The 72,089-nt window shown below is 41.0% G+C and overlaps 1 protein-coding gene across 2 annotated transcripts; it reads right to left on the reverse strand.

Moving 5' to 3' along the window:
* Positions 1–9,882: 9,882 nt before the first annotated feature.
* On the reverse strand, positions 9,883–36,093 carry YBX3 (Y-box binding protein 3). 2 transcript variants are annotated; one of them, XM_042945810.1, is made up of 10 exons: positions 35,603–36,093; positions 31,573–31,636; positions 30,492–30,525; positions 27,892–27,981; positions 26,220–26,342; positions 21,310–21,513; positions 15,151–15,248; positions 13,146–13,317; positions 12,354–12,453; positions 9,883–10,454 (listed from the first exon to the last, which is right to left on the reverse strand). In XM_042945810.1, the coding sequence occupies exons 1-9, from the start codon at positions 35,865–35,867 to the stop codon at positions 12,388–12,390; spliced, it is 1,116 nt and encodes a 371-aa protein (XP_042801744.1). In that variant the 5' UTR covers positions 35,868–36,093; the 3' UTR covers positions 9,883–10,454; positions 12,354–12,387. The 2 variants fall into 2 exon arrangements, with proteins under 2 accessions (XP_042801744.1, XP_042801745.1); XM_042945811.1 differs by lacking the exon at positions 21,310–21,513 and having other exon boundaries at positions 35,603–36,090.
* Between the last annotated feature and the right edge of the window lie 35,996 nt (positions 36,094–72,089).

Consider the following 72,089-nt stretch of genomic DNA (forward strand, 5'->3'; position numbering starts at 1 on the left):
GTCTTGACTTGAACCTCATCCGTCCTTCACCTCGTTCTCTTCTCAATGTTTCACTGATTTGATCTTTTTGTGTCATATATCATTGTAATTCATCTTAGAATAGGGAGGAGAAAAATATCACTAAGCCTAAGGAAGTTTTTAGGTTTAGATTATTAAAATGTCATTTGTAACAAATCATATTTTGTAAACACAGCAATAAACAATGCTTGGTGAGCTAACAAGTAGAAGGTTTATGAGGGAGCAGAGCTGAGGACCTGACTAGGCCCCTACCAAGTGCAGCACGAAGAACCAACTAGTCTTTTTTGTTGGTCCTTCCTTTGCTTTGCAGGGCAACATAGCATAAAGAGAAAAGCATAGATCTTATAGTCAATCAGACCATGATTAAAGCCCAGATTCATCTAACACATCACGCTTTGGAATTGGGGCAGAGATTATGGTCAGATCTGCTCACCTAAACCATTTCCTCTCTCCCGATGCAGTTAAGGCCTTGCTCAGCCCTCTTAAATCTAGGCACAGCCACGTAACTAGCTCTTGGCCCATGGACTAAGCATCAGTGATGTTTCCCTTACGATCCAAAACAGACTTCTCCTCTCACTTCCCCATCTACCTGCTGGATGACAGTGGGACAAGCTGAGACCACATATTAAAGATGACAGCACCATGGCATGGGAGGATACTCTTCCTAAGGAGCCCCTGGGAGGAAAACTGCCCAGGGGAGCCACCCACCCAAGCACATCTGCAAGGAAAAAATGTAATCTATCAAGCCACTGAAATTTCAGACTGGTCGTTATAGCAGCTAGCAGGAACCTAGGGGGAAATACGCCTTGATCAGATGACGTGAGCATGTGTCGTTACTGGTACATCATGCGGGATCCACAGTACATGTCTCTGCACCTCCAACTTTCCAGAGCCACTGTTCACATGGGGAATAGTATGTCTTGAAATAAAGGTAGAAGACCACAGATTTACAATGCTGGGTGCCGAGGTTACATTAGTGAAAGCTATCTAAGTTAGGAGGAAAATACCAAGATTTGCTTGTGTTTTTATCCTGAAACACGTGAAGGCCAGCCTTTCACTGACATTCACTCCGTTTTCATATAGAAGAGCGATGACGGCACCCTCCGCGTCTGTGTGTCACAGCGTCCGTGTTAGTGCATATGGAAGATGAGGCATCCCGATGCAAAGGAGGGCTATGCATGAAAGAACGGAGTCGATCATTTGCAAGATGGATGTGTTCGTGCGGGTTTAACAAGATGCCGCCTGTGGTATCAATGTGGTTTGTTTATAAAACCCAAACCACTAAATGGTATAAACAGAGCAATACTTTGAAATAAGAAGGGGACTAATACCTAAAACTGTCCTAGGGTGAGCATGGCATAAAGAACTTGAATCACCGTGAAGCACACCCGAACCTAGTGCAACGCTGGATGTCAACCAGACTTAAAAGGAAATTCCAAATTAAAAAAAGGAAAATAAAGAAAAAAAAAATTGTCCCACCCAGGTGCTTAGTGTTAAACAACTGTCAAAGTACTTAAGAGAATTGTCACATTTAAAATATTATGCATTTTCCTGGGGCACCGGGGTGGCTCAGTCGGTTAAGCATCCAACTCTTGATTTCTGCTCAGGTCATGATCTCACAGTTCGAGCGTTCAAGCCCCACATCGGACTCTGCTGGGAACATGGAGCCTGCTTGGGATTCTCTCTTCCCCCCACCCCCCACCATCCTTCCTGCACTCGCACGTGCACGCACGCACATGGTCTCTCTATCTGAAAATAAATAAACTTTAAAAAATAAAATAAAATATTAACTATTTTCTTTTTACATAAAGTCAGGTTTCCTAAATTTATTCTTTTCTATGATAAGTGACTGGCAGGAATATGCTACCTAGCAGATAGTTTTAGAAAAAAATGAACATCTTCAAAGGGAAAGTGATTTTTTACAGTGAGCAAAATTCTTCGTGGTGAGTGAAAATGGAATTTCTTTGAAAAGAACCTTTGCTGGGTTCAAAATAGGTTTTTGGAAATGTCACTATTCATCATCTGGTGTTTTTGTTGCTGAAGTAAAAAATGTCTCGCATAGCATACTCTCATATTTACATATTATAAAACTTAAAAGAATTTTCTAAATTCTGCAAATTATTCTAAGTGGTTTCCATTTATTTTGGAAGTTATGTAACAATTTCTAACTGGTTTACATAAACTATTTTGATACAAGGGAAATGGAAGTTATGTAAATTTCAACAAAAACATTTAAATAATTGGTCGATGAAGTAAAAAAATACGTATGACGGGGCCAAAATACTTTCTTCCATTCGAAACTGTATATTCTTTTCTGCTGTTACAACCGTCGAAATCAACTATCAAATTAAACTGAACAAAAAAGTAGATTAAGTAGACACATTTATAAATAATGAAACATTTAAATCACTATACTGATTAATATTAAAGTACTTTGGTAAGAAGTTTGTTACATTAATAAAATATTTGCAAAATATTTCATCTTTCAATTTTGTTTTTTGTTTTATAACACATGCTGTGAGTGGATACTCATATGTACACACATGGGGTTTGTATACTAAAAATATATATGTATCAGGGTATATGCTTACTTTAAAAAATGGATTCAGGGGCGCCTGGGTGGCTCAGTCGGTTAAACATTTGACTCTTGATTTTGGCTCAGGTCACGATCTCACGGTTCATGGGATTAAGCTCCACATCAGGCTCCATGCTTGGGATTCTCTTTCCCTCTGTCTCTCTGCCCCTTCCCCGCTCACAGTCTCTCCCCCCCCCCCAAATAAAAAAAGAATTTGAAAACAATAAAATAAAAAATGGATTCAAACTGATTTTTAAAAATTTTTTTAATGTTTATTTATTTTTGAGAGACAGTGGGAGTGGGGGAGGGGCAGAGAGAAGGAGACAGAGTCTGAAGCAGGCTCCAGGCTCCGAGCTGTCAGCAAAGAGGCCAAGCAGGGCTCGAGCTCGAGAACCATGAGATCATGACTTGAGCCCAAGTCGGAGGCTTCACCGACTGAGCCACCCCGGTGCCCCTCAAATTGATTTTTTAATTAGAATGAATGATTAAAAGCACAGAGAGATGACTGCTCTCGATGGTATATCTAAAATGTAGATAGTTCTGCTTAGAATCACTAGCAAAATATCATGAGAAAAACTGTACAACTGAGTTTTCTGTTCATGAACTTCAGGGAACTTATTCCTGAGAGTTGTGGCAGGGAACCCCTCTCCCCCCACCCCACCCCCACCCCCCACCTGCACACTCTACGTTAGAAGTACACAAATGGGCACTGTGAGGAGTGAGATCGGGAAGGGAAGTGCAGAGTCGAAGCGCTAGAAAAATCTTCCTGGGTTTTGTCTACAACCTTTGAACTGGGGTCATATATGTAAGGGAAGATGGTACTGCTATAATTAAATCACTATCTCAATATCCATTGATTGCTGCTTGTTTGGGATGATGGGAATGACCAGCAATTGCACACAGCACGAGCAGTAATTTACTCCTAAAGTGAATATCTAAGAAGAAAGAAGAGGAAAAGACTAAACAGAGAAGGAAAGGAAGGAAAGGCCTGAAAAGTTCAGCTCCGTCAAGGGAATTTTGGGCGTCTGGGTGGCTCAGTCTTGTTAAGCGTCTGACTCTTGATCTTGGCTGAGGTCATGATCTCACGGTTCGTGAGATTGAGCCCTGCATCGATGGAGCCCCGTGTCAGGGGTTGTCAGCTCAGAGTCTGATTGGGGTTCTCTCTCTCCCTCCCTCGCTTCCCCTCCCCTGCTCACTCGCTTGCTCTCAAATAAGTAAACAAACCTTTTTAAAAATTAAAAAAAAAAAAGAAAAGAAAACGACTTCAGTGATTTTTAACCTTTACTAGTATGTTTTCTTTTGAATGACTTCAGGGTTACCTCAAACTATACTTGTCAGAAAGGCTCTCATATTACAATCTAAACACAGTATTCTAAAGAGACACTAAGTGAGCAGAGAAGGCAAGGTGTCTAATCCTTGCTCAGCCTCTCCCTTATTGGAGTTATACTTACTGCACAATATTCCCACACACCGGGAACACTCTACATTGATTGTTGTCTCCACGAGCCTTCGTCCTTCAATTACGTACAGCTATAGATTACAAATCTCAGCCAGTGAAATACAATTCTTTCGTGCCATCCCTAGGTGTGACCTTGGCAGAGTAACACGCAAAGAACAATGGCATATTTGAGTGGAGGGAGGGCTGAGGATAATTCTTTTTTTTTTTTAACATTTATTTATTTTTGAGACAGAGAGAGACAGAGCATGAATGGGGGAGGGTCAGAGAGAGAGAGGGAGACACAGAATCGGAAGCAGGCTCTAGGCTCTGAGCCGTCAGCCCAGAGCCCGATGCGGGGCTCGAACTCACGGACCGCAAGATCATGACCTGAGCCGAAGTCGGACACTTAACCGACTGAGCCACCCAGGCGCCTCGAGGATAATTCTTAAATGACCTCACTCTGACCACCGGTTGAAAACCTCTGATCCATACGACTCCTTCTTTTCAGGCAAACACCTTGAGACCATGATGTTGGATGAGTAGCCTGAGGTTAAAGATTGTGACAGCTTTGGACTTGAACCTGCATCTACTCACTTCCAGGCTTTTCTCTCTGTAGCCTCCATTTCTGTGAGTTTGAGCCTTATAAATAAATTTGTGTGACCTAGATCCACAACGCCCTTACTAAATAGCAACAAAAGTTTCCAGGGGGCTCTTGGATGGCTCAGTCAGTAGCACATGTGACTCTTGATCTCAGGGTTGTGAGTTCAAGTCCACACTGGGCATGGAGCCTACTTAAAAAACAAAAAACAAAAAACAAAAAACTACTAGCCAGGATTATTGTGAAGGTCCAAAACAATGAGAATGTTGGTACTTAACATATTCTTCATTTATGCAAGAAACTTTAAAGTTTTTAAGTTAATGATACTATAATTTCTTTTTTTCACAAAATTTTTATGATCTTGTGTTTTGTCTCACCCAGTTTCTTGAACATTTGAAGGAGTTAAGATAGGTTTAAGTCAGGTCTAATGAGTCCATAACGGAGGTTTCAAAGAGGGAGAGGTACTAAGATCATGCCCTTACTTCACACAGCCTGGCTCATAAGTCTTTTGACAAACTCAGTTACTAAAGGGCCCGAGATTTCTTGTCTCCCCCCAAACTCAGCAGTATCATGTTCATGGAGCAGAAGCCACAGGTCCCAGACAGTTAGATGTTCCCTCAGTGCAAAAAATATAGAAAAATTTAACAACACCATCCATCAACAGGATCTAGTTGACATTTATAGAACACTCCACCCAAAAATAACAAAATTATTTTTAGAAGCCCATAGAACATTCACTAAGAATGTTCTTTTTGTATGCTAAAAACCAAAATACTGATGAAAGAAATCAAAGCTCTGAAGAAACGGATACATACCATGTTCATGGATTAGAAGACTCAATGTCAATTCTCTTCAAATTGATCTATGGGTTTAATACATTTCTTATCAAAATCCCAGCAAGACTTTTTGTGGAAATAGATAAGATTATTCCAAAATGTACATGGAGAGGCAAAAAAAACTAGAATGGCTAAAATAATTTTGAAAAAAAAGAATCAAGTGGGAGGAACGCTACCTGATTGTAAGATTTACAGTACTCAAGGCAATGTGTGGTTGGTGGAGGGAAAGACAAACTAGACCAGTGGAACAGAAGAAAGACACCAGAACTAAACTCACATGAGTAAGGTCAACTGGGTTTTAGCAAAGTTATAAAAGCAGTGCAATTAAATAAAAATAGTCTTTTCAAGAAATGTTTCTGGGATGATTGGAAATCCATAGGCAAAAAAATCAAAACTTACCCTAAATCTTACATCTCATACAAAAATTATCTTGAGAGGAAAACGGAAAAAAAAAAATCTTCAAGGCTTAGGCTAGGTGAAGAGTTCTTATGTACGACACTAAAACCATAATCCCTAAAGAAAAAATAATAAATTGGAATTCATCAGAATTAAAACCTTTTGCTCTGCAAAATGTGGTGTTAAGGAGGGTGAAAAGACCAGCCACAAACTGAGAGAAAATCATTTACAAATCAGATATTTGACAAAGGACTCATATCTAGATTACATAAAGAACTCTCAAAATTTAGACAGTTTAAGCAAAAACAAAGTGCAATAAAAAATTTTGTAAAAGACACAGAGACATTTTCCAGCGCATAAATACACGACAAACAGGCAAATGAAAATATGTTCAACATCATTAGCTATTAGGGAAATGTAAGTGAAAACCAAAATGAATATCACCACACACGTACTATTGAAGTGTTAAAATTTTTAAAGGGACAACACCAGATGCTGACAAGGATGTAGAGAAATGCTCATACATTGCTGTTTCAAATTAAAATGGTATCAGTTTGCAAAGGCTGCCGCAACAAAATATCGCAGATGGAGTGGCTTATACAATCAAAATTTATTTTCTCACATTCCTGGAGGTGGAAGTCCAAGGTCAAGGAGCCAGCAGATTTGGTTTCTCTGGAGGCCTCTGTTGGCTTGCAGACCGCTGCCCTCTTGCTGCCTCTTCACGTGGTCATCCCTCTGTGCCCGCAAACCCTATGTGTCTCTTCTTTTTGTAAGAGCACCAGTTCTTTTGGACCCTACCCTGATGGCCTCATTTTAACTTAATCACCTCTTTAAAGACCAAATCTCCAAATATGGTTACACTCTGAGCTACTGGGGGGTTAGAACTTCAACATAAATTTGAGAGGGACACAATTCAGCAACAGCCATTCCGGAAAATAGTTTAAGAATTTCTTCATAGTTTAAGAATTTCTTCACACACACGCACACGCACACACACACACACACACCCACACACTTTCCCAGTATTTTTATTGCTCGAGAAGATCTGCCTCAACTGATGAAAGGGACTTTCACCAGTGGTGTCCCCGTACACCCGGGAGGCACAGGAGTCATTTCAAACCCCACCAGTGTGAAATCTTCTATGAATTAAACAGTGAGATCGGTGCAGGAAAGGAAAGATACTATGGTAATAACAAAGCAGTGATTTCTCCTTCTTTTATCACAATGCCTCCATTCTACAATCCTTTCAATAGAATACTGCCCACCAAACCACAGAAGGGTAGGGAGGGATCAACAAAGTAGGCAACATGTATCACATTCCCAGTGTGGATTTCAGTCCCGTTACAGTTTACTGGTCCTATTAATAGTGAAAATTTGGGTGGTTCTGGAGCTCGTTTGTCAGATGAATTGCTTTCACCCTAAGAGAATGATGAAACTAATGAAGTCTTACCTTTGCTGGATGAGATTACCTAACTTATAGAGATTTATATCAGCCAATTTCCTTTCTAGATTTTTCCTATTAAACAAAAAAGACACTTATGCCATAATATACAAAATCACTCCTCTGAAGTCAAGAGATTTTGTCTTCTCCCCTTTTCAACTGAAACCAAGTACAAGCTCCCAAAAGTTTCAATCTGCATTGGCTCCAAGATTTAAAGAACTTTTTTATTTAGCATTATTAGAGATTTATGAACTTTATTCAAAAATCTCAAAGGATTAGTCTGTATAAATACATTTTTCCATTCCACTAAGAGCAAAAGTACTTTCAAAAATTGCACCCTTGCAATAAATGCAGGAGCCCCTTACAACGTGTCAATTGAGCTATTTGTCATAGCATCACTCTTGGCAAATGAAAAGCATGCAAGTATTTCGGGTGTAGGATTTTCTCAACAGGTGCTGTTCTATCAAACATGCAAAACTCATGAGCCTTATACCAATTACAGCTAATGTGTGACCACCGGATGATAGCCTTCTAGTTAATCTCTGGCTATGTTCTCACCCAGATAGCCTCTCTCTTGATAAAGCAATTCAAGTCCCCGATCCCTTGCTGTAAAGGAACAAAAACAAAACAAAACAAAACAAAACAAAACAAACCTACTTCAGGCCCATCCAATTCGTATTCTTTCTTCTGTACCTTCAACCAGTGTCTTAGGGTCGTACTTATGTCCACTGCTAAAGACTTTCCAACTCTTCGGCATTCGTTGTTATTGTTTTTCCCTCTAGCGATAGGATAAATGTAACCCGGAAACCGACAGTGTTTAGAGGTAAGGATGTTAGAACTATGAGATAAAGTATAATTGCAATTTAAAAAAAAGCTTCAATATCCAGTAAGAAGGCTGACAAAATTATGGATAGCTATATAACTGAAGCGTTGAATAGCCAGTACAAATGAGAGGACTCTACCTATACTGATAAAGGAATAACAGTAAAGATACCAGATGGGCAAAAAATCTCAGTGCCGGGAAGTATAGAGTGTTTTTTGGTTTTGAATGCTTATTTACTTTTGAGACAAAGAGAGAGCATGAGCGGAGGAGCGGCAGAGAGGGACAGAGCCACAGAATCCGAAGCAGGCTCCAGGCTCTGAGCTGTCAGCACAGAGCCGGACACGGGACTCAAACTCATGAGCTGTGACATCGTGACCTGAGCCGAAGTTGGACGCTCCACCGACCGGGCCACCCAGGCAACCCAGGGAGTGTGTAGTGTTTTTTAAGACATTTAAAAAATGTTTGAAAGACTCCATCATAAAATTGTTTAAAATGAGCAGGAGCAGAGGGGAAAGTTATACAAGAGCACCAGCTGGGCAGTAAACTTACCCATAGGGTTTTAAAAAGACATTACCTAATGGTTGTTGTTAGAGTAAAAACAATGCCTTCCCCCCTTCCCTGAATTTGCATCAGTTTGCCAATCACACACACACACACACAAATCGGAAAGAGATTTAAAAAAAAAACCAACAATACTACCTGATTGCCTTGAGGGAATCAGAACTTGGATAATGTTTTTCCATAAAATACTTTCTTATACCTTTGAATATTGTCATTTTGTGTCTATTACCAACTTTTTTTTTTTAAACTTGCAAGGCAATCCAAGGTTCTTGAACTATCCACTTCCCCTTACTTGCCATTTCTGAAACAGGCCAAAGTATGCTCCCTCCCTGCGGTCTTTACATCTGCTCTCTGCCTGGATTCTTCTCCCTAGATATTCAAATGGTTACTGCTCTCCTACCTCACGAAACCATTTTCATATTCTCTCATTATTTAGAGACCTCCTCGTTTGAAATAAAGGTGCCTCCAGCAATTACGCCAATCCTTATCCCTTTCTCGTGTTTTTTTCTTTTACAATATTTATTGCCACCTGACATTCTATTTCACGTTTACGTATTGGTTTATTCCCTGTATTGCTAAAATGCAAGCACCTGGAGATTAGAATCTCTTGTTGGTTTGTTCCCTCCCAGCCATTAGAATAGTGCTTGGCACAAACCTGGGGCTCCAAATGTACCTGATGTAAAGGATCCGTAATTTGTGCAGTGTATCTAAGAAGTAACTGCATAGCACTGATTGACATAGTGTAACATTTCTCAACTTGAAGGCACCATATTCCCCTGCGGGAAGAAATCTGTAATGCGGTTGGAAAGAGCCCCTCTTCCTCTCTTCTGAAAGACCTACAAACATACAACACAGCAGTTGGGTGTTGAAAACCTCGGGCTGGGAGTTCAAGGTTAGAACTACCCATTCCTTTATTTATATAAAGAAAACTGTTAACCTAAATGCCATCAGGTCACCTCAATGAAGATTACTCAAGAGGTAAAGTACCAAACAAAGCACGCCTACTGCCAAACCCCAACGTGAACTTGTTCATTCCCGGCTGTACATTCAAGGAGGAATCTCACGATCTCAAGCTCATTGCCTACATTTACCAAATGGCACTAACGCACCTTTCCGTTTGGCGGAGTTTACTATTACATGAGTCAAGTGGGGGGAAGACAAAACATATGCCAACACAGGAAAACGTACTCCAATTATACATTATTTCCTTTCAAGGGTAAAAATTTTATTTTTGAGGAACTCCATACTGCACATTTTTAGCAAGTCACGTAAGAAAGCAAAAATGTTATCCTCCCCTCATCCTAGAAATAAATAAGAAGGGCATAAAATTTCTTTTTAAATCACGACACTTGGAAGTTTAGCACCAGCATCCAAAATGAACAAAAAAGGGGGGAAAAAAAGCATACTATATATTTCAGATTTCTTTGGTTGGGGTTCTCCCCATGTGGTATTAATATTTCTTCTTTGAATTCATATTACCAAAACAGTAAAAACCAGGAAAAAAAATATAAACCTAGTGGTTGCTGAAACTGGGGAGGTTGCTCTCTCGTCTTGTGTGCAGGCATTCCCGGATCTCAGCTGGCTAGGAAACTTGGCTGACATTTTCCTTTCATAGTCGTCTGTTTCATAAAGAATAGTAAACGTTCTAATGTCCACATCTTGGTCATGACTCTTCCACATTATTGCTTGCATGTCTCTTTGGTGTTGGTAAGGTCACGGTCTGCTCTGTGCTTTCTTTTTCTAATGGTCATTAATTTCCTTAGGTCACCTGGAAAAAAAATGAAACCAAACTCAGAGTGACAAAATGACCAAGAGTTTAAGAATAAAAAGGCAAAAAGTATGCTTTTCATGTAATTCAAGAGACAGTATTTCAGAAGGTCTACACATAATCTATTCTCACATCTACAGATCTGTAACCCTACACATTTAATACAACATTTGTGTAAACCAGAACATTCAGTACATAGTAAAAATTTTATAGAATTATATGAAAGCGGGTGTCTGAGGGGCTCAATCGGTTAGGCATCTGACTCTTGACTTCGGCTCAGGTCATGATGTCACAGTTCATGAGACTGAGCCCCGAATCAGGCTAACAGCGCAGAGCCTGCTTGGGATTCTCTCTCTCACCCTCTCTCTCCACCCCTCCCCTGCTCATGTGCACTCTCTCTCTCTCCAACATTTCTTTTAAAATTATATAAAAGAAAATTACCATCAGGACGCCTTTTCAAATAAATGATACTACGGCATCCATAATTCTTCATAATTATTTTGGTGGTTGCACAATATCTCCTAACGTGAACAAACCCAACACTGAGCCACTTCCCAACGTTAGACAAGTTATAAATAGTACAAATATTTGTTGCCCTGTACTTTGGATTATTACCTTAGAAGCAATACCCAGAAATAACATTACTAAGTAGAAGGTTATAGCCAAATGACTGATACATAATTCTAAGTCAGTTAATGCAAGCAAATTTAAATAGGGAGTTTATTTCTGTGATACTGTCCACACAGCCTAGAGATAAAACTGAATATTCCCAGCACAGCAAATGTCTACCTGATGGAAGGCTGTGAGTTTTACAGCCTCTTTTAACTAAAAGCGTATTTTTTATTTAATGCAAAGGACAACAACCAAAAAATATTCAAAAATTTAAGCCCCAGGAGTTAGTAGGTGAAAAACCCAGAAAGAAAACAACTATGGCTTATAAATTCCTTTAGGAGTGGCTCTACAATTGGGTCAGTCTAGTTCTATTTCTACCTCTATACTGAAAGTTTCCAAGATCTTTACCAAGAAAACAGAAACGCAGGAAACATCAATAAAGACAAGCTAACCTTTACGGGGAGGTTATGCTTCACCACGCCCTGATTAAGCACCTTACACATGTTATCTCACTAAATCTTTGCAACAACACTTGGTGAGTAAGTCTAGTTGGTATCCCTGTTTTACCAGCAGCAGACATTGCTGGGGCAGAGAATAAACAAACTGCTCAGTATCACCCAGCAAATGAGTAGTGGCTCCCGCACTGAGTACATAAACCTCTTGGCTCTCGCTCATTATACTGCACGGCCTCAAAATCAATTGTGTTAGTTATCAAAGGGAGAAGGGAAGGAAAAAAAATACTCTAGTTTATTCTGTAGATCAGTCTCCTGTTCAAACTGGCCACTAGGTGTCACAAAAGTAAAACTTTCAAAAGTTAAGAGGTATTAATATTAAAAATTATGTCTAGAGAAAAAAAATGACCATCAATAACTGTCAAATGCTTATGCCCCCCAAAACCTAGCAAAGTAAGGTCAAATCCCATATTTAACCACTAAAACTGCTCTTTCTCCGAAGTCCTAAAGGAGATGATGGCTGATCCAGATGAACCACAGAACTGGCTCAGACTGAAATCAACAATACTTAAAATATCAGGGGCGCCTGGGTGACTCAGTGGGTTAAGCGTCCGACTCACGTCATTAAGCTCAGGTCATGATCTCATAGCTCGTGAGTTCGAGGCCTGTGCCAGGCTCTGTGCCGACAGCTCAGAGCCTGGAGCCTGCTTTGGTTTCTGTGTCTGCCTCTTTCTTTCCCCTTCTCTCGCTCATGCTGATTCTCTCTCTCAAAAATGAATAAACATTAAAAAAAAAAAAAAAATCGACTCAAGGCCCGGGCTGCCCGACCTCTTACCTGCTGATGGTGAAGGTGCCTGGGGAGCCTGGTGTTACTCAGCACTGCTCTGCTCGGTGGCTGGAGCGGGGTTCTCAGATGGCGCTTCGCCTGCCTTGGTCTAAGTAAGACATGAAACAAAACCACAGTCCGGAAATTAATCGACCCAGGTGACAATGGAAAGTTCAAGACTAAAAGGTCTCAAAAGTTAGGATCTTCCTGCTTACGAAGGTAAATCACTCTCCAAAATTAACTATTCGTAAGTGGGAGTGAAAATTTAGTGTCAGAGAAGAAAGGCCAATAAATGGCAATTAAACACCACCACTCTCCGCAACAAAGTCTCTGATACACAATTGCTTTTAATACTTGCTTAGAGAGAGCTTCCTCTCTGTACATGCTGTCCTACGTTTGGAGAGCCTTCAACATTTTAATTCTGAATCTCCATTAGTATGCATAATCCTTTCAGAGAATAACTAGTTGAACTCAAATGTTTGTTTATGTTATGTACAGGGCATTCTTTCTCCATAATATATAGATGCATAGATCTTAACTAAAATATTAAAAATATTATATTACCTTTCATATACAGATTATATATAGAATACCTATAAATGCTATATACATATTACCTTAATATATAAACATTTATATGATTTGTAAATATAAATACATATGTAATATAATGATAACATAAAATGTTATATGATTGCCAGTTGGCAGGTTATCAAACCACACTTAGGATGGAACACTAAATAAAGTTTGACGTGATTAAGGACGATGTGGCAACATCCCCTTCCGGCTGGTTGGATTTACCTCTTTGCCATCTTGTGAAGGAGCATTAGGAGGACGGGGGCGACGCCTGTAGTTGTATGGGCGCCGGTATCCACGGCGAGCAGATGGCTGGTTTGAACCATTGGCCGCTTGTTGGTTCTCTTTATCTTCAGCCTCTCCAACAGCTGGGGCAGGTCGGGGGCGAGGAGGGCCTCTAGAGAAAAGAATGCAAAAGAAAAGACAACAGTGCAACAGGACAGGGGGCCACAAGAATACTCTTTATTTTTGAAGGTTAAAAAGTCAAGTGATCGGTATTTATTGCTAGAATACACAGGCTTGGAGCACCTGGGTGGCTCAGTCGGTTAAGCCTCCCTATTTTGGCTCAGGTCATGATCTCACGGTTCGTGGGTTCGAGCCCCATATCAGGTTCTGTGCTGACGGCTCAGAGCCTGGAGCCTGCTTAGGATTCTGTGTCTCCCTCTTTCTCTGCCCCTCCCCCGCTCACACTTTTTCTTTCAAAAATAAACATTAAACAAACAAAAGAAAAAGAATTATACACAGGCTACTGCAGCAAATGGAGCAGAGATTTTGTGGAAAAAACCCTATTTTTCCACCATTTTCCCTCTTCACCTGAATACCTATTTGTAGTGAATAAACATACTCTGGACACATATCATGGTCCTGCCAGGCACTTGATAGGCACAGATAGTAAAATTATAAAAGAAGAGTGGCTCCTGGTACCTGCCCTGCATGGACTGAGTTTAGTGGAGCCTGGAGGGATTAAACACGGAAGGAACTCTAACATAACTTTGTGCCAGAGTCTGTGCTGGTATGTTTTTGGGTTAAACATTTAATTTCAATGCTAATTCTGTACATTGGATTTCTAGTGAGAAAAATCAAGAGGTGTTGAGAGGTTAAGTATTTGGTTGGACCGTAGAGAAATGCTGCTTTTTACAGGTCGAAAAAAGTCGAATGTAACTTTCCCAAGATCACACAGCCAGGGATTGACCGGGCTGGAACCACTGTCTCCTTTCTGTTTTTGTTAAGGCACTTCTGTGAAACCTCTTATTTTGGAAGTTCTTAGTATTTAATCGTTAAGAGTCATTATGTCTACAACTGGAATGAATCCTGTGAGGAAAAGGACACAGACTGGCATAAATCCTTTCCCAAAATAATATATTCTCCTTTCAATAAACCCATGTTGCCAAACCTCCAGGTCGTATAAATATCGATCAGGAGTGAAGGTCTACTTTCTTCACTTACATCAAGGACCAGGAAAAGGAATAGGAAGGCTTATGATACAAAGAGCTTTAAAAGGTTCTGAGGGAGTCGAGCTCAATTCAGTTTTCACAAGGCATGAAGCACAAAAACCTACTCCTTCACTAATATGAATACCATTGGTGGTGTAGTAAAGTAACAGTATCTAATATTTACTGAGGGCTTACTATATATATATCAGGTACCGTTAGCTTAGATTCGTTAGTACTTTTAAAAACTGTAAAATATTCCTTAATGTCCATTTTTATAGACCTGGTAAGTAAGTCTTAAGAGTCCAGGAACCTCCCAAAGGAGACACAGCTACTAACTTCAAGGTGGGAACATACACACAATTTGATCTGTAGCCTGACTTAACCCCCAGACTGCCTTCGTGATGGGACTATTCAGTACCCCACACGCTGGCTGGCACTCACTTCCTCCTTTCTCTGGCACAGCCACTGAACAACGACCCATCAATTAATTTTGTTTGTTTCATTCAATAGAACAAAAAAATTAAGTATTCATCTATATCATATCACAGCTAACTATACAAACCAATGGTTTTGCACAAGGATACCAAAAAATTTTGTTAAATAGGGGGGACATGTCCCATGGCCGTTGGAAAACACACTGCAGAGTCCCTCTAATCCTTAGACCTCCAGTCGAAGCAGCCACTTCTTCCAATGGATCTTCCAATAATAGATCCATACAACAGGCCCCCAACAGTCTCATCCATTATGCTGTCTCTCTCAAGTCCTTCAACTGGCTGTTAGGGAACAATGTCACATACCTCCGGTACCTTGGGCGGTAAGTTGGGTTTCGATGAACCGGTCCCTGAAGCTGTGTTCCCTCTGGGACTCCCTCCTTCATCTCTCCAATTTCACCAGCCTACAAGAAGGAGTCAGAGCTGAAAGTCAATGTCATACGACCAGACAGAAGAGACACAGAGCACACAGTTGCATTCAGATTTTTTTAAAAATTTTTTTTAATGTTTCCTTATTTTTGAGAGAGACAGAGAGTGAGTGGGGGAGGGGCAGAGGATGAGGGAGGCACAGAATCCAAAGCAGGCTCCAGGCTCTGAGCTGTCAGCGCAGAGCCCTACGCGGGGCTCGAACCCACGAACCACGAGACCATGACCTGAGCCGAAGTCGGACACTTAGACGACTGAACCACCCAGGTGTCCCATCAGATTTTTTTTTTTTTAAGTAAAAAGTAAAATGCTTCATAATAAAGCCGAGAACCCTCAACTTTAACAGTGAACTGTTCAATGATTTAGATCTTTGTGAATGATAGGAAAGAAAAACTTATTTCTACTACAACAGACTTTTGTGTATCACAGAGCTCTTAGTCTTATTTGATAATACTAATTTAAACACTTTGAAATGTTCCATTCATCTCTTACCATGAAAAAAAAGAAAAAAGGACCCATTATTATAAAAGAAAAGAGAATGAGGGGCGCTTGGGTGGCTCAGTCAGTTAAGCGTCTGACTTCGGCTCAGGTCATAATCTCGCGGTTTGTGGGTTCGAGCCCCGCATCAGGCTCTGTGCTGACATCTCAGAGCCTGGAGCTGCTTCGGATTCTGTGTCTCGCTCTCTCTCTCTGCCCCTCCCCTGCTCATGCTCTGTCTCTGTCTCAAAAATAAATACAACATTAAAAAAAGGGGGGGAGGGGGGCGCCTGGGTGGCTCAGTCGGCTGGGCGTCCGACCTCAGCTCAGGTCATGATCTCATGGTTCGTGGGTTCGAGCCCTGCGTCGCACTCTGTGCTGACAGCTCACAGCCTGGAGCCTGCTTCGGATTCTGTGTCTCCCTCTCTCTCTGACCCTCCCCCGTTCATGCTCTGTCTCTGTCTCAAAAATAAATAAACGTTAAAAAAAATTATTTTTTTTAAATAAAAAAAAAGAAAGAAAGAGAATGATATGCTACATTTGAGCAATGAGAATCTCTTCCCCCTTTCAAACTCAGATCCACTAATTCTATGAACAGGGTATCCCTTCAACCATTAATGGTTTCTACATTTAAACGTTCTCCCACACCTCTTAACACCTTCGCTTCTGACTGCTTCCTTCCGTCTCTTTGCATTTAATTATAATCTTTTAAAAAACAAAATCATACTTCCTTGATGATAAACTTCTTTCAAACTGGGGGTACAAAATTTATTTACTGTGCAACTTCCAAAGGAAAAGACAACTAAAAACAAACAAGAAAACCCACCAGACATCTCCAAAATTCTTTATAACACAGCCACATCTTAACCATTTTTTCTCAACACTAACATCCTTTACTTCTCCATGTTACACCAGGAAAAGAAAAGCCATCAGCAAAGGATTTCCACATTCTTTCACTCTCAAATCTACCCACCTACGTGTTTGCTGTCATTTTCTTCTCTCTCCTAACCCTGCGTAAGTGGTCTATGCTCATATCCAAAGCCAACCCCTCTCTCACCTCCTAGAACACTTAAACTCTCTATCCCTCCTCCCCTTCACTGTATACTTTTCCCCCCTTCTCTACTCCATCATTTCCATCCAGGTGCATAAACATGCTGAAAGGGCACCCATCTTTTGCAATTCTTACAATACAATCACAAACTTACAAAACAGTTGGAAGTACAAGATCTAATCCTCAGGCCCAGTTCAAGTATCACCAGTTGTCCCAGTAATGTCCCTGATGGCCAAGACCCATTCAGAACCATGCCTTGAATTTAACTCTTTGCCTGAAACAGTTCTTCGACATTTCCTTGGCTTTCGTGACCTTGACGCTGTTAAAAATTAGAGGCCAGTTATTTTATACGCTATCCTTCAGTTTGGGGGTTGTTTGGTGTTTCCTCATGATTTAGCTCCTGTGTATCTGGCAGGGAAGCCATAAAGTCACACCGCACCCTTCGCATCGCATCCCGTTGGGCGGCAGATGGTTTCAATTTGTGCCGTTACTGACAACGTTCAAGTTCAGGAGTAGTTAAGGTAGTATCTGGCAAGCCTACTCTGCTGTACGTTTACTCTTCTCCTCTTTGTAATTAGTGAGGATTTGGAGCAGTACGTTCAGAGTGTGTAAATGTTTCATTCCTCATCAAGTTCTCAATATATCCATTTATGTATTTATATCTGCATAGACTCATGGTTTTCTATTTTATTCAATGAGTTATAATCTGTTACTATCATTACTGGCCAATGGGAACCCTTTCAGACTGGCTCCTGTCCCTCTGACATGTCTCCAACATTCTTTGAGTACTTTCTTGCGTTTTGGCACAACAAGATGTTCTGGGCTCATATTGTACTTTCTCTGGCCCAGCTCTGAAATCAGCCACTTCTCCAAGAGAGCTTCTTTTTATTGGAGAATGGTATTTAGAAACAAAACACTGGAGGACAGGTATGCTCAATGTTATTAAGGAGTCACTGATTTCAGGCCATTTCTGGAGACAGAAATAAGGAACACACATACACAAATACATATATGTACACACACAGCATGAGTTCCACATATATAAACGTGGGTATATGTGTGTGCACGTAGAGCATACTTGATCTGTCCACCTATAATGGCTTTCACAAAGTTGTTGGTGAAGAGAGGGCTTGGGAGGCCAGGAGAGAACTCACTACATCTCAAAACCAAACAAAAACAAAAACCCTGCTCTGACCCCACAGCCTCCTCCCAGCTACTGCCCCATTTGAGTTCCTTTACAGACAGACGAAAGGAAAACCACCACCACTAACTAACCACCACAGAAACCTCCTCAAAGGAGAATAGGAGACCTCTTCTCCCTCTCTTGAACTCATGCTAATCAGACTTGCCCTTACCGGACCACTAACTCCCAAGTTACCAACCACAGGAATCCACTCGCAGTCTAACTCCCTCCTCTCCTCCTCAGTACTTGACACGGCATCTCCTTCTGGAAATATGTTCTCCCTATCTGCTCCTTCTCATCATCCCAGACTCTTCATCTTCCTCATCTTGGAGGAAGCTGGTGTGCCCAGGACTCAGTCCTAGGATCAGTGTTCCACCTACACCCACTTTGGAGTTCATCCCATCCTGCGCCAGACCTTTCAAACTCGCACCTGGTCCCGTCTCCCCTCCTCAGGCTCCCTTCGGCCTCTGTCCCTGCCCTTCCCTCGGCCATTCGTGGCTTCTCCCAGGACCTAAAACACTCGCTCCCTCGCTTCACGTAGGCCTCTTCTCAAACATGAGCCCAAAGACTTTGTAGCCACCTTATCTAAAATTACACCTTCCTAACTCAAGCCACATATTCCCTCTTGGCTGCGTTTTATTTTTCTGCCTACTTACTTCACATCTCCACTTGGAGGTAAAATTTAACGTGGGGGGGGGGGGTGGTGGGGTGGCGGGGGGGGGGCAGAGGGGGAGGGAAGATCTCCAGATGGTTTTCACCTTTCCCCTAAACCCAATCTTTATTGTTTTCCCGTATTTGCTTAAATCAAAAACCACAGGGGTATCTTTTACGCCTCACACCACACATTCACTCCATCATCAGATGCCGTCACGTCTAGGTTTAAAATATTGCCAGAATGTGACCACTGAGCACACCCCCACTGCTAGTACTCTCATCCACGGCAGGACCATCTCCGCACAGGGGATTATAGCAGCCGGTCTCTCCCACGTCCACTGCTGCCTCCTGTGGTCTAGCTTCCATAAATAGTCCGATGGGCTCCTAAATATGTGTCTTCCCTGTTGAGATCCCTTCACTGGCTTCTCATCACATTTGGAGTAGGTCAGCAGTCCTTATCAGTCTACCAGACATGCTCTATCTGCTCTAAGACATCGCCCTAATCTCACGTCCTACCCCCCTCGGCCTCGCCCACACTGTCACCACAGGAGCCTCCCTTTAGTTCTCCGAACAGGCCAAGCTGCTGCTTCCTCAGGAACCTTGATCCACAAAAAGCAGACAGGAAAAGCAATTAGCATGTGTGAAGGGCTAGAGTTTACTAGAACTGTGGAACGGGAAGAGCATTAGCAGAGGCTGAGTTTGAATCCAGTTCTACAACTTTCTGCCGCAGGACCTTAGGTACAAGTTGCCCATTTTTTAGAATATGCAAATCTCTTCATTTGTGACAACACCAACAAAAATATGGAAACCACTGCCAATTTCATAAAGCTACAGGGAAGACTGAACGAGAACGGATTTCAAACGTCTGCCACTTCATCAGTGCCAAATAATTCATGCTCGCTCCCTTTTCTCTATCATACAGTTCTTTTCTCAGAGACGGCAAAATATTGCTATTAGTTCAGTAACCGATTCGACTTAATTTCCAAGCGGAAATTAAATTCAAATTAAGCTAGATAGGTATTATCTTTGAAAAACCAGAAGTCGTGTGGTCACTGATGTATCATGCTATATCATGTCCTTTGTACAGAAGGGAAATTCTATTGGTCTGTATATTATCATTTTTTTTCCCCTGTTGTGTCAGTTTCGGTTTTTATACAGTAAAAAATGTTTCCAAAGACTTTTCTCTTTGACCTCAATATTTAACATCTTAGAGATCTCACTATACTTTTAAACCATTAGCCTAGCTATTATGGAAGAGAGTTTTAGGGATTTTCATTTGATGCTACTGACTGCCTTAAGCAGACTTCTTTAGTGTCTGAACATCCAAGCATGGGATGTATTAGAAAGATTCTAAAAATACTGAAGGAATCTAAGGACAGCTTTTATTTCATATATGGAATGGGTAAGATAGTCAGCTCAAGTTAAAACAACTCCATGCGATTATCAGAATAAGCACATGTGTTTCAAAACTAGTTTTCAACCAGCTTCTGCAAACGATGTTCTACATAGCACTAAAGAATCCCTTTGCTCTGAACCTTCAATTCCTAAGGTAAAATATACTTTATTTTAAACCACATAGAAAAGAATCGTGTTCTCAAAAAAAGATACGTGCGGATGTGCAAAATACTAAGAAAGATTATTTCAGGAAAGTACTACTAATGCCCTAAAAATAAATGTGTATTACAATCTCCCTGACTCTTCCTGTTCTCATTTCCTAGAAGCCCAGAGTGCTGCCCTAAAGAAACCTACTATGCCCCATGTACCCAGTCTCTCCATATATGCAAGTCTACTCGTTATTTTTAGCACATTCGTCAGGGACAGCTGTTAAAGAGTAGAAGAGAAATAACAAGAAGCAATGTAGAAAGAACATAGTCATGCATGATGGGATAAGAGATGGGTAGCAAAGAACAGACTGAACATAACGTTCAGTCAAAACACTTCGTGGAAAAACAGAAAACAAAAACCAAGGACACTAAGAGGAAAAAGTTATAGCTAGTGGTAACAAAAAATCACGTCCTATGCCAAGTTTTCCAAGTTTCTTGGGGAACTGCAGAGTTGTTACAATGTTTATCGATTATAGGTCAGGTTCACAATAGCTCTGTCAGTATTTTTCAGCAAAAAAGGAGAATAATAACTCATCAACAATCCCCATCTACAATAGCTTTTCTTACTAACACCATGTCATGCAAATTAAAAACTCTATAGATTTCCTCTATCCTAAGACACCGAGCTAAATATCTTCGCCTTTGATTTAATCACCATGACCCCATGGAAGAGGCACGTTATTATGCCCGTTCAATGGATGAGAATTAACTTAGTTTTTGCAAAAGCTCACAGACTCAAGTTGGCAGAGACAAGATTCAAATCCAAGTCTGCTGACTTCAGAGTTCAAAGTCTTAAAACGCATAACCACCTGTCTCTCTACTTTAAACTGTCCCGTGGTCCCCAGGGTGCCCAATTACGGGCATGGCTCCTGTGGTTATGCTTTTGAAAATGTCACTAGAATGGCTGCTCCGAAAGAACAGACTAAAGGCCTCGCCTCACAGCTTTTGGAGCATCAGGAAGCCACAAGCAAGGTCTGATTTCCGGCGGCTGGTGTTGGAGGAGGAGGAGGAGGAAGAGGAAGGACGGAGGGGTGAGGACGGCTGAAGAAAAGTCCCAGGTGCAATTTTACCTGCATTCTGTTGGGATGGGGAAAGACCCGTGAGCGACGGTCAAAGGTCTGTCCCACGTGGTAAGGCGGGAACCGCCTCCGGTACTGAGGGCGATACTGGGGGCGGCGCAGCTGACTCCGGGCCCCAGAGAACTGCCCGTCAGTGGCAGGGGGGTCAAATCCTTCACTGCTGCCGCTCCCTTCCTCCTCCTCCTCCCCAGCGTACTAGCAAGCAAAGAAACAGAGATTCAGAAGAAGTTTCAGCAAGGACAGAACCAAAGAATACTGCTCAGGATGAATATCACCAAAGGAAAAACAAAATCTCCCCCAAAGGGAATAATCCCCTCTATTATTCGGACAAAATGCATTTAACCCAGGTTATCGTGTGATTACCTGGGATAAACTACATTAAGATTAAAGTAGATCTGGGCAGATAAAATATTAAGAAGCAGAAAAGCAAAAGCAATCAATCTATAATGAATTGACGAGTCATCTCATTAGAATTGGTGAATAACGGTGGGGCTGGGGAGGGTGTCTGGGTGGCTCGGTTGAGCGCCCTGCTCCTGACTTTGGCTCAGGTCATGATCCCAGAGTCCTGAGATTGAGCCCCACGTAAGTCTCTGTGCTGAGCATGGAGCCTGCCTCACGTTCTTCCTCCCTTCCTCCCTCCCCCTCTTGTCTCTCTCTCCCTCTGTCCTCTCCCCCACGCATGCTCTCACTCTCTCTCAAAAAAAGAATTGGTGAATCATCAGTTGAACAACCAAAGAAAACATGTGCAAGGTTGTTAACAGTTTAATAGCTCCAGCTAATGTGTGTCTCCCAACATCTGCCATCCAATGGGGCAGAGTCAGGGCAAAGCAAGAAAAAAAACATTGTGTGGCATTAACAGTTTTGTCCTAAGAGTCCTACCTTCCTAGAGCCGTTCTCAAAGTGTGGCTGGAGTCTCCAAAAACCTTTCAGAGGTGGGGGGCGGGTACCCAGTTCAAACGATTCTTATAATGGTGCAAGGATACTATTTGCCCTTTCCACTCTTATTCTCTCATGGGTATATGGAGGCTCCAAACAACCACAGGGACACAGAGCCTCTTAGCTGACTGAATGCAGAAGGAGATACGAAAGCCCAGCTGGCTTCTATTAAACCAAGTAGAGATCTGCAAAAATATGAAGCAACACCACTCTTCTCACTCAATTTAAAAACCTAGTTTTCAGGGGCGCCTAGGTGGCTCCGTCCGTTAAGTGTCTGACTTGAGCACAGGTCATGATCTCACGGTCCGTGGGTTTGAGCCCTGCATTGGGCTGTGCTGCTTCAGATCCTCTGTCCCTCTCTCTGCCCCTCCCTTGCTCTCTTTCTCTCAGAAATGAACGTTAAAAATATCAAAAAATAAATAAAAAATAAAAGCCTAGTTTTCATTAAAAATGTTATTTATATTTATGTGTAATGAGCTTATTTACAATCAATTAAATATCTCTTAAATGTCTGCTCTAATTGCTAACAGATATAAACACACATAAAACCTGTGGGATCATCGATAATAATTAAACATATAAATGGGTCCAAAAACCAGTAAATTTGAGAACCACTGACTTACAGCATGATTTTCTTTATAGGCTTTGGAATAAAGTTTTAATTGCACTTTTATAGTAGTAAGTAATAGACACAGGCAGTTTCTAAATATAGGCCTTATTAACAAAGGAAACTACCGACCCCACATTTTTTCCTATATTTAAGCTACTATGTATCACATACTAATATTTTATATAAAAATATAAATAGCCAAACATCCCTCAAAGAATTTATTTCAAATCTCACACTAAAGGATATAGATATGCGAATACAGAAGGCAGTCAAGGGAAGTAATTATAGTTTTCAAAAATGAATAAATTAAAAACTAATAAAATAATGACCCATTTCTTTTGGGGGTGAGGGTATTTAAGATTTAGAACACTCCAGAATCAGCCACACAGGCAACTAAATTCCCAAAAGGTGAAAGTTTCAGCTACCACCTCCAGTAATTTCAGAAAAATCCAGCCATTGTACACTTCATAAAATCTGTACCAGCTACAATCGACAACTACGTAACACATTGGCATAAAAAAGTAAAAAAGAAACATTAGCATAGAAATCATACACCAAAATACTAAGTGTGAGACTGCATTATTCTTCTTTTTAGGCTATTCTCTATCTTTTTGAGTTTTATACAGCCAAATCTTTCATTAATTACCTTTCCAAACAGGAATAATGGCACCACCCTTGCCAAACATGCTCTTGAGAGAGAGTCAATAAGCTGTCAGGATGTCAGGACATCCCAATAAAAAAAAAAAAAAAAAAAAAAAAAAACAAAACAAAACAAAAAAACACCTTCATTTACACATACTTTCAGAATTTTGAAAGTTTTCTTTCTAAGGAGCTTTCACACGCAGGACTTTGCAATTTCCAGCTGAGGAGGAAAGTCTTTAAGGAAAAACTGCTAACGTTTTTCTACCGCTTTTACTTCTGAATTCACGTAATAATCAAAATACAGTTGCCCCTTGAACAACGAGAAGGTTAGGGGCACCAATGCTGTCAAAAACCCATGTGTTCAAACTCCCCCAAAACGTAACAACTAAAAGCCTACTGTTTCCTGGAAGCCTACTGACAACATACAGTCAATTAACACTTATTTTGTATGTTACGTGTATGATACACTGTATTCTTACAGCAAATTAAGCCACAGAAAAGACAATGTTATTCAGAAAATCATAAGGAAAATACATTTATATTCATGTACTGTATTTACCAAAAAACACCTGCTGTCAGTGGACCCACACAATTCAAACACGTGTTATTCAAGGGTCGACTGCCATCACAACCAGAGTTCTGTGAATCTGATGAACTTGGAAAAGTTAACATGCTATATAATAAATGCTACAGTAGCTCATTCCTACTCGCCACCTCCAGCACAGGTTTTTATTAACAATCAAACAGGAGGGATGCCTGGGTGGCTCAGTCGGTTAAGTGTCCGACTTCGGCTCAGGTCAGTCTGTGGGTTCTCGCAGTCTGTGGGTTCGAGCCCCACGTCGGGCTCTGTGCTGACAGCTCGGAGCCTGGAGCCTGTTTCGGATTCTGTGTCTCCCTCTTTCTCTGACCCTCCCTGTTCATGCTCTCTCTCTCTGTCTCAAAAATAAATGTTAAAAAAAACAAAAAACAAAAAACAATCAAACAGGATAAGGGGGGCACCTGGATGGCTCGTCGGTTAAGCGTCCAACTCCGTTCAGGTCATGATCCCAGGGTCGTGGGATCCAGCCCCACCTTGGACTCCTCACGTTGGACTCTTCACTGAGTGTGGAGCCTGCTTAAGATTCTCTCTCCCTCTGCCCCGTCCCCACGCATGTGTGTGCTCTCTCAAAAATAAATAAACTTTAAAAAAAAAATCAGTAAGATAAGCAAAACACGGGTATGAAAAATACAAAACTAGATGAGGGGATGGGAAGATGGGTGAAATAGGTGATGGGGATGAAGGAGGGCACTTGTCACGATGAGCACAGGGTGATGTATGTATCTGTTGGATTACCAGATGATACACCTGAAACATGTTAATGTAACACCTATGTTAACTAACGGGAATCAAAATAGAAACTTAAAAAGAATAAAAATAAAATAGCAGTAAAATAAAAAAAGAAAAATACAGAAAGAAAAATAAGAGGTCACCAGGTAGCTGATAAAAAACCAATCTGGAGGGCGGGCGGGCGGGGGGGTGGGGGGGGCGCCTGGGTGGCTCAGTTGGTTAAACATCCGACTCTTGATTTCAGCTCACATCATGATCTCACAATTCATGAGATCGAGCCCCGTGTCAGGTTCTTCCCTGACAGGATGGAGCCTGCTTGGGATTTCTGTCTCCCTCTCTCTCTGCCCCTCCCCGACTCATTTGCATGTGTGCACACTCTCTCAAAAGTAAATAAATAAACATTAAAAAAAATCAACTTAGGCAGGGTGTGAAGATGACAGAATTAAGAGGGAAAGCATTAAGGTAAGTGGAAAGATATAAATCTATGAAAGCATAACAATAAATCATTCTCATTTTGCAGACTTTCTTTTCTGGTGGGATTTTTCAAAAGGTTTCCTCGGATGATACGCAAAGTCATAGTCTAGGGCTCACAAAGCATCTCGAGTCTTATTCTGTAAGTGCCAATCCCAAGTACTAATTCTAGAAACCTCAAAAAATGATTCAAATTTAACAGGCTCCTCATGACCACAAATGAATGGGATTCTTTTTGGGTGCCTTGAGTGTGCTTCAAACTGAGCCTTCTAAGTAAGCTCCAGACAGACCCGGTTGTAAACCCTTTCGCCTGGATTGTTACCAATCTAGAGAACTAAAAATCTGGAGTATCACTTACTGCTTCTTTACTTTAAAATAATGGGAAAATGCTACGCTGAATAAACCAGCTACTTAATCGAGGTAAATTAATACTTCTGCGGTCAGTGCTGGGTTTTTTGCCTATTCCTGAGCTATCCCCCATTCTCCTTGCCAACCAAACACTTCTTTTCTTAGAGGTCAACAGTGCTCGTGCCAAGAGATGAACAGCTTTAGGCCAATCATGGAAATCCCGTTCCCCTTTGCCAGTGAATGCCACATGACCAGGTTCTGGCCAGATAAAAGAGCCAAATAAAGAGAAAGCCCTTTTGACGACCCTGGCACAGCCTATCTTAATTAAGCCCTTCCTCTTAAAAGATAGTTGTCTGTTACTTGCAGCCAAATACGTACAAACTGATACAACTTCTGAATGGCCAGTTTCCAAAGAGACCCGTGGCTATGGATGAATTCTGGGCACTACAAATTTCCCTTCCCAAACCAAATCATTCTGTGCCTCCGGGAGGAGATACATTTATCTGCTGCAGGTATGTATACTTCGTTTTACACGTGGGAACTCTTTCAGGCACTGAGACAACATACATTACGGGGAGGCCCACGGCGTCTGCCATAGTAGCCACGTCTGTAACGGCGCCGATCAGCAGCATAACGGCTCCCTTCCACGGGAACGCCATCCGGTCCAGTCACATTGGCTGCTTCTGCACCCTGAGAAAGAAGACAAAGACGGCCTCAAAATCAAAAGAAGCTAACTCAACTAACCCCTTTCACCCCTGCCCCCCATAAAAAACCAGCCTGGGACAGTCAGAATGTTAAAGCTGGCAGAACGTACCCACAATTCCTACTGTGATCTCAAATACACACCCAAGTCTTAATAAGATCAGCAAGGTGCTTGGTGTCCTGATTATAAATGTAGTTTCTTTGCTCACACAACCTAAACTCTCCCTTCTTGTTTGGTTATGCTAAGTTCAAAAACGGTATGTACCTCTTTAAAGAACACACACCAGTAAATGTAATGCGACTATGAAAGAAGTAATGCTAGACCAGGAAGAATATTTCTCCATGGGAAAAAAAAATGAGATGTTATCTTCCTAGAACAACACTGAAACCTAGATTATTCTAAGAGGCACTAAGAGAACAGCTCTTCATGGGCTCGAGTGGCTCTGTCCAGCACTGAGCTATTGAGAGGGAAACTTCTTCCATCTCGGCAGCAACACAAGAGTCCTGGATTGAGTAAGAAGACATCGTTTCCACAAATGTAGTGCTGCTTTAGACCGTCTTAGTATCCTTCAAACACACTCAGCGTTCTTATTCTCTTACGGACAAGGAGATAAAAGATAAAATAATGCTTCAAAAACATAAAAAAAAAATCAGACAAAAGAGATTCCAAAGAATATATTTCACATTCAACATCTATTTGTAAAACCTCAAGTTCTGAAAACATATGAAGGTGAAATTAACCTGGCAATACAAAATTTTAAGAGTTGGATGGGATAACAGAGATCATTATAGGTCAGCATTTGCTGGTGGATGATTTGAAACTCCAGGTTTGCAACACAGCTGAGGGATCACATTAGTAAAGAAATCATTTAAGTTTCTGTATTAAATAAATGTGGAGCCTGGGTGGCTCAGTCAGTTAAGCATCCGACTCTTGATTTTGGCTCAGGTCATGATCTCTCTTTCTGCACTTTCATCGTGGAGCCTGCTTGGGATATTCCCTCCGTCTCTCCCCCCACCCCCCACCCTGCCCCACTCGTGCTCTTTCAAAATAAATAAATAAACTTTAAAAAAAGATATCTTTTTCCCCAAAGCAACTTTTATCCATTTAATACTATAAGTGTTATGGGGCACCTGGCTGGCTCAGTCTGTGGAGCATTTGACTCTTGATCTCAGGGTCATGAGTTGGAGCCCCATGTTGGGTGCAGGGATTAAAAAAATACTATAAAAATTTTAATCTACACTGGAATACACATTTGGTACCGAAATAAAATACGTCCTTTAACTTTTAAAAAATTAGCTTCTCCCTCTATAACTAAATAGGGCTCTTCATCATTTATTAAGTGAGAAATTACAACCTCCTCTTATAATCAGTCAAAGAACATTTATAGCAGTATTCAGTAATCAAAAATTTTCTACTTAAAAGTCACTTCTGTCAAAAATCCAAAATAATGTTAATTCATAAGGGGCTGCGAGACCACTCACTATGCAAGAAAACCGTGTGCTAGCACACTTCGATACCCAGCCACGATAGTCTCACCTTCTCCCCCTCAACCACATCAAACTCTACAGTTTCTCCATCTCCTACACTGCGCAGGTACTTCCGTGGGTTGTTCTTCTTGATGGCAGTCTGTCAAGAGAACAGAAAATTCTAAATGAAGAGTATGTCAATATTGGCCACAGATTTCATCTCGCAAGTTTACTGCATACGTTATTGTTTTTTGAAATTACTCTCCCACTCACCTGGATCTTCAAAACAGTAATAAAAAACAAAACAAAACAAAACAAAAACACGGCAAAACTATGTTCCGCATTTTCTTAATTTGTGGTATCCTTTGAAATTCATCTTGGTAGGTGGATTCAACAGGATGTGCAGTTACTACCCACCTCCGTTACAGCCTGATCATGAAATTGGAAATATTAGTTCCCTCAAGCTATCAGGCATCTAAGATTTAGACTGTACCTCTATGGGTGAGGGGAAAGGGGTGATGCCTTCATGAAGTCCTGCTTAAACACACATATATTTTTTATTTTATTTTATTTTATTTATTTATTTATTTATTTTTCTTTTTAGGTGGAGAAACTATCTACAGACAAGAGAATCTCAAAAAGAATTTTAAAAGAAGCGAAGGAGAGGAGGGATGATGAAGACTAGAGAAAAGGAATTTTAAAATGCCAGGGGGGATAAATACACCTGATGGAACACACAAAATTACCTCAGGAACGAAACATTACTGATAATCATAATCTGGCCTCTTTTCCCCCTTCCTCCATTTTATGGAGAAGGAAAACAATGAAGCTGGTAAGGGATTTTGCTGAAGACATAAAGATACAGGCTGCATGGGTTGGGGGTGGGGGGGGGGTGGGTAGGCAGGGTGGGTAGGGGGAATCCATATCCCTGCACTGTATCCATATGATATTTATCCAATACTTTCCCCATCACACCATTCATATCTCACTCATCCCTGCACATTCTGTGATAATACATTAAAAGTTTAATGGAGATGTTCTGCTGCATGAAACACCCGCACCTCAGTATCTGCATATGAAAAGGCCTCCCCTTTTCGGTCAGTGGCGGGGAGAATAATTCCTGCAAAGAATTTCCATTTCTTTAGCTGGTATCTCTAAGTAGTTAAAGGGGCTCTGAGTTTCTATGGAACTAGGTCAACCTTATTTTATAAAGCGATTAGGCATGTGTAATCCAGCCCTTCCCTTACTCTGAGTGGGAGGGAGGAGGGAAAAAGAGGAGCCAATGCCACAGAGACCTCACCCACGGAGGAAGAAAGGCGGCTCAGGGCAGGATATCTGCGCGCAGTTAGCACATTCAGCCATTCCAAAAACAGCCCCTCCCTGCCGGCTCGTTCCCTTTTTCCTGTTCAACGGGGCAGGCCTCAACACAGGGAGGTGACTCACCACGCAACCTCATGGGGGCTGGAATCAGGTCACAGACTTGCAGGCTAATGATGCTGGCCACCAGGACACAAACTTGTGAGGTCCCTATAATGTAGCTGTCAAACACAGACTGCTTAACCCCAAAGGTCTACCTGTTAACCTCTAGGTATGAGAAGAAACACTTTCTTTCAGTCTGTTTTAACTTTAAAGGTCACTGGGTCTCAACAACAACAACAACAAATCTCAAATTATCTAGGCACAACTGAAATACATCCAGTCAAGCAGAAACGTAAACAGCAGAAACCACAATAGAGAGCTTAATCTTAGATATTACTCTCCCCAGTCACCACTCCCACCCCAATTCGCCCACGACCCAAAACAGAAGGAAACAAAACCAAAGAAAACCAGATGCTGCTTCACAGAGCCCTGCAGGTAGGTACTGGTCTTAGTACCTGACTCTGTATTTTCCTGTTACACACTAAGCTCCCCACAGATATGAGACAATTGGCTGGAAATTAAATAAATATACAAAAAGAACAACGAGGGCAGGCGTCTCTTCTTTTAACCTGTATTGTAAAACAAGTCCAGGCTGCATAATGAAATAAAGAGCATCCTAGGCCAGGAATGTAAAGAAAGACAAAGACATCAGTAGCCAAGAAGCCCATGGTTCCCATATTTTACCCATCTCCTACATCTCCGAATCCAAAGGGATGTGGACCTTTTGACCCGGACATGTGCTAACCATGCCTCATTTTTACAGGAGTGAGGATTATCCTGGGCATTGGGGAGTTTTCTCATGTCCTGGCTACACACACCCTAACCATCTGCTTTGCTGCGCTATTTACTTCAAGTCAGAGCCACTCGGGGAGAAGAGCTTTAACCAACACCCACCCAGGCAAAAGCCACATCAGTTCCAGCCAAACACGGAAGGGGAACCACAAGATCAGGAAAATAAGATGGTAACACGGGAACAGAGTTCTGCTAAGGAGTCAAAGGCTTTAAAAATTAGCAACTGGTCTGAGTATTACTTCGTTCGACTGCAAAAATAAAAGGCTAAAATGATGGGACAGAAGAGTTTATCTGCCGATCTTAAAATGTGCAAGTGTGCTCTCTTGCCAGAATAAAACCATGCAAAGCGTTTAGAGTGGAATGATGGTTTACAGGACTTCATCTTGGAAAAGGGACACGAGCAGGTCACAGACACCCGTCTCTTCACACAGCAAATGTAGCATTTATTATCCCTCTTACCTGATGTACAAACACATCTTCTTTGGTGTCATTTCTGTTAGAAGACAAAAAGTTCACAAATGAAAGTACTAGATATGGGGAAAAACTTAAAAGAACAGATGTTTTATGAGTTTAGATCCCAAGACCTCAAAAAGGCAACATAACATCTTTGTTTCTCCTCAACTTAGAAGCCCAGAATCGGTCCCTGATAAAAACTTCCAAACCTGCAAGATCCCTGTCATACTCCTCCATATTACCACAGTGCTTAGATCCAAGTGTACAGAATCTACAGAAACATCCCTTCCCTCTCATCGCCTCCTAAATCACGTGGAATGTAATCAGAGCCCGAGATTTCCTTCCCAGTAAAAAGCAAAGCAAGACAGTAAAAGGACAGGGCACAGCTGTGAACTAGGCTCTCCTTACACTGAAACCTAAAACAGCACCCTCCCCACCACCCTGCCCTAACTCACCCCACCCCCCCACCAAATCAGTTAAGGAAGAAATTAAGGAATTTTTAAGGGGGGGGGGGCGGTGCGGGCAAAGCGAATGACTGTATCACGTAAAAACATCACCAGACTGCCAACAGTCTACAGCTGCGTTCTCCTTCCTATAGGGTTAGAAGCTACCGTCGTTTAAAGAAAACACTACACTTTCTACGCAGGACTTGGGCCAGACCTGGGTTACAGATCTAGCTCAATTACTCACTAGTTGTGTGACCCTGGGAAAGTTGCTTAACCAGTCTAAGACTCCATTTCTCCATCTGTGAAATTACAGATAGGGTCTCAATTGTCCTAAGGCCCTTCCCATGTCTCTTTTATCTCCCTCACCTTCAATTTTCTTTTAATGACTGGATGTTTAAAAACATGTCATTTATCCATACTCTGGAAGTGTATTTTAATTAATATTTAATAACCACTAGCTTAGAAAGGAGAATGGTCACAGTGCTTACAAATCTTAAAACTTACTCCAGCCATCAACTGAAAACAAAATGAACAAAAAAACTTACATAAGCCATTTAAAAAGTCTGGTCAAGGATCTATAAACTGCTGGTGCCACAAAGCAAGCATGCATTTAAAACATGTACGGAGATACAAGCACGTACCGATTTATGAATCCATATCCATTTCTGACGTTGAACCATTTAACAGTGCCAAGGACTTTGGTGGCTAAAATAAGATTAAGCAGATAAATTAGTATCTGACCTACAAAGAGATAAAGCTCATATCGCTAAGGTCTTGATAGCATTATATAAAGCCTAAACATACCGGAGGAAACCATTAAAGGCTTAATTCTAAAATATATTAGGAAAAGAAAATGGAGCAAGGGAAGACACCATAGGAAAATGCTTTCCAGAAGCCTACAGCTTTCTTCCTCGTTAAATGTTTCAGTACAGTCATAAGGAGTGGTCGGAAAGTCTATACATTTCTGCAATAACTCAAATTGAAAGACATCACGGAAAAAACAAACAACGTTCTTTATGATTAAAGTTTTCGCATGGAAAAGTTTTGCCGGTGCCAAAGAAGGGTCTAATGAAATGAGAATGTAGGCAGACGAACAAGGTCAAGTACCAATGACCCTAACACATCACTTTTGCACTTTGAGATTGGGCAAACTTTAGTAAGTGAAATAGTAGCTCCCTGTTACTAGCTAATCTACAAAGACGTAAAGTAGCTTGTCCAGCCGCCAGATGGGGGCCTATCAGAGGAGTCAAGAGTAATAATAGAACTGAGGCTGTCTCAACCCGTTCTGTACTCACCACCCCAAGACAGGAGGTAACAGGCCTTTCCAAATCATAGTGATGAATTTGGGCTTCTGTTTCATTGTTTACCCTGCTCCCTGCAGTTGGGGAGAATCAAACTCATCCTTTTTTGGGTTTTGTTTTTGTTTTTACAAAATCTCCCTCTTTAACTTGAATGTCTCTACTTTCCATCGCTGAGTAGGGCCCTTTCTGTACCATGCCAGACTTCAACAGAATTGAAGAGAAGGAATCTAAATGAACAGGATGGTCCTGGAACTTGTACTTTGTACATTCATATTTATGTCAGCCGTCGAGTATGATTTGAGAAGACTCCTTTGAATCACTTGTGAATGTCAAATTCAGAACCTCTAGGAAATGCCTATGTCTAAATTCAGGAAATGCATAAAGCGATTATCAAGACTCAATGAAACGGGAAATCTGACAATACAGTACCTAACAACAACAACAACAAAAAAAACGCTTAGAAGAGAATGAAAGCAACAGCATTAACTGTTACTAGGGCTGCTTCTCTATGAGATACAAACTTTATAACTTCCAAGGATAAACAATGAGGATTCAGTTTTCAAATTTAAGACTAAATAGTAATTAGGACTCGTTTTGTTGTGGACAGAGCCAGTTCTGAGTTTCGCTATATTGATATGCTTAAGGAAGTATTTTAGCTCTCTTTGTAAAAAGAAAAAAAAAAAACAAAACCCCAGCTCTATCTATGCCTCCAAAGTCATTCAGAGCCCATCACTGACTGAGCAATCTCCAGCTCTAATTCCAAGTGAGGAAGATCTTTCCAACAAAGAGACTGAACCTTTGGAATGTTCGGTTTTAAACCATTTAATTAGAAAATTGAAGGTCAAGTAAGAAAAAAAAAATTTATGTTTTAGATCTAAATGTACACACAGAAGAGGCCCATTTTTGATAAACCATAGGCTTTTACGTCACACTTTTAAGTTATTTCAAGTGATAGAGTTTTTGTGCCTCCTGTCATTTGCCCCAAAATTAATGACCTAGGACAATATAAAGACAGGAACTCTTTTAAAGGAATAATCTTGATTAGAAAGGCAACACTAACAGAACAGCAAAAAAAAGATGAAAAATCGTTTTCAAGTCTAACTTCAAACCAGGCTGAAGGCTATTTTGACTCCTCAGTGTAGATTTTTAAATTTTCCTAATTCCACCAACACTCCCAACAATTTCACAGGGTCAAACACATTCATGCACACTTCTTGCTTTAAAACCATACCCTCACGTCACATACACAAGGAGGAAGGGGGGACAGAGGAAGACCATATGGCTTCCATAATGTTTATTAGAAGGAAAGTTTTCTTTCACCCGGGGAAACCACTTTCTCCGGCCTACGGCTATCCACTGAGGCTAAGGACTGTTTGTAGGAACTCAAATGGAAGACTCCAAAACCAGAATTCCATTTCAGTCAGCACTGTGCCTGGCACATTTTAGGCACCCCTGTGTTTGCCTGGCAGAGGGAAGGAGATGGCAGGACACTCTGGGCAGGGACAGCCAGTGTTGAAATGTCATGTAGAAGGCCATCCTTCATTTTAAGAGTTGGGAGTTACAGCAGAAAGATACAAGACCTCCAGACTCATCACCTGGGATGCGGGAGAGGCTTAATAGCAGTTGGTGGTTAAGAGAACTAATTTCTCTGTTCCTTTCATCTTTCAAGATGCCTGCTTTAGTTTAAAATCCAGCAGTTCAGTTGAGATCCAGAAGGGTACAAGGATCAAGGGAAAACCTGCAAAAGTTCCTGTCCACAAAATAAGTCACCGTTAAGAGTATATCTTAACTCTGCTTTGGAAAACGGGAGGCTGTCTCTCTCACTCTGTACAGAAGTGCTCCCAGAAACATTTGTTGGAAACAATAATCAGAATACTGACTAGACTGAAGTACCCCTTTAGTCCAGCAAAATAAGAGCAAGTTGTGGGTTTGTTTTTTTTTTTTTTTTTTAAATTACTATTATTTATTTTTTTCTGAGAGAGAGAGAGAGCGTGCGCGCGCGTGCGCAGGGGCGGGGCAGAGAGAGAGGGAGAGAGAAAGAATCCCAAGCAGGTTCCAGGCTGTCAGCGCAGAGGAGGGCAAGTTTCTCTCTTAACCTACACAGGTTAGTTTTAGCATGCCGCTCCCCAGCAACTGAGAAAAAGCCCCGGAAAAAAACAAACAAACAAAAAAAAAAACCCACAAAAAACAAGGAAACCGGCCTCTCAAGGTAGGGAACATGGAACTGTTGTATTACACGCTCTTCACATTATTCGCTTTTCTTCCCACGAAATTGGGCAGGCAAGGCTCAGACAGATCAAACCCGCCCCGCCCCAAACACTGGAAATGTCTCCGAAGCATCCGACCCCATCTCTTAACTTTCCTGTTTAAAAGAGCGACTGACATAGACACGCACCCTTTGGAGGGTTTCTTCACCACCCACCTGCTTCATAAACACGCTTAAGGCCTCACAGGGCGTTCCAGAAGGGCTGAAAACGCTGAAGTAAGACGACGAAGCCAACAAGGACCACAGAAAACGATTCGAAGGCTCTGCCCGCACAAACCTGAACGAGACCTCTTCCCACCTGCTCTGCTAAGTTACAAGTCCCAAGATAAGGGTGTTCTGAACAAACGTCATACCCACGCTATCGACCAAGTTTTTTCAGCTGCTGCACCGAGCGCGTTCCCACAGTCCGGGAAGAAGAATACGCGTGAGCGATTGGTGAGCGCAGCAGTGGGCACAGGGAGGGAAGAGGACGTGGGACCGAGACCCAAGTTTCCCGGAGAGGATTGCAACACCCCTTCGCCGGCATGTGGCCGACAGAAGCATGGCGTCTTTCCCGTGCCCATGTGGGAAGGGCGTCAGGGACAGACACCTGAGCCTTCTCAGCAAGAAGCCTTTCCACCTTGCCCTGCCCGTCCCCCGGCCCCCACTTACCCCGTCCCCCCCCCCCGGGGGAAATCCTCCCCTCACCCCCGATCCCCAGCGAGGGCTCCACGGTGCCCGTCCCACGTGTCTGTCCCTCCCCTCCATCCACGGCCATCCCTGCCCTGCGTCCTCGTTCCCAGACCGCCGCTCCTTTCCTCTTTGGACCGAGGTAGCCCCCCCACTACGGGAAGGTGCCACAATGCCTGCGCCTAAGGTGACAAAAGTCAAGACCCCAGCTCGCCGGCCCGGGACCGGGAGAGGCGCGCACCGGGCGGGGAGGAGCGCAGGGCGGCGCGCGCGCACCCGGGAGCTCCACAGGGCGGGCGGGCTGCGGCCCCGGGCGCTGGGGACCCCCTGCTGTCACTCCGGCGCCCCGGGTAGGAAACGCGGCGGGCGCTGCCCGCACGTGCCCGGCCGCCCGCCCCACTCGGAGCGGTCCCCACCCTCCGGGGCCTGACTCACCGAGAACTTTTTTCTCCGCGTCTTCACTGCCGGCGGGGGCTGAAGAGGCGGGGGCCGCGGTGCCCGTGGCTGCGGGGGCCGCGTCCCCACCGGGGTTTCCTGCGACGAGGGCGGCGGGCGCCGGGGCCGCGGCCTGGGGCGCGCCGCTGCCCACCGGGCTCTTGGGCGCGGGGTCCTGGGGGGCCGCGGCGGCCGCCTCCGCCGGAGCCTGCGGGAGGGTGGTGCTGGTGGAGGTGGTGGTGGTGGCCTCGCCCGCCTCGCTCATGCCGCCTCCTCTGCTCTCACTCGGGCACCTCGGTGGCGGTTGGTCGGCGGTTGGCGCGGCTGGAGGTCGCGGCGGCCGGGGCTCGCTCTCTGGGAGGCCGGTGGCGGCTCTCGCGGCGCAGGCGGCGGCGGCCGAGGTGGGGTCTCGCGGCGGAGGCGGCTCGAGCTCTCGGGCTGCGCGCTCGCTCTTGGGCTCCTCGCTCGATCTTACTGCCCCAAAAATGGCCCCGCACAAGTTTTTCTAGGCGGCGCACCGGCCGGGGAGGGAAGAGGGTGGGGAAAGTTGGCTTCGGAGTTGGGCACGACTCTCATTAGCATTTAAAGGCGCCCGATGCCCTTTCCGAGCCACCAATCCGCCCGGGACGGGAGCGCAGGGGCCGAGTCGAGGAGTCCAGGAAAGCCAGGCTAACTCCGCGCCTTGCACGGCAGCCTGGACTTTTCCGAGGAGCACGCGCCGCCGGCCCTTTGTTGGAGCCGGGCAGCTGGGCCCCGCCCCCGCAGCATCTTGACGCCTGAAACTGACCCCTGCGCGAAGGAAAACGCGGCTTCCACGTTTCGCGGCCCTTCTCGTCCCCCAAACCCTTGCTTTTAAGCCCTTGCTGTGTATTCATCCGGCGTTTATGAAGCACCAGGAACTATTTCCGACACGACAATACAGAACTGAAACAAAAAACTCTGCTTGGCCGTTTACCCCTGGAAAATAGCTTAGGGATAATTGCACCTGCAATCCCCAGGTGAGGAAACTGAGGTGCAAACGTCAGAGAATCGGTGTCCATATCAGAGCGTACACCAATTTCATGGCAATAAGTAACGAGCCGCTGAAATGTGTTTAATACTATACTTGGGGAAGACTGAATAAATTCACATCCTACCGTCTGTTCCAATTGCAACCCTCAGCTGGCGAAAGCTTAAGCAACTGAGCCCACTTAGTCTCGGGGATGAGAGGTACGGAGAAACAGATCACCCAATAAACGATATTCCCAGTTTGAGGAGTCCCCCTGGCTTTTAGAGAATCAGGCTAAACACACGGCCAGAGGGACAATGACCTGGACCCGGCGCGCCTATTTGGAATTTAGGAGTATTTTGTGTTCTGGGCCTATAGGATGCAGGCACACCTAGGTCTACATTCTAGTACTGCTCTTTCTTGAGGGAGTTTACTTGGACTAGGTATGCAGAGTCACAGAGTGCATTTCCTCCTCTGAGGGAGTTTCTCAAAGGCACTCTGGGAAGTAGTTGAGATTATCCTATGTAACTCTCATGTCTAGTCCAACAAAAGCCCATTTTCTTCAATTCCTAATCTCCTGAATCATTTACCAATGGTTCCCCCCCACCCCCCGGAATTGTCTGTTTTGTGGCTTACATCAAGACGGTTGCTGGCGAGTGTGATTTGCCATTGTATCCCTGAGGGCTAACACGGCGCCTAGAATAGAGCTAGAACACAGTGAATGTTTACTAAATGAAAACAAACAAAAAGACCAAATTTTCCCAAACCTATCAACACGTGCATTATCCATAATTGTGAAAATACCCTGCCTTGTTTCTTTCTTACTCCATTCATGAAAAACATACAAATTAAAGAAAATGAATTCTTAGAAAAATAGCAGAATATGGAATTTTTTACTTTTCCATGTACTGCTATATTTTAAAAATTACAAACATCTAAATGTTAGATTCATATTTTAGTTTGACTTCAGTATGTAGCATTCGGTATTGTTAATGCATGTGTTTGAAAAAATCCTGGTCAAATACTAAGCATGACTAAAGTATTTCTTAATTTTAAAGACTCTAGTCTTTAAGTCACAAGGAGGACTTATTCTGGCGAAGACTGGCCATTGACTTCCTTACCCAACAAAATGATTATCATTGCCATTTACCATGTAGAAATGGATTGCAAGAAAAAAGATGAGAGGGCTTGAGCTCTTCAAACTCCAATCTAATTCATCCTAAAGCCCTTTCTTAAAATATATGCAAGAGGGGCGCCTGGGTGGCTCGGTCGGTTAGGTGGCTGACTTCGGCTCAGGTCATGATCCTGCGGTCCGTGAGTTCTAGCCCCGCGTCGGGCTCTGTGCTGACAGCTCAGAGCCTGGAGCCTGCTTCATATTCTGTGTCTCCCTCTCTCTGACCCTCCCCTGTTCATGCTCGGTCTCTCCCTGTCTCAAAAATAAAATAAACGTTAAAAAAAATTAAAAAATATATATATATGCAAGTATCCCCAACTCGCAAATGTTCATATTAAAGCCATTTGCCTTCTACGAAAGACGTACATTAGTACCTGTTTTCACTAACAGGAAGAAATCCAAAGAGGATTTCGCTTCTGTGAAAGAAGGTGAAAAGCAAAGAGTATTCAGTGCTTGTTTTGCACAAGTCATTGTAGAGGCAGAATGCACCCCAAGCAGGGAGAGTGGTCCTGCTAAGCTCCTTCCCTGAAAACTGGACTCAATATCTCGGTATTAGGTTGCCATAGCTTTGAATTGTTTCTGTGAGCATCTGTGTTTTGTCTTGATTTATTTTGTGCATGTTAGCAAGATGTGTCCTAAAGTATCATAAAAGCCCAAGAGAGGCTGTTTTTTGGGTCTAGGAATGCTCAAAAGGTTTTCTGTATAAATAAAGGATAATTGTGTCTTCACTTTACGCCATTTTGCTTTCATAGAAACACTCTACATTCTGATAGCAGGGGAAACCTGTATATGTATATTCACCCCTGGAAAATAATTCCTAATGAACAGGTATGGTCTCAACCTCTGAAGATTGGATACGTACTTACAGATGCATCCTGGGATTTCCTAGAATTCTGTGCGGGCATGGCTCCCAAAACTGCTCATCATTTTCATCCAAGGAAAGCAGTGAGCAGCTGGTAATTCTTGGTATTGTGCTAAATAAATCTAGAGAGAATGATTTAGAACAAACAAGATCTATGTTGTTTTAATAATCATAACTAGAGAGAGGTGCGGGGTGGCTCAGTCAGTTAAGTGTCTGACTTCAGCTTAGGTCATAATCTCACGGCTCATGGGTTCGATCCCCACATCGGGCTCTGTGCTGACAGCTCAGAGCTGGAGCCTGCTTTGAATTCTCTCTCTCTCTCCCTCTCTCAAAAATAAAATAAAACTTTAAAAAAAAATTTTAAATAGTCATAACTAGAGACCAGCTTGGTTCAGATGCACATAATCTTTCATTCCTTCACTCACTCGTTAATTCCCATACTCACTTAGCACATATTTTCTAAGCACACACTATGACAGACAAAGTGCTACATTATGAGTTTCCAGTGTTGACCAAAATGAAGTTTACACTAAGGTTTTCTTTCATGTGATGTTAAATAATTTCTTTCACTATCATTTCCTTTGTAAGAAAATGTCATTTTTTTTTTTAATTTGAGAATAAGTGGAACAAACAAAAACTGAATTGTGATCTAATTGTTGACAGCAATCATTTTTAAGCAATGACTGTCTCGATCATGAAAATAAAAGCCACTCTGTTCCTAGTATGAAGGGACTTAGAACTTCCACAACTTTCGGAAGGGCTGAAGGGTTGGGGGGGTGAGAGGGAAAATCAGAGAGGCTCCATTGAAGATCTCAGAATCCAGCCTGAAAGCCAGTGATTCTTGGGAACTCTTGCAAAGTCACTGGAGTCACAAGATCTCTAGGAGGTGCTCAACCATTCAAGGCTACAGCCAGGTTTGGGGAGCCGTAAAGCTTACGCAATTTAGACAGCTCTCTTTAAGAAAAAAATAATGAACGCGAATTTGCTAAAGCCACCCTCAGTATCTTAGAATGGGTCTATGCAAGAAAGGAGCCCTTCGGTCCCGACTTTATTAGCTTCAAAGTGTGTCCACCCATACTACCTGTCTTAATCAGCAATATAGATGCTGGAGTTCAAGTTTAGGTGTAAGCAGCTTTGAACTTCCATCTGTCCATGCATCTTCCTGTAACTAACTTTGGAAAACAGTGGCATCCTTCTCTTCTGCCCTCTCAGTCTTGAACTAAATCTTGAACTAGTCTCATTGACAGATTCCAACCTGGAACCATTCAGAGAAGGTAATTCTGGGAAATGTAGTTCCTGCTTTTGAAAAGGCTCAGAATAATGCTGGGTTGCCAAGAGACTATCCCGCATATCACCCTAGGGAGGAAAATACGATCAATTGACTAAAGGAGATTAAGGAGAGTTTAAGCCATTCAAGGAACTAGGGCTTTAAAGTATGTAAGCATTGATATATTAGCACATCTGACACCAGAAAAACAGTGAAGTGCTCATCTAAACCTGATGGGGGGGGGGGGGGGGGGGGGAAATGGTCAGTTTGGAATAAAAAAGTAGATGAATCAGAGAGCAAAGATTCTTCTTTTTTTAAAAATTTTTATTCATTTTTTGAGAGACAGAGAGAGACACAACATGAGCAGAGGAGGGGCAGAGAGCGAGGGAGACCCAGAATCCGAAGCAGGCTTCAGGCTCCGAGCTGTCAGCACAGAGCCCGATGCGGGGCTCAAACCCACGAACGGTGAGATCATGACCTGAGCTGAAGTTGGCCATTTAACCAACTGAGTCACCCAGGCTCTCTGAGAGCAAAGATTCTTCTTGGTCTCCAGCAGTGTTCTCCTTCCAGGGGAGGAGATACCCTGACTCCCTTTGGCATTCACTAATACCTTCATACATTTACTGACTGTTCCCATTAGGAGCTAGGGTGCAAATCAAGACCACAAGGGCCCCTGTATTCAAGGAGCTGTTGGGCTAGACCAGCACTGTACCACTGAAATATAATTTGAGCCCCAAATATGAGGCATGTATATATTTTAAATTTTCTGGCAGCCACACACACACAAAAAAAGCAAGTAAAAAGAAACATTAGATTGATGTTAATACATTTTACTTAACCTGATATATCCAAAATATGTATTTTTATTTCAACATTTAACCAACATAACATTATTAATTCTCTATTTTACTCTTTTCCCCCCCCTTTGTTACTGTCTTCAAACTATGGTGTGTATTTTAAACTCAAAGCACTTCTCAATTTGGACTTGCCTCAGTTAAAGTACTCAGGGTGGGGGTGCCCAGGCGGCTCAGTTGGTTAATCATCCAACTTTGGCTCAGGTCATGATCTCACAATTTGTGAGTTCAAGCCCTGCAAGGGGCTGTCTGCTGTCTCCCTCTCTCTGCCCGCCCCCCAAAAGAAATAAATTGACATTTAAAAAAACAATAAAGTACTTAGTGTGGCTAGCAGATACAAGTATTCTAGGCAAGGAGAAGTTTTTCTTTTTTTTTTTTTTTTTCAAGTTTATGTATTTAATTTTTGTAATCTCTACACCCAATGTGGGGCTCAAACTCACAACCCTGAGATCAAGAGTTGCATGCTTTTCCGACCGAGCCAACCAGGTGCCCCTAGACAAGGAGAAGTTTAGCCTGAATAATTCTCCAGAAGGCTAGTATAAAAAAATCCTGGCCCTGAACTCTGGACCATGCATCTGTCTGTGGTAACCCATTAAGATAATGTTACCTATCAGGCTCCCTTGAGCTTCCTTATGACATAGAATACCCAAAGAATTTACGTGAACCATAACTTCATGATTCTGAATAGTTCTATGACAGTGTCACTGATAAGTTCTAGAGCACGTACATTAAGTTAATTTACAAGATCCATTCCTTGCCACCACTGCTCTTGTAAACACACACTCTTATCTTTTTTTTAATGTTTATTTATTTTTGAGAGAGAGAGAGATCATGAATGGGGGGGCAGAGACAGGGGGACAGAGGATCTGAAGCGGGCTCCATGTTGACAACAGTGAGCCCGATGTGGGGCTTGAACTCGTGAACCAGGAGATCATGACCTGAGCCAAAGTCAGACACTCAACTGACTGAGCCATCCAGGCACCCCTGCACTCTTCTTTTAAAATATATATTGTCATACCAAGGTGAAGATATAGTCTAGGATTTCTTCTTTTTCATTAAGAGAACTAAGGGTAAGGTAGGGAATTGCTTTTACCCTCTCCTAAGGGAAACTGGACTTAGAATTTGGAAAATGTTGCTCCTCTAGATCTGAGATTATTGAGAGGGGAGAAGCAATTACTGAGAAATAGAAAAAGCAAGTTTAAAAAAACCTGATTATTTCAACATACTTTTTTATATAAAAAATACTTTTTTTAAATAAAAAACTTACTTTTTCATAAAAGTAAGTTTACTTACAACATACTTTTTTTGTATAAAAGTGACAGCTTCTCAAAGACTTTGTTGCATTTGTTTGCTTCTGTTGTTTTTTCTAAACTACTCTTTAATTATTGGGATAAATTCTTAATGTTTCTCTAAAGATTAGCAAATTGGTATACTTTTGGTTGAAGAACTTAAACAGATCGTCTGATAAATAAATAAGAACTGGAAATAAATATTAGAAAGTATTCATTTCAGGGGCGCCTGGGTGGCTCAGTCAGTTAAGCACCCGACTTCGACTCAGGTCATGTTCTCACAGTTCATGAGTTCCAGCCCCACGTTGGGCTCTGTGCTGACAGCTCAGAGCCTGGACCCTGCCTCAGCTTCTGTGTCTCTGTCTCTCTCTCTCTGCCCCTCCCAGGCTCATGCTCTGTCTCTCTCTCTCTCTCTCTCAAAAATAAATAAACATTTAAAAAAAATTTTTTTAAAGAAATTAATCATTTCAACCCCACTCATTTTACAAATGAGAATCAGAGGTATTAACCAACTTTCTCAAACTAATTCACCTAGTAAGTGGTGAAACTAAAATCAAAACCTGAGTCTCTTTATACTAGTCAAGTACTCTTTCTACTACACAATTCTGGTTGAAAAAAAAAAATCTCCATTGCTCTGACACTGGGGCTAATGGAGGAGAGTTTCAACTCTCCTCTTTGATTAAGAATTAGAATCTGGTAAAATGTAAGAAGCATGCATAAAAATCTGTAAACACTCTGAATTCACCTCAGAAACGGAATCAGCTTGGGGCACCTGGGTGGCTCAGTTGGTTAAGCCTCCGACTTCGGCTCAGGTGGTGATCTCGCTGTCTGTGAGTTCTCGCTGTCTGCTTCAGATTCTCCGTCTCCCTCTCTCTCTGCCCCTCCCTTGCTCATGCTCTGTCACTCTCTCTCTCTCTCAAAATAAATAAAGATTTAAAAAATTAAAAAAAAAAAAAAGAAATGGAATCAACTAATGGGGTACCTGACTGGCTCAGTCAGTAGACCATACAACTCTTGATGTCCCCGTTTCAAGCCCCCATGTTGGGCGTGGTACTTACTTAAAAAAAAAAAAAAATCAACTGAGAAGGCTCTCTGGCCACTAGAAGATGTGCATCTTTCCGGTGGGAACCCCTAGAGAGGAAACCAAACAGCTGTGTGCAATTTTAGTTTATAGTGTTTGGAACTAACTCTCTAAAACTATGCATGAAATATATTCTCGTCTTCCTGAAAAAGCTTTCTTCTGTCTCTTTCCACACAGATTACTTTTCTTTTTTTCCTGTTTTAATGACTTCCTCCATTCCTTTTCATCTTCTTCATTACTTCCCTTTATATCTTTACTTATTCAAAAGCAACACAAAAAATAAAAAACAAAACAAAGCAAAAAACAAAAAAAAATGTATGTCATTCAGAAATTAAGTCTCATGGCCATGGCTCAAGCTTGCACTCTCTCTCAAAATAAATAAATAAACTTAAAAAAAAATGAATAAACATTATTAAAATTTTAAAAAGAAAGAAATGAAGTCTCATGGGATATCTAATCTAAACTCTTGTCTAGGAGACCTAATACCTTATGGTTTTTTGTTTTGGGGTTGTTGTTGTTTTGTTTTGTTTTGTTTTGTTTTGTTTTTTGGGGGGGTGTTTTTTGTTTGTTTTTGGTTTTGTTTTTTTGTTGGTGGTGGTTTGTTTTTGTTTTTGGTTTTGGTGTTGGTTTTTGGTAGATATGACAGTTCTGGGAAATAAATCCTCAACCAGTAAAAGAAAAAAAGGGAAAGTACACTATAGATCTCTTCCTCAGTTTTTGCTTTTCAAAACCCCTTCTCCTCTCCTCTTTAATTTAAATTCTTCCTCTTGGTCAGACACCATTAGCATCTGTAACTGCTCCCTGTAATGATCTATTTCATTTTTGTTATTTGTTTGTTTTAAATTTATTTATTTATTTTGAGAGAGGCAGAGAGAGAGAGAGAGAGCACACATGTGTTCCCGCACACCCACAAGGTAGGGAGGGGAAAAGACAGAGAGAGAGAGAGAGAGAGAGAGAGAATCCCAAGCAGGCTCCGTGATGTCAGGATGTCAGCACAAAACCTGACTCATGGCTCAGTCTCACAAAGAGTGAGACATTGGCCTGAGCCAAAATCAAGAGTCAGACGCATAACCAACTTCACCACCCAGGTACCCCAGGTCTATTTCATTTTTGGAGACACCAGCTTAATTTTACTGTGATACTCCCCCAACGTGGGAACTTTGGTATAGAGAACAAGAACGAGAAGATTTGTGAGGGTACAGAAAAAACTAGGGACGCCTGGATGGCTCAGTCGGTTAAGAACCAACTCTTGCTTTCAACTAGGGTTATAATCTCACAGTTGTGAGATTGAGCCCCGCATCAAGCTCCACGCTAAACATGGAGCCTGCTTGGGATTCTCTCTCCTCTCTCTCTGCCCCTTCCCCACTTGTGCGTGCACCTGCACACACACTCTCTCTCTCTCAAAACAAAACAAAACAAAAATGATAAAAACCTAGCTTGTAATGAAACCACAAGAGAGGAAGACTAGTCACACACCATCAGACTTTTGACTTCCATATGATAAGTTCACAGTGTTAAAGAAGAAAAAAAAAAACATGTCTATACACAAAATTACCATGAAGGAGCAATGTTTGCTAGTGTAGATCTGAGCGTATACTTAGTTTGATATTATGAACTAAACTTATAAGCAAGGAGAGTAATAGCTACCTCTTCCAAACATTTAGATCTCTAGAAATCTGACTGCACCCTGAGCAAACTGCTTCTAGTCCTCTGCTTTCTTTTGCTTTTTCAGGTAATCTCTGTAGCCAAAGTAGAGCCCAAACTCACAACCACGAGATCAAGAGTTACATGCTCTACCAACCGAGCCAGCCAGGCACCCCATCTAGTCTCCTTTTAATTCTGCCTTTACCTGAATTCTTTGCATCCATCACTATTCGTCTTAGTCTTTTATTCAGCGTAGGATGTGGGGGAATGTGAACTTGAGCTACAACAAAGAGTTGAGTGATGGAGCGAAGTGTGGGCAGAGCACACACTCCAGAGAGGACTTCTGTTCCAGGTAAATCCAGGTAATAAAACACCAGTTAAGCATTTCCCTATGGGCCTTTCACAATAAGTCAAGATTCTATCTAACCACCAGCTTCCTGCCCACAAAGGTTGTCTTTAGAACATTCCCAAGTAGGGACACCTCAAATTCGTTTTGTCACATGGTTAAATTTGAACAAAAATAAGTACAGTAAAACCTTGGATTGTAAGTTGTTCTGCGAGAGTTCTGCAAGACGAGCAAACATTTCTAACAAATTTTAACTTGATAAATGAGCGATGTCTTGCAACGGGAGTAGTACATGATGCTGAAAGCCACATGATCACAACCGAGCCAACAGTTCTCGATATTCGCTTTGGTATACAAGTGCTTTGGATTACAAGCATGTTTCCGGAAAGAATTATGCTTGCAAACCAAGGTTCTACTCTATTATGACAGGATAACTGTGTCCTAACTAGATAGTATTTTACTATAATATACAATTACATACAAGCTTATTGCAAATTTCCAGAAACACATCCACCTAATACTGTTTTGCTTTGAGTCATGAAATATATTTTCAAAAATAGTTTTCATAAAATAATCTTTCCTTTATTTGTATTCCTGGTTAAGCAACTTACAGTGATTTTCAACATCTTGGCTCTCAATCTAGTTTCTTCTTCTCTTTGGCTTTTTATGCCATTTAACATGAAAAGGAGTATTAAGTAAACAAGTGGTTTCATTGGTAAAGATGGAGTAATTTTAGAGTTTTTTAAGATGAAAGCTGAAGTTTTAGAATGTAAAGTTATACCAGACTAGGAGTCCCCACAGTGAGAGTTACATGGAAAATGAAAACAAAACAAAACAAAACAAAACTCAGAGATATGAAGTATCAATAGAAAGAACTCAAATTCAGGTAGGCTAATTAAAAAAAAAAAATATTGCAAGAATTAAGTGGAGAGGTTTTGTTTGTTTTCTGAGGAAATTACTTTTGTTTTGGCGGTGGTTGGGGGTGATGATTTGTGTGTATGTGTGTACGTGTATTATAATAATTATTATTTTGCCATTGTGAAAGAAAAAAAACCACACTGCTAAGCTAAAAACATGTCTTTGAGATGATTGTCAATATGAAGAAGTATGTTATGGTAAAGGCATATGTTATGTTGTTTGTCTATGGTTATGCCTATTCTCCTGTGTCTTAATTCTAGGACTTTCTATTCAGATTCAATGTTCATAATCTATAAGTATAATGAAATTAAATGTTGTCCTAAAGCTAAAGAATGGAACTTGACTTTTATTTTATTTTATTTTATTTTATTTTATTTATTTTTTAAGTAGGCTCCACACCCAGCGTGGAACCCAACACAGGGCCTGAACTCACCACTCTGAGATCAAGACCTGGGCTAAGATCAAGAGTTGGATGCTTAAGCAAATGAGCCAGTCAGTTGCCCCAGAACCTGACTTTTAAAGGAACCCATTATCAGGTTCTACGAAAGAAGAATAATGGCATTTTATTTGTATTTCATTAATGTATAAAAATAGTAGGCAGCTTTTTTTTTTTTTAATCTCTAACAAGAGTAAACCAAAGAACACAAGTGAAGTTGTACCAAGAAGGATCTCGGTTTCATGGTATCTAACCCTGAGATGGTGAGAAATTTAATCATGTGACAAAATGACTTTGAGGTGTTCTTGTTTGGGAGGGTTCTAAAGACAATCTTTGTGGGCAAGAGGTTGTTTGGGAGTTGGATAGAGTCTTGACTTCTGTGAAGGGCCCATGGAGATGTGCTTAACTGGCATTTTATTACCCAGATTTATTACCCAGACAGGAGCAGGAATCTGCTTGGAAGGTAATGTACACTTCACTCCATCACTCAACTCTCATTCCTCTCATCACTCGTTATAACTCAGGAAATAAGATTCATTATGGCTGCTCAACAAGTAGGACTGGGCACACCTTAGCCTTAGTTTCTGATCTCAATGTATTCTGGTCCCTTAAGATTAGTTGGCACTTTCTCGACCTCTGTTACGACGGATACTCCTAAGCAAGCTATACATACCTCCAAAAATAGGCCACAGTGTTGTTTGAAATACAAGTCTGTCAAGAAGATGCTGAATTGGGATTACTGATGGCTATTCCTCCAGATGGGGACCAAAATCATATTGAGAGTCAGTTTTGTGATCAGGATCCCTCCCATTCCCCACTCAGACAAAAGCTGGAAAGAAGAGACAAAAATACTCCCAGGTAGAGACTTTTTATTCCCTTCAGTGGACCTTTCCCTTTCCCTTTTTTTTTTTTTTTTTTTTTTTTTTTGGCCCTTTTCCATTCTTATAATTTCATTTGGTCTTGCCTCTAGTCCAGGTCATTTTTTAATCCATCACATTCTCAGATATTTCTTTCGTTTGTAATCTGTAGCAGTGATGGTGGCACAATTACTTGAATACTATTAGGAGGCATCATTTATTCGGTATAGACCATAGTCTAGGAACTCAACAGGCGGCCTCATCTTCATCATTTCTAATCCCTGCACCAGCTCCATAAGGTTGGTATTGTTATCCTAATTTTACAGATGAAGAAACCAAAACTGAAGAGCGGTCATAGACCTAGTGGGACATAGAACAGAGACTCAAACTCACGTCTTCCAGGGTCTAAAGCCAGACCCATCTCTTCAACTCTGCCGTGATGCTCCTTCCAGCTCTTATCTGTGTCGCTTGTGTGAGGCTACCAGCTCCAGAAAGTAATCTGACGTTCATTTGGAGAGGCAAGTTTGTTTGAAAATCATAGTTGAAGCCATGTCACTATATGGTTACTTTTATCATCCCATATGCCTCCATTTCTATCAAACTCAGAGGCTCAGACACATGAAAGTGAGGAGAGAGAGAGAATACATGGGGAGTGAAATAAGTGACTAGGCCATGGCTGTTTTTTCGGTCTTTTTATATACTGATTTCCTTTATTTACATATTTTTTTCTGGTTTTTATCTTACATGGTAGGATTAACCTCAATTTCCCCTTCGGCTCTAGTACCCCAACACAATTTTAATTTCCAGCATGATTTATGTAAATCAAGCTGCATGTTACTTACGTTGCAATGGAAGAATCAGGGAGAATTCTGACAAACTGGGTTTGTTTCTGTGATATTTTTCTTCCTTGTTCCAAGAAGAAAGCCAAGATTTTGGTAGTTACCAGTCTGCAAGACTGACAACAGAAGCTGTCTCGGGAAGCCCTCTCTTTATATTGTAAAAACACAAATCCGCTAAAGAAAATGTGTGAAGGTGTTTCCACTGGAAGAGGAGAAGAGCTAGTATACTTGTAAAAAGATATGTAAAAGCAGGAGCCAAGGCAAGAAGATTCTCAAGCCTGGGAAAGGGACAATAGTGTACTGTGGGTAGCTGGCACTGGGACCTTCCCCCTCTAGTGCCCTCTGGAAGGACTTGGCAGTGTGGTAGCCTTCTGTAGGGTGAGCACATTTGGGTAGCATCATTTTCGTCTGTGTTCTCAACTCTGGTAAAAACTCCCAAGATTGGTACAACTCAGCCAAAGGGAGGGTTGGACGTTCTGGCAAACTTGGACAATGCCCATCCCAGCAGCAACCATGAAAACAATGTAGACTAAAGTTTGCTTTGTGTAATAAAGGTCTTGGGTGGGACGGACATGAGTGAGGAGGGGAGGCAGGTTAACGGATGAACTTCTGTGTGAATTCCACTAATGATGGAATCTCTTACAACTTTGATGGGATAGGTCCTTCAGATAAGATTACTTGTATTTTTGTTTATCCCTTGGATCTATTCTCCACCTTTCTTGTCCCTGTTCTGTGCCCAAGGGGGCTAACCTTTCTAGGCAGCTTCTATAGATTTCTTGGCCCCTGGATTCCAGTTGTGTCCAGCCATCGGGAGGCACTGGCAGGAGATCAGAGGAAGAGAGGAAAATGAATTGGGGTATTTATTTCCAAGGATCCCTCCTTATGGGGTGACAATCTCTTTACTGAAGGCAGCGGATCCCATCTGGTGGCTCTCTGGGTTGGATTCTGGCAACCATTCCTTCCCCTTACTCCCTCAAGCTTAAGATCTTTAGAAACTTCCCCATTCTTGTTAGCCCAGGATGAGGGCAGCGTTGGGGGCGGGGGGGCGGGGGCGGGTGGAGATTCTGAAATATTTCTCATTGATTTCCCTTAATCCTACCTAAACATTTTAAGTAGTTTCTTTGTTAAATCTTTCTCAATTACTTTTTATCATGCCATCTTTTAAAAAAAAATTTTTTTTTTTAGCATTTATTCATTTTTGAAAGACAGAGAGAGACAGAGCACAAATGGGGGAGGAGCAAAGAGAGAGGGAGACATAGAAACAGAAGCAGGCTCCAGGCTGTCAGCACAGAGCCCTAGGTGAGGCTCGAACTCACAGACTGAGTTACTTCCCCCCCATACCTAAATATGTGGACTCATAATCCTTATATGTTGCTTCCCCCACCCCCTGAATTATCTTGTACAGTCCATATCAGAGCTATGATAGATTATAGCTCCTTGCATTAAAGCCAAATTATTTTGAAATTTTAACAGTGAAAGTCCCACATCCTGGGCAATGCCTCAGTCCCAGTAAAATCAGGTACTTGACCAACCAACTTATTATTTTGGTAATATACTCAGAAGTATAATACACTCTGTGTATACCAAGTATTCTCTGGTGTATACTCAGAAATCCTTTGTGATTTATGTCTAGCGGGCTATAATGAGTCAGAGTTTGAAAATTACTACACAATTCTACATATAAGATTGTCCAGAAGACGATGAAGGAAATTAGGATAAATGCAACTCTGCCCAACAATTGTTTCAAGATTTTCATTTCAGAAAAAAAATTATTAAAAATTAAACCACTGCTTGAATATTGAGGAGCTGTATTGTCAGAATCCCGGATACAAGGTGAAAATTATTCTCCAAGCCCGGGCCTGCCATTTGAGGCATGGTTTACCATGTTGGAGCAGATGAGAGAGCTAAGGAAAGGCCAGTTGGCTTGTGATGGGAATGATTACCAGAAACTGAGAGTGTTTTGAGGAGATACAATTTCCATCCCAAGAGAAAAGACAGTTGTACCCTTGATAGAGCTAATACTGAGCTGGCAGGAAAAACATGATCTATGGAATGTCTCATAAGGTCAATCTGAGGAGGCCACAAGTGCTCTGAATTAATGTGTCAGTGACTGTGGTTGAAGGTGTGAGAACTGGTTTCAGGGGCTTCAATCCAGAGAATGTGGTAGGCAAACCTCCTAAGTGTTGCCAGAAAGTTAGGGAAAGCTGGCTGTATTTATAGTTAAGTTTGCAGACTGTTGTAAAGGAACCTGCCGTCGAAGCCTGAGGAAAAAGTGGAGCTGACCTACTTCGCACAAGTGTGGGCCAGAGAAAAGATGGGCATCTTTCTTGTGCAAAGTTTAACCTGACTGAACTCACTCCTTTTCCAAACTTCTCCCAGATAGTGAGGCTGGTGAAAAAAGAGGGAATAAGAGAAAGCTGTTTCCTTCCACAGCAGGGAGGTGGAGTTCAAGAACATGGGTCCTTTTCAGTTGATTGGCCCAACCCATGCAAGTGTAGATGGGGAATTAAAATGGCAGTTAAGGTCTCTGAATGCCAGCCACTTTCCAGAGTTTTAGATAAGCAGAGGTGATTACCTTTCTCCAGAACAAGCTTCTTCTTCTGAGAACAAGCTTCTGTGATGAGTGAATCCTGGCGCTCCCACCAAACTGCCACAGACTTGAAGCTGCCATCAATATGGTAGCCTGAGGCACCCACAGAGAGCCTGTGCCTGGAAAAGGGTGGACCCCACAATGAGACCAGCATTGACCAGCATGCCAGTATTACGAATGGAGATCTGGCACCCTATTTCCCAGATTTTAATCTTACAAGCTATGGGACTTTAGAAAAGCTTACACCTTCTCTCTTACATTTCCTTATCTGAAAAACGGGGATAATAATAGTACTTATTTCATAAAGTTGTTGTGATGATTAAATGAGATAAGATATATAAAAGTCTTAAAATGGAAATGTCACATGGAAAGTATTCTGTGAGTGTCTATTCTCCTCCTCTTCATCAGAAGGCACACATTCATAAGAGAGCTGTTTCTAGTTTAGGGTGTACACTCATTCTTTTTTTATTGTGCTTTTGAGGAAGATGAGCGCTCCATGATGGTATACACACTGAGTGCTTTTGAAGGAAAGGCTGAGATGTGCTTTGAAGTTCCCAAGGGAGCACCAAAGGGGCCACTGTCATCTCAGGAGAGGCCACGCTCAATTGGCACCTCTTCTGCTTGACTCACCCTCCCTTTATGATCTTCTTTATGTGCCCCGTGAGTCAAATAACACCCGCTCCACACAGTCTTCTCAGAAAATGGCTTTTTAAGGGAGGTCTGGGTGGCTCAGTTAGGTATGCGTCTGACTTGGGCTCAGGTCATGGTCTCCCAGTTCGTGAGTTCGAGCCCCGCGTCCGGCTCCGTGGTGCCAGCTCGGAGCCTGGGGCCTGCTTCGGATTCTGTGTCTCCTTCTCTCTCTCTGTTCCTCCCCCACCCATGCTCTCTCTCTCTCAAAATAAAGAAATAAACCTTTAAAAAAAAGAGTGTGGGTTACAGAGCATTAGTCATATTTTTAAAAAAGAAAGAAAGAAAATGGGTTGTTAGTTGTTATCAGAAAATTTTTCTCCACTAGAGAACTTCCTGTGTTTTATTTGGGAAATTTATTAAATGTGAATTTGAAAAAGGAGAGGTGCAATCTAAACCCTCATCAGATAATGAATGAAGGTCAAGGATAAATGAAGGAAATGGAGTGATATACCACCTTCCACTCTCCTCAGGCATGTATGAATGTGAGCAGGAGATTCTGACCAAAAGGGTGAGAGGAAAAGGAGGGAGACGGTGCTTCTCAGGGTGAGGAGGCTTGGCTGAAGATTTGATTTGGGTGAGCTACTCACATTTCTTCTCACCAATAAACCCCGTGTGCTTCTGCCCTGAGCCCCTGGTAAATTGATTAAGCAAGACCATTAGATTGAAGTGACTTTAGTGCCTTAGTAACCTGCATAAGCAAACCAAAATCTAAGCTTGTAATGCCTAAAGTTTATGAAATTAAAACCTAAGAACAACAAATGACCATTAGCCAACTAGGCTTTCTCAAATAATGCAACCACTAAACCTATAGCCAATCAATTTTCTGGCCTTGCTCCTGTCTTCTCTATAAAATCCTTTCTCTTATTTCCTGTTGGTGGAGTTGCTCCTAAGCACTTCTAGTGTGGCCCTGGCCAATTTGAGTCAATTTTTGCTCAAATAAACTCTTTTTTTTTTAATGTTTATTTATTTTTGAGAGAGAGAGAGAGAGAGAGAGAGAGAGAGAGAAAGAGTGGAGGAAGGGCAGAGAGAGAGAGGGAGACACAAAATCTGAAGCAGGCTCTAGGCTCTGAGCTGTCAGCACAGAACCCATGAATGGTAAGCTCGAACCCACAAATGAACCCACAGAACAGTGCAGAGCTCAAACCCACGAACGGTGACATCATGACCTGAGCCAAAAACAAGAGTCAGATGCTTAGCCAACTGAGCCACCCAGGTCCCCTTCAAATAAACTCTTAAAATTGCTAATATGCCTCTGTTTATCTTTTTATAATTCTGGTGTCAGTAGTGTGATTCCCTTCCCACACTCTTGCCCACCCTTGGGAGCAATGAGCAATATGCAGGCAAAGGTATTCACAGAGATCATGCTGGTCACTGCTTTCTTGTTGCATCTGAGAGTCCCAAGTAAGTCCCTGTCAGATATATGAACTCTGTAGCTTTTTATTATTATTATTTGAGAGAGAGAGAGAGAGAGAGAGAGAGAATGCATAAGCTGGGGAGAGGGGCAGAGGGAAAGAGAGAATCTTAAGCAGACTCCATGCTCAGTGCAGAGCCCAACATGGGGCTCGATCCCATAACCTTGGATCATGACATGAGCCAAAATCAAGACTCTGACACTCAACCAACTGCCCCAAGCTCTCTAGCTTTTGCATTATGAGCTCCCAGACTTTATTTGAGCATTTCTCTACTAGATTGGATCCAACTTAAACCAGACTAGGTCTGACCAAAACCAGACTGGTCCAGTGTGTGACCTCAGGTAAATAAAATTTTCTTTTAAGGAGAAAAAAGAGAGAGAGACAGAGCGAGCAAGGGTTGCTGCTTCCAACTCCAAAGAGCCTAGGACTCCAGCTAATTATAAGTATAAAATTATAAATCTAGAACTTTTGTTTGTCTGGACAACTGGGTTAACCTTGTGAAAGATAATCTTGAATTACAGTGGACAAAGTGGGAGACTTTTATTTTTTTCCTCTCCAGCCCCACAATGGGAGACTTTTAACCTAGATAAGCTTATCCATTTATAAGGTGCCCTAGAGAAAAAGGAGCCTCAGCCAAGAACTCAGAAGGGTAGAGGAAAAATTACTTTTCCTCCACCACAGTTTCTGATGATGCAGATGGGACCTGCTGGGTCACCCCACTGCTTCAGGAGATCCTGCATATGGGATCCTGGGAAAACTAGTAGAAGCTGGCAAAGGGCAAGAATTCTTACCAAAGTCAGCTTTCTGTATCTCTGTAGTGTCTGGTCAAGAGAGGAAGGTAAAATTTCACTTGTCACTTCCTCTCCAAATTCAGGCCTTATGTATTTTGTTTTTTCAGTGCCCATTGGTGATCAATCCTTTCCCTTCCAAGGACAGCTATCGTTTTCTTGTTTGTCTCTTTTTGTGTCCTGAGAACTTGGCTTTCCTTCTGCTGGGGTATGCAGTTGCTAGCTTTTGTACGTGCAGGTTTGAGGTCCCAAGAATATGGCAGGATAGAAATGTGGGTTTCACCCCATTTGTAGTAGTGTCCTACTGATTGTTGCCAGCTTTCATGGAAAATTGTCCAGGTCTTTCTTTCTTTTGGTTATCTTTGTGAGTGGTTCTGGATCTTGGGAGGGCTACATCTTTTGCACCCTCTTTGGGGATGCCGCTTATGTCGGTGATTAAGCCATAAAGGCTTATTGGTTTTGGTTTTGAGTCATTTTAAAGTATACCTTTGGTTTAAAAGAAAAATGAAAAAAAAAAATAATTTCTAAAAGGAGTTCAATACAGCTGGGACCATTTACTGTTTGTTCTGGCTAAAATTTGATAATAATGAGATATTTGAAAGGATTTTTTTTTAATGTCTATTTATTTATTTTGAGAGCGAGAGGAAGAGAGAGGGGAGTATCCCAAGCAGGCACCACACTCAACGCAGAGCACGACGCAAGGCTTGATCTCACAAACCATGAGATTATGACCTGAGCAGAAGTCAGGAGTCGGACACTTAATGGACTGAGCCACCCAGGCACCCCGAAAGGATTTTTTAATGAGCTCTGTGGTCAAAAGTTGGTCGACTTGGAAGCTGATATTCAGAGCCTGGCAGGAACTTTTTTTAAGGCCTCCTCTGGTAAACTAACATGGAACAGTGTACTCAGAAGGAAAGAAAACATCCTGAAGGCATTGTGGAAGGATTTACTAAAACATTCCAAAGACCTGTAGCTCTAAATCTCTTGGTTTCCATCTTAGTTGGAAATCCTCTCCCTGATGTAAAGAAACAATTTGGATGGGTGGGTCAGCCCCTTCATATCTTTCAGGTTGCAACCAAATTCTCTGAGGAATTAAAACAAACAAACAAAAAAACTGTACTTGTTTTTACAATAATAGAAATGCAACACTGAAAGCAATTCAAAGCCTACCAATCCTTTTTAACAGTCCCCAAACCTTCCCTATTCATCTCCAAAGGCTTGTAGATATTGTAAAAGATCCAGACATTGGAAATAAAATACCTTCTTGGAGGAAACTTCCATCCTTTCTCTGTGCCTTTGAGATGTAAATTTTTGACCCAGTCTTCTCTAGGAACCCAAAGCCATCTCTTTGAAATGCAAACTTCAGAGAGATAACTCTTATCAGAAGGGGAAAAAAAGAAGTTATTGGAAATTAGGCGAATGAAATAATCTTGAAAGTCTTCTTCATAAATATTAGTAGAAAGCTTAAGCTAAATGAGCAAGTAAACCTAACTCATTCCTTCTGCCAGAAACACAGTTTGGCTCTCTTCTTTTATAAACTCATGATTTTTGCATTACTGCACCTGTCTCGTGGCTAAAATTTTTAACTATAAGCTATAAAATATGTTTGTGTCTGTCTGCATGTTTATGTAGGTGTAGATTTGTGATTTTTCTACCTGAGGACAGGCATATCTTCAGAGTTATTGACATTAAATACAATATGGATGTACAACGTCTGTCCTACCTGGGATCACTAAAAGTCTAACTCGCTCTTGTTATCTCATTACAGAATTTGTCAGCAAGAAGAATAACTTAAGAAGATAGCTGTTTAATGTCTTGTGACATTTTCATGAGTAATCTAAATGTAATAGTTTACGCGGTAGCTCAGTCAGTTAAGTGTCTGACTTGGCTCAGGTCATGATCTCACAGTTTGTGGGTTCGAGCCCTGCGTCGGGCTCTGTGCTAACAGCTCAGAGCCTGGAGCCTGCTTCGGATTCTGTGTCTCCCTCTCTCTGACCCTCCCCCGTTCATGCTCTCTCTCTGTCTCAAAAATAAATAAACGTTTAAAAAAATAAAAAAATAAATAAATAAATAAATAAATAAAATAAATGAACGTTAAAAAAAAAAATTCAATGTAATTGTTTACAAATCATTTCCAAAATCTTTTTGCTAACTTGACACCTTAAAGTGATACTGTTAGGTTAAATGATGGATGTTCATTGAATATCTAGATCATTTCCAAATACAATAAAATTTTGAAAAGATTAATTACTGAACCATACATAGGTCTATCTACTTTTGGCTTCTTATTAGAAAGGAATGAAAGATGTTTGGTTCCATTAGTAAAAATGGCTGAGTCACACTGAAATATTTACTATGAGGAAGAATGTACTTCTAGAAATCATGAAAAATATTTATAAATTTGCCAATCCAAAGAATGCAGGAATAACGAGTAGTCCATAACTGCTTATTTCTTAGCTTTCACTAGAAATTAAGGTTTCTAAGGGTTAAGAATTCTAATCAATGTATATAATTTAAAATACTGGAAATAATTCAGGGTAAAAGAGACTGTAGGAAAAGTAGGTAAGGAAAGTAAAATGTGTTTTCAGGCTAAGGAAAGGTATGCAAGGCATGCTTTCGTTCAGAGAAAAAGTGAGTCATTTTGTCCTAAAGTAGAATGACTAGTTGTTCCAAACTGAGAAAGGAAAAATATAGGACAAAATCTGAATGGATGCAAAAACATTGTAGAAAGTTTGTGGAAAAGGGAATCCTGGAAAAGAAATTTTACCTGTGGTCCAACTGGCCGTGATCGGAATGGATTTATTCAAGTTTTTAAAGAATGAGCCTTAGGGGCGCCTGGATGGCTCAGTGGGTTAAGCGTCTGACTTCAGCTCAGGTCACAGTCTTACAGTTCGTGGATTCAAGCCCCACATGGGGCTCTGGGCTGACAGCTCAGAGCCTGGAGCCTGCTTCATATTCTGTGTCTCCCTCTCTCTCTGCCCACCCCCCACTCACACTCTATCTCTCTGTGTCTCTCAAAATAAATAAATTAAATCAATAAATAAATAATGTTAAAAACATTGGGGATCAGATCTAGGCCTTCTTAAAAAAAGAAAGAAACAAGTGATGATATAAATACACAGGACAAACTCGTGGTAAACAGAGGAGAGAGGAGTACAGAAATGAACAAAATAGGTGAAGGGGATGAAGAGGTAACAAACTTCCAGTTACAAAATAAATAAGTCACAGGGCTGACACAGTAGGGGGAATATAGTCAATAATAATGTACTAACTTTGTATGGTGACCAGATGGTAACCACACCTATCGTGGTGAGCATTTCACAACGTGTTTAAGTGTTGAATCATTATGTTGTGCCCCTGAAACTAATACAACATTGTATGGCAACTGAACTTCAATTCCAAATTTTAAAAATTTAAAGATATTACTATTAAAGAAAAAAGAAGTGATAAGAATCATCATAAACTTTCTTAGCTTATAGGTGTAGGGGTATTTGTTACACAAGGTATTCTAGAAGTTGAAGTTCATAGAAATTTGTCAATACCTCTTTGTCCAATTAATGCCCTTAAATTATTGTATACCATGGAAAATAACTAAGTTTCCTTATTAGATAAAGTCTCATCAGATCTTTAACCAGGGCTGTTTTTAAAGTCTTTTTGTCACTTACAGACAGTTACTGTTTTGCCTTGATAATTTTGTAAAAGTGCTTTATCTTTAGAGTGATTTGTGGAAAGACCTCGAATACGTACTCCACGATATGTGGAGTTTCTGATATTTTGAGATCGTGTCACCGGACTGGGTGAGAATTGTCAGAACTCTGATGGAAAAACCGGATTCAGGCAGAACAGGAATTAATAGCATGAGATTTAGTGAGCTGATGAGGATAATCATAATTTTTAATGACTTTATGTTGGAAACATTGCTGGCTCTTTAATATTTTGGTTTTCCAAGTTTGAGGAAACTCTTTTCTCTTCAGCTATCTATGACTTACAGCAATTTCATAAAGTATACTTTATAAACAGAATGGAAACATTTATGTTTTTCTCCCTACATGTTCCCTCCAGAATTTGGGTTACCTCTGTTAGAAATAGGGGTGCCTGCAGAGACAAAAATTATGTTTCAATGGAAAACTATAGCAGAACCATGTAAGCATGAAACTCTATTCTTATTCATTGTCTTTGAGGTTTTGTTATCTGCCTATAAATTAGACTGCATCCTGAACTTCTCTGGTTTCTTCAAATACATGTCTATGACTCTCTAAGCTAACATTTTCAATTTCCTCCCACCCTTCTGACTTAGAATCACTGGCAACAAAGACTACTTTGGAACTTCTTTGGAAGGGAGCCTCCAAAACACCATACCAGGTCACTACCTTGTTGGCAGCCAAACTTCAGGGTCTTAACTTGTGTACACATCTCTGAACCTAAAAAGAGCTCCCGCAGACTCTTAGATCTGCACACCTGCTGGTGATCTAAAATAAAGATTACTTAGGAAGGTTCCTCCCCAGAAGCAGACAGCATCTTAGGGTAGACAGTTCTTCAAGGATTACAATAAGATTGCTTCCTGGCTGCCCAAGGAGGAATCCGTGCCATAGCAAATAAGAAGAACAGAAAAAACAAATTCTTTCCCGGACCTGATGTCGTAACCTACTAGTTTCTATTGTGGGTTAGTTCCCACTAGTCTCTGATGGAGACTGAGAGGGGTGGTAATATCAAGTTTTGGCTTAATCTCTCATGGATGAGAAGATGATCAAAAGGGGGGTTGGTATCGATTAATTCATTAAACCAGGAGGCTATTAGACTGCGGTTATTTTAATGGCTAGTAGACAGCATAAGCAAATCAGAAAGTCCTTTTTATTCACATGCTGTCACACCTCCGTGCATTTTTACAGATTGTGTCATCTATCTGGAATACACTTTCCCCTCCTGCACACCTGAGAACTGTCATTATTCCTTCAAGACTGCGTTCAAATTTGACTTTCTTACGAAGCCTTCCCTAGCTCCTCACACATCTTCTGAGATCGCTAGATTGTGCGCCTCTGGAAATCTGATTCTTGGTCTCCCTCAACATACTGTCTCTGCAGCACCAGCAGTGACTGACTAAAAACAGGCACCAAAAGAATGATGAGCAAAGAAATGATCAGTCTCGACAAAAATCACTATCTAGTCGGGGATAAGAGAAAACAAGTAGCATTTAATATAGAAAGTCGGGCATGAAAAAGCAAAAAAAAAAAAAAAAAAAAAAAAAAAAAAAAAAAAAGTGACCTAAAGTGCTGTGGGGATTTAGAGGCTGAGAAAAAATCCGGGAATAAGGCAAAGCATGAAGGAAATGACGTTAGATAATATTTGGCTGAGAGCGGTGGCTTCTATCATTGGGCAGATATCTATCTCCTCATGAAGGGAGAGTAAGGGAGAATGAAAATGCATTTTTATAATTTATATCCTTTATATCATTGACAAGACAATACAGACTGGTTATGCTGTCAAAATGGCTCTTTTGCATTGCATATTCAGAAAGGATGAGCCATGGTGTGGTAGATGTTCAGGGTCAGATTTTTTTCCCCCCCTGGGAACCGAATCTAACAGCAGAAAGACTAAAGGGTTATTGGAGCAATGCGGGAGAAAAAAGGAAGACTAGATTATGAAAAGTAAATTTTTCCCACGTCTTCTTTTTGCCTAACTGGGTCTGCCAACGAGGTTTTGAAGGAATAAGACATCGAAGTAGCGAACATTGCTCAGAGAGAGAAAAGCTAAGGGCTAGGCTTGGAAATGGACTAAATGAGGAAGTCATTCTCCCGTGGGAACCTCTGGATCCTGGCATAGCCAGGGAACCCAAGATGAGAAAGCTAAGGGGGATGGAAAAGCTTATCTTTGTAGGAAGGCAAGCATTTGGCCTCAAACTATTGGGGCTCTGACCTTGAATTTTTGCCTATGTGATCGGGGGACTGTTTTCTTGTTTGCAAAGTGATAATGATGATGGTTATGACGATGATGGAGTCTCGAGGGGCTCTTGTGAGGACTAGAGAAGCTAGCGTACCTTGCGGGCTGACTTGCACATAATTGTACTCTAATATATGGTGGCTATTGGTTTTGAATGCTTACTATGTGCTAGACATTTTAACATATGTTACCTGAAAATGTTTTCAACATTCACTTTTTAAATATATTTTTTAATAATTTTTTGATGTTTATTTATTTTTAAAAGAGAGAGACAAAGCATGAACAAGGGAGGGGCAGAGAGAGAGGGAGACACAGAATCCAAAGCAGGCTCCAGGCTCTGAGCTGTCAGCACAGAGCCCGATGCAGGGTTTGAATTCACCAGTAGACATCATGACCTAAGCCAAAGTTGGTCACTTAACCAACTGAGCCATCCAGGCTCCCCTTAAGTGTTATCTCTACTTGATCTGTTATTAAAGCACACTACCTTTTTACACTTCATTTTTCAAATAGGCAGACTGGGGAGAGATATTATAACTTCAGAATTTTCTAATTTGGGCCTAACTTTAAGTATCCTGAAAAATTATCCAAATTTTGGCCCTAAATTACGATTTGTTAGTTATCACCATCAGCATGAGGGGAGATACAGACATATTATATAACTTAAAATTCCATCCTAATGTCCTTTCTAACTTCCTGGAAAGGTATTTAGCCACATGGAACACATTTTCTGGGGCATTTGCCCCCCTCAGAGCATCCTTCTGTGATAATCATTACCCTTGTTTGTGCTTGGCTCTACAGCAATAGTCATTCCATGTTGAATTCTTTCTCAGAGGTTAGGAATCTGATTCAAAGAGGTGGGAAAGTCTCTGCTGGTCACTGGAGCTGAGGATGTGTGAATATAAGAGCTATGGGGTCTAGAGAAGCAGAGAAAGCAAGTTACTTGCAAGAGGCAATAGCCCAGACATGTCAAGAAAATCACGTACGAGGGAACATGTAGAGAAAGAATAAGTATGAGCAATTGCCATAGTTCCTATGAAGACTAACACCAAGCATTTATTATAAATTTTGACATATTTTTTAAACTTCATTTGTTTATTCTGAGAGAGAGGGAGATAGAGAGGAGTGGGGAAAGCATGAGCAGGGGAGGGGCAGAGAGAGAGGGAGAGAGAATCCCAGGCAGGCTTCCTGCTGCCAGCGCAGAGCCCGATGCAGGGCTTGAACTCACAAACCATGAGATCATGACCTGAGCTGAAATCAAGAGTCCGATGCTCAAATGACTAAGCCACCCAGGAGCCCCTTGACATAATAATTTGATTATGATTCTAATCGGTGGTTTGATAATGATCCCACTTTTTTGCATCACCTAAAGGAGCTTCTTATCTTTGGGATCTTTGGAATGCACCTCTATTCCATTGAAAACACATCCTTCCTTTTTCCTTTAACTAAGTTTGTTTCTTCCTGCCTAGCTTCTGCAAAATAAGGACGAGGATTGTGAAGTCTCTTTTGCTTGACTGTGAACATCGCAGAAAGTCTAGGCGCGAGTTGGTTCTGCTGGGTGGTCACCACCCTGTTTTGTGCTCAGCCTTTGTTCTCCCAGCTTCCCTGGCTTTGCTGACATCATAAAAACAGGGGAAGAGAAATCTGTAAACATTAACCATTGAAGAAACTTGTTTCTTAGAATTCAACTCTGAATTCACTTTTAGTCCAGGGTTATTGCCACCCTGTGGATTTCGTGGGTAATGAAACAGTCTGAGAAATTAAAAGGGGAATTGCTGTTACTATAATTCAGTAAATCCCAGGTATCGGTGGGAGCGCCCTCTGCTGAGGATTGGAGGAATGAGCACACTCAGCCTTCCATTTGGGTTTGTAAAGGTGGATACCGTGCAGCGCGGTGCCAGGAATGAAATGATTAATTTAAATACTCCCTCCTCCCCAGTTTAAATATAAACTCTTAATCCTAAATAATTTGAATTTCAAAGCTGGCTACTAGTAAATTCAGGAAGAGCAGTTTAGGCTTCCTGTTTTCCAACTGAACATAGTTCCCACTTGCACAATTGGATAATAGATGCTTGTATACACAATTAGCAGAGAGTTATTTGTCATTATATATTTATTTCGGAGGCAGCAGTTAATTGGTGAATTAATTAATTTGCCTTGTAGCACTGAACTTACGTGTGATCCTGCTCTCTTCCAGTTGTTTTCTGGGAGCTGCCAAATTTCTTTCTTTACAAGCATTGTCTTACCGCCTTTTTTATTTTTATTTTTTTGGTGAAACTTTTGGGTGATGGTTTAAGAGCCTGTCCCTATTCGCTGAAGTTTCCTCGCAAATTTCCACTTCTGTGTATTCCTCCTGCATTCTGAGACATCCCTCCTCTTCTCTGAAGCTAATGCAAGGCACAATTCAAGTTCCACTACTTTTGAGACTTTCAGGCCACAGTGGCTAGTGCTGTCTCTTTTGAGGGCTCGTATCACCGACTTCTATGTTATTTTAACATGTATACTATTATTTCTGTAGTTCAACTATGCTTTCTTGGAAAGTGAATCCCCAATATATACATGATTCATATGTATTTCCTGATTCATTGTGTGTGTTCCGGCTTTCATTTCCTTTTTCTATCACATTTCCACCTTTCTAAGCAATAATAATTCCACCTTTCTAAATAATAATCTATTTAATAAAATAAATAATTAAATATATATAATTATATATAATATATATTTATTTATATTTTTAAATTTTATTTATTTATATTTATTAAATATATATTTAATATATTATATTAATATATAATATATGAATATATGAATATATATTAATTAAATATATATTCATATATTCATATATATTAATATTTATTTATTTATAATTTATTTATAAATATATTTATTATTAATTAAATATATTTATCTATATTTATATTTATATTTTATATTAATATTTATTTATATTAATTAAATATGTATATTTATATTAATATATAAATATATTAAATATATAATATAATAATATATATTAAATATACTTATATATTTACATATTTATAAGTATAAATAATATATTAAAATATATTTATATATATTTTAAATATATAATATGTATATTTATTTATATTTTTATATAATTATATATAAATTAAATAATAAAATAAAATTAATCTAAATAATAATTCCACCTTTCTAAATAATAATCTATTTAAGATTATTGCTTTTTGTTTCTACTGGTTTTGTGTCAGCCCGGGTCCTCATCTGTGCACATGCATGTGTGCGGCAGGCGATCAAGCGAGTGACAGAGTTTGATTTCTCCCATAACTTCCAGTTCCCAACAATTCATCTGTGAGTTGGGATCTGGGTTTGAGTTGCTTTCTTCCACAAACTTTTCTTTTTTGCTTCTCTGAGGCAACTGAGGATATCACTTTAAAATAAATTTTCAGGGGCACCTGGGTGGCTCAGTTGGTTAAGCCTCTGACTCCTGATTTTCGCTCAGGTCATGATCTCATGGTTCATGAAATTGAGCCTGTGCTGTCAGTGTGGTATCTGCTTGGGATTCTCCCTCTCTCTCTCTCTCTCTCTCCCCCTCCCCTCCCATAATAGACAAATAAACTAAAAACATTAAAAAAAAATTTTTTTTTACATTTATTTTTGAGAGACAGGGTGAGACAGAGAGGGAGTGGAGGAGGGGCAGAGAGAGAAGGAGACACAGAATCTGAAGCAGTCTCCAGGCTCTGAACAAGGGTTCAGCACAGAACCTGGTGCCGGGGCTTGAACCCATGGACTGTGAGATCATGACCTGAGCCGAAGTTGGACACTTGACAGACTGAGCCACCCGGGCACCCCAAAACTAAAAATATTTAAAAAATAAATAAATTCTCAGGTTGAGGTTTGAGGACGAAATGTTGCAAACATGTTTGAAGACTGATTTGTGACTATGAATTCTCAGCGAAGATTATTTTTCTTCTCTCCCCTCATTTCCAAGGCCGAAACCTGTACGTTTGTTGTTCCTTTTTCTGAGTAGAGGAGTGGTTTGTTGTTTTAATTTGTTTGTTTATTTGTAGTTCACCCTCACAATGAGAGGGTAAACTTTTTATGTTCCAGGCGCATGTGTGTGTGGAGGGGTTCATTTCCATTAATTCTCCTCCAACCTGAATATTGCTTGTTCAACATTAGTGAACTTGAATGAGTGCTTGATTTTGTGTCTGTCCTTTTTTCTCATGGGCTCTTCTCTGGCTGAGCAGATAGCCTGAGGGAGGATCTCAATTTCAGGCTTTCTTTCCCTCTGTGGATTATTGCTTTTGTTTCATTGGTTAAATCTCTGAGCATTTCCTTTGATTTGCCAGCTCAGGAATGCACTGAAAAAAACAAAATTTTTTTTTCAAGTTGTATCTAGAATTCCTACTTCTTTGAATTGGGATGGTTCACAGACTAATTCTATCCTGATATTGGACCGAGATTTCACTGAATTTATGGAAGAATTCAGGAAGACTTAATATCTTTACAATAATTTATTTTTGTCTTTTTTTAAATGTTCATTTATTTTCGAGAGAGAGTGTGAGTGGGGGAGGGGCAGAGAGACAGGAAGACAGAGGATCCCAAGCAGGCTCCCGGCTCTCAGAGCAGAGCCCCACACGGGGCTGGAACTTGAGCTCAGGAACTCTGAAATCGTGACCTGAGCTGAAGTTGGACGCTTATCCGACTGAGCCACCCAGGCACCCCCTCTTTTTGTCATTCTTAAAACATGGCTTATCATTTCATTTATTTCCATTTTCATTAAGTCCTTCAGTAGCTTTTCTGTTTTTCTTTTAAAACTTTTACACTAAGGTTTTGTAATTCTTTTCTTCTCAAGCTTGCATGTTTTGATTAGTTACTGCTGTATAAATAGCCAACACTTACTTAGTACTTAGTACGTGCCAGGCGTTATTTTAAATCCTTTAGTAATCTTCTACCTGGAAGATTTGTGTATTACATTGAATTTTCCTGTCATTTGACTTCTCTTGCATTTCCAGGAAAAGCAATGATATCACCTACAATTAAGACCTCTTCCCTTGCTTTCTTTTCAATGTCTGCGCCTTTTATTTGTTTAATCATATTTTTCTTACTGCTGTTTTAGGCAGTGCCTCTCTTTAATGAAATTGGTTTTTTCCCTGTGTGTTGTTAGTCTTGATTGTAGGCCTGCATTCGCATTTGAGACTTCCTCTCCCCCCCCCCCCCCCCCCCCCCCCCCGACTGTGGACACTTTTCAAATTCCCTGTTGTCTGCCTCCAATGGCGGAATGGAGACCACTAGAATCTCCTAGTGAAGCATCTTCCTGTTATTCCTATGAGGATTTTTCTATTCCTTTTGACTGTTGCCAGCCACCTGGAACCTGTAATGACTCTGTGACCCAGTTATTCATACTGGCTTCTTCAGTCTGGAAGCGGATGCTGAACTATTTACTTCTTGACTCTGCATGCGTGCGTGCGTGTGTGTGTGTGTGTGTGTAATGTTTGTGTTTGCACAGGAATTGTGGTATCAGGGCCGACCTGCCTGACTGCTTCACATTCCATCTCTATTGCCGTCATCCTAATGATTGCCCTTGGCTCCCTTGTTGTCCTTATTTTTAATAATTCCGAATAAGAACAGTCTTTATAACTAATCTCACCCATATCTGCCATTTTATCTGGTGTCTGTCTTTGTACCAAATTTCCTTCCACTATTCAGTCCTGTCCGATTTCTAATTTAAAAAAAATTTTTTTTTACGTTTATTCATTTTTGAGAGACAGAGAGAGACAGAGCATGAGCAGGGAAGGGGCAGAGAGAGAGGGAGACACCGAATCCGAAGCAGGCTCCAGGCTCCGAGCTGTCAGCACAGAGCCCGACGCGGGGCTCGAACTCACAAACTGTGAGATCATGACCTGAGCCAAATGAAGTCAGACACTCAACTGACTGAGCCACCCAGGTGCCCCCAGTTTCTACTTTTTAGGCATATATAAACACTTTTGCTTTCCTGATGACATTCTTTCTTTCTTCCAGTATGGTTAAGGATTTATTCCTTATTTTTAAGTTAATTTTTCAGGATTTGTTGTGAGGTGAAGTTTGCTGCATTTGCCCATTCTGTTACTACTACTGACTTACTAATTATTAATACCCACTTATAATTTTTTTTTCTCTTCTAGTTATTTCTTATTGGCTCAACTGTTAGGAAAACACATTAACAATACCAGTAATGAAAGGATATTTGTATCCAGCAATCTCTGATCAACACATAGATCAGAGAAATACTGTACTGAGTAAAACTGAATAATTATCATAGGTCATTCTATGTAAATTGAGATCATCTTGCACGTTCCAAATCATTTATAAGTTATATCACCAAATTTTCTCCATAAGTCTTAGATAATTATTACAGTTTCTCAACTTGGGAAAAATACGTCCAAGGATTAGCTGAGATTCACACTATTCATATGCAGCAGAGAAAGATTCAATGTCCACCATAATACACTTGTTAAAAGCACAACAACATCTACAGCCAGACAGTCTGGGTTCAGATTTTGCCTCAATTACAGACAAGCTTCATCACCTTTGAAATCTATCTAATTTTCCCAACTCTTAGTTTCTCATCTGCAAAACGTTATTAACCATGGTACTGTCCTCCAAATATTTTAGTGAGGATTAGATTTCAAGAGCTTAGAACTGTCCAAAGCACATAATACGCACCCAATAAACAGTAATTATTGTTATTGTGATTGTTTCTACTGTTTTGAACTCACATCCCACATCTTTCACTACCTTCTATCAGTATAGGTAAGATTGATTTTAAAGGTCCTTGTGAATTTGGGGATAAGGTCAGAAAGAAAACAAGTGGAACTCTCCAAAGGTGCAAATCTCCACAAACACAGCATATAAATATCGTCTAACTATTTGCAGTGGTGATAGCTTAACTTGGTGCTTCCTAGATGCTAGATAATACAAAATGTGTCAGGAAAACAGTGTTGAACAAGACACATTCTCCCCTCTCTCATGCAGCTCACACACCAGAAGAGGAGGGGCATGGTAAAAAATGATTCTACGAGGGGTGCCGGGTTGGCCCTGTCAGAAGAGCACACAACTCTGCATCTCTGGGTTGTGAGTTCAAGCCCCATGTTGGGTGTAGAGATTACTTAAAAACAAAATCTTTAAAAAAATGATTAGACTAAAACAAAGGCATTACAGTTGTACTAATGCCTTTAATGTAAGAAATCACATACTGCTCCAAAGGCAGAAATACTCAGGTTCAATTACAGCGACTAGAATTTTCTCTTCCCAAAGGCATGTCCGTAAAATAGCTGCCTTTTAAACTGTCAAAAAATGTCATGGCAGAATATCCATGGTTTCTACTAAACGCGTCAAACACAAAACTTTATTATTTTCATCTTTGTTATTCAAGTGAGGGAAACAAAGAATCTGACAGGCAAAAAGATCAGGTCTTTGGACAAGTGTTCCCTATTGCAAAAAGAAGGACAGGAATTTTGTTTGCTTTTGTTGTTCTGAGGTGCTGGAGAGAGATGACTGAAACAGGGCACACGGGCATGAGTGGGTCCATGGACTATAAGCAGTGTATTAGGAAATTGCTGTGCTCTGAACGGTTGTGTCCCCTCCAATTCATATCTTGAAATCCGAACCCCAAAGATGATGGTATTAGGAGGTGAGGTCTGAGGGGGATGCTGAGGTCATGAGGATAGAACCTTTGTGAACTCGATTGGTATTCTTCAAAACGAATTTTTTTTTAAGTTTGTTTATTTATTTTGAGAGAGAGGCAGAGAGAGCGAGCGGTTTAGGGGCAGAGAGAGAGGGAGAGAGAGAATTCTGAGCAGGCTCCGCACTGCCAGCACAGAGCCCAAGGTGGGGCTCGAACTGACAAACCACGAATTCATGACCTGAGCCGAAACCAAGAGTCGGCCACTTAATGGAGTGAGCCCCCCAGGTGCCCTGCGATTCGTGTTCTTATAAGAGACCCTTCAGAGATCCCTGACCCTTCCCCCTCCCAACATGTGAGCACATAGGGAGAGGTTGGCAGTCTGCAGTCTGGGGGAAAGCCTTTGCCCAACCATGCTGTCACCTTGACCTTGGACTTCTAGCCACCAGAACTGTGAGAAATAGATGTCTGTTGTCTATAAGTTACCCAGTCTGTGATACATGGTTACAGCAGCCTGAATGGACTAAGACAAATCAAAAATTAAAACTGCCTCTGCACTTGTGTGGCTCAGTCGGTTGAGTGTCAGACTCTTGATTTTGGCTCAGGTCATGATCCCAGGGTCATGGGACTGAGAGCCCTGTACTGAGCATGGAGCCTGCTTAAGATTCTCCCTTTCTCTCCCTCTGCCCCTCTCCCCTGCTCTCATGCGTGTGCTCTCTCTCTAGTACAAAACAAACAAAAAAACGTTCCTGTGTACTGATCAGAGATCACTGAGTGTTAAAATTCTTTCATTATTTGCGTCATTGCTCTGTTTTATTCCCAGGTGAGCCAATAAGAAATAGCCTCCAGGTTCTAATGATTTGTCAATATGTAAATATATACAAAACATAATAATATATAAATATGTCTATAAATAATATATAACAATATATTAATATACTCATATTGTTTATATATTAATATATAAATATATAGTTAATATATAAATATTTAAATTATATATCAATATTTATAATATACTCATATTGTTTATATATTAATATTCAAATATATAATTAATATATAAGTATTTAAATCATATATATTAATATTTATAACATACTCATATTGTTTATATATTAATATATAAATATATAGTTAATATATACATATTTAAATCATATATAATATTTATACCATACTCATATTGTTTATATATTAATATATAAATATATAGTTAATATATAAATATTAATCACATATATTAATATTTATAATGTGCTCATGTTGTTTATATATTAATATATAAATATATAGCTAATATAGAAATATTTAAATCATATATATTAATATTTATGTGATAAATATAATTAATAATTGATGTATAAATAAAATATAAAATTATCAAATATATACTGACTACTCACATGTTCTAGACACATTCTAGGCATTTGGGGGCATATTAGGGAGCAAACTAGGCAAAGATATCTGACCTTGGGTACTTTAAGTAAGTCAATAGAGGGCAGCTCTTCTTACCCATGGGTCCTGTCTCCATGCTTTAAGAAAATCACCTTCTTGCACCAAAAAAAATTGAATGAACGAATGAACGAATGAATGAATGGATAAATAAATAAATAATATAAAATACCCTTTGTTCTCAACCCACCCTGTCTTTGTGGAGAGAGATGAGGGACCCTGCTTCTGATGATAGAACTGAGGGGGAAAATAATAATAAAAAGAAAAGAACTGAGGGCAAACTAAAGACATCTGAGCTCCAGTCAAGGTGAGAGACCCCTGTAATGTTCCTCTTGCTTGTCTCCGTGAGGTTTGCTGGCCTGAGAGATATTTTCACAGTTGATCCTAACAAGCAAGTACACTGTGGGCTCATTTGCAGTCAGAAATGTTCCAGCAGTCCTTAACCATGCCAAGCATCACAGGCCAGCCCTCTCTCCAGGCAGAGGATTAGGGCATGTGGAGAGGGTGGGTGATGTTTCCAGAGCAGTGTTACAGAGTGATGGGAGCTGAAGCCAGTATGGTGGATAGAGAAGGAAAAAGTTGTTAAAGAAGCGTTCCTAGAAGACAGAGTGAGATTTGGTGGGTTTATTCTTTTTGTGTTTTTTTAATGTTTATTTATTTTGGAGAGACCGCGTGAGTGGGGAGGGGCAGAGAGAAGGAGACACAGAATAGGAAGCAGGCTCCGGGCTCTGAGCTGTCAGCACAGAGCCTGACTTGGGGCTTGAACCCGCAAACCGTGAGGTCAGGACCTGAGCTGAAGTCCGATACTTGATTGAGCCACCCAGGCGCCCCTGATTTGGTGGGTTTAGAGGTCCTTAAAACAGTCATCTGGGATCCTGCCCTTAAGATTTTTGTCTAGGGGTCATGAGTAAGGAGTTTGTATGAAAAGAACATATAAGAAAAAGCACACCACAGTGACACTGCCTCTAACACAAAGTTAAGAAGCAAAGTCAAAACATAAGGTAATAAATCATGTATTGATAGAATCACCCATGATAATCTTATAACAGCCCCAAGTTAAAGTACTTGGTACCTGTTTTCGGTTTTATAACCATGTATCGAGTCCTATAACCTTTTGCTAGTCAATGTTTTTTGTGCCCTTAGTTAATTCTTCAATCGGTCTCTCATGAATATTAACAAATCCATCACCACTCCCATGTCTGGCCACATGAACCATACTTTCCTTTTCCTCTTTCTTTACTTTCTATATCAAAAATTCTTTGAATCAATTCCACAAATTTCCTTAGGTTTGCTAATATACACTCTCTTCAGCTTGCTTGTACTTAGTATAAGTGATGATCAATGTATATCCAATATTGAAAAATTTTTTTAAATATTTATTTCTGAGAGAGAGAGGGAGAGAGCGCACCCATGCACCTGCAGACAAGAGAGGGGCAGAGAGAGAGGGAGACTGAGCATCCAAAGCAGGCTCTGTGCTGACAGCAGAGAGCCCGATGTGGGGCTCGAACCCACGAACCATGAGATCGTGACCTGAGCCGAAGTTGGACACTCAACAAACTGAGCCACCCAGGCACCTCTGTGTACCGAATATTTTAATAAATTAAATATGTGTGTGGAAAGCTTTCCTTGTAACATTTGAAATTATTTAGTGAGCACTACATAATGCAGGACTATTTGGTATAAACTGGATTGCAAGTATGGAGGTTTAAGTGAGGCCTCTGACTCTCTTTATTTCTCTCTTAAAAAGGATGAGCCCAAGAGGGGACCCTTGCTTATTACCCACCTAGCCAAAGGATGGGGGAGAATGATCAGTCGGCCTCAAGGGAATGAGGCCAGCTAGGGTTTACTCCAGGAAGTAGATGAACAAGAGTCTGCTCTCATGGTATTGCCCACTTCATATCCTGATATTTTTGTTTCTGAACAAAGCAGATTAATAAATCCTCCCCTCCTGAGAGGAGCAGACAGAGATGTGGACAGAGGGTGGGAGGAAGGACTGGAAATGTGGGAAGGAGGACACAAGTAAACCTCTCTCCCCATACACCCCCATTACAAACCCATTGGACTGTAGTTACAGAATGAACCCAAAGCTTACAAGGAAAAATACCATCAAAGGAAAAATGCCTCCTACTGTTCATTTTTCAAAGAAAAGTTCCCATGGCAAAATTTTAGGAAAAAAAAAAATTCAGAAAAGTTCCCACGCCGGGGGCGCCTGGGGGGGCTCGGTTAAGCGTCCGACTTTGGCTCAGGTCATGATCTCGTGGTCCGTGAGTTCAAGCCGCGCATCAGGCTTTGTGCTGACAGCACAGAGCCTGGAGCCTGCTTGGGATGCTGTGTCTCCCTCTCTCTCTGCCCCTCAGCCGCTCACACTCTGTCTCTCTCTCTCTCTCTCTCTCAAAAATAAATAAACATTTTTAAAAAAGTGTTTTTTTAATAATAAAAAAAGAAAAGTTCCCATGCCTTTCTCTGACTATGCCTTATAAATTAAAATGTAAAAAGAAAAAAAAAATACAAACCAAAAACTAAATTCCAAAATACTCTCCGGTGCAATTTTACCTTTCTGCTCATCTTATCCAAGCCATTCAGATTCCTTATTGGATTCTACTTTCTTCTTGTTGTAGCTGAGCTCGAGCCATCTTTTACTTAATTATAGGTCCTTGAATATCTAAAGTTGAAAAATACCCCTTTGCCGTCCACCCACAGTGTCTCAGTAAGTTCTGTTTCCTGAAGAACAAAAAAGTAATTGCACATAAAAATATTACAAAATTATCTCTGTACTTAAGTTTGGAAGATCTGCCTTGAGCAATAACATTTAATTGAGCAAAAGCAGTATTCCCTCATTACTGTTGCCAGCCGCAGAGGTAGGAAAATGGAGGGGGTGGGGGAAAGGGGAAAATATTGTTTTCAGCTCAGACTATCAATTTCTCATGAGAATTGTCAGATATGCGTCATCCACAAATCATGAGCTAAACATCAATGGAAGAAATCTCTCCTTGGAGAAGTTAGCAGCAATGTTATGCCTTATCTATATATTCTCTCCCAGAGAGTGGAATGAGAAACCATCTCCTTTAAAATTTTATAAACATTGTCTACAGTTTACTTAAGAAATTCTTCTTTCCATTAGTTTAGGAGAGATTTCTGAAGTTCCGTTTCCTTTTTGAATCTCACGTTCCTTGACATTACCATATGGAATGGGGTCTGAATTCTTCCACACTATTTTTTTTTTTAAGCAGGATTCCCTTGCTAAGCGACCTTAAGGTCCCTAATTGACCTTAGACTTCGTTCAAGTTTTCTGCTCTGAAAGATGTATGCCTTCTTCCCCAGCAGGAACCCCACACTTTGTAGCTCTGTATTACCATGTCTGTCACTCTCTCCTCCTGTGGTGAATCTTTAGGCCTATGAATCCTTCCCCTAA

The sequence above is a fragment of the Panthera leo genome, chromosome B4, assembly GCF_018350215.1.
Source record: "Panthera leo isolate Ple1 chromosome B4, P.leo_Ple1_pat1.1, whole genome shotgun sequence".
Classification (NCBI taxonomy): Eukaryota; Metazoa; Chordata; class Mammalia; order Carnivora; family Felidae; genus Panthera; species Panthera leo.

What these genes read in the sequence shown, in the direction of transcription:
- YBX3 (XM_042945810.1), bottom strand. Translation starts at nt 35,867, where the DNA reads ATGAGCGAGGCGGGCGAGGCCACCACCACCACCTCCACCAGCACCACC. An exon ending in CGCGGAGAAAAAAGTTCTCG is followed by an intron (nt 31,637 to 35,602) that starts GTGAGTCAGGCC and finishes ATCTTATTTTAG; the next exon opens with CCACCAAAGTCCTTGGCACT. An exon ending in GGATATGGATTCATAAATCG is followed by an intron (nt 30,526 to 31,572) that starts GTACGTGCTTGT and finishes GTCTTCTAACAG; the next exon opens with AAATGACACCAAAGAAGATG.